This window comes from Charadrius vociferus, unplaced genomic scaffold, assembly GCF_000708025.1.
Source record: "Charadrius vociferus isolate BGI_N301 unplaced genomic scaffold, ASM70802v2 scaffold260, whole genome shotgun sequence".
In the NCBI taxonomy this organism is placed as follows: Eukaryota; Metazoa; Chordata; class Aves; order Charadriiformes; family Charadriidae; genus Charadrius; species Charadrius vociferus.
Window position 1 is genome coordinate 422222 of NW_009646410.1, and position 70823 is coordinate 493044.

The 70823-nt window shown below is 45.2% G+C and overlaps 2 protein-coding genes across 2 annotated transcripts in view; one reads left to right on the top strand and one right to left on the bottom strand.

Annotated features, from left to right (window-relative positions):
* RECQL5 (RecQ protein-like 5) overlaps positions 1 to 14999 on the top strand; it is a 37348-nt gene extending 22349 nt beyond the window's left edge. Inside the window, exons 8-19 of the mRNA XM_009895842.1 lie at positions 7040 to 7267; positions 8767 to 8866; positions 9367 to 9403; positions 10190 to 10248; positions 10394 to 10470; positions 10972 to 11065; positions 11486 to 11626; positions 12084 to 12757; positions 12970 to 13048; positions 13945 to 14196; positions 14703 to 14775; positions 14899 to 14999. Of these exons, the coding sequence (XP_009894144.1) occupies positions 7040 to 7267; positions 8767 to 8866; positions 9367 to 9403; positions 10190 to 10248; positions 10394 to 10470; positions 10972 to 11065; positions 11486 to 11626; positions 12084 to 12757; positions 12970 to 13048; positions 13945 to 14196; positions 14703 to 14775; positions 14899 to 14999 (1915 nt within the window). The remainder of the gene's footprint in view (positions 1 to 7039; positions 7268 to 8766; positions 8867 to 9366; positions 9404 to 10189; positions 10249 to 10393; positions 10471 to 10971; positions 11066 to 11485; positions 11627 to 12083; positions 12758 to 12969; positions 13049 to 13944; positions 14197 to 14702; positions 14776 to 14898) is intronic.
* A 3006-nt stretch (positions 15000 to 18005) lies between these two features.
* LOC104281865 (unconventional myosin-XVB-like) lies at positions 18006 to 59096 on the bottom strand. Its single transcript, XM_009879921.1, has 52 exons — positions 59070 to 59096; positions 58724 to 58833; positions 58049 to 58123; positions 57552 to 57648; positions 56898 to 57001; positions 55102 to 55165; positions 54466 to 54579; positions 52681 to 52842; positions 51735 to 51793; positions 51521 to 51644; positions 49567 to 49662; positions 48526 to 48651; positions 47899 to 47976; positions 47416 to 47564; positions 47249 to 47294; positions 45819 to 45989; positions 41872 to 41929; positions 40515 to 40645; positions 40311 to 40406; positions 38287 to 38522; positions 38024 to 38202; positions 37466 to 37538; positions 36818 to 37024; positions 36631 to 36710; positions 36327 to 36424; positions 36058 to 36145; positions 34468 to 34569; positions 34194 to 34288; positions 32763 to 32859; positions 31783 to 31972; positions 31550 to 31640; positions 30773 to 30998; positions 29128 to 29243; positions 28061 to 28120; positions 27747 to 27822; positions 27125 to 27243; positions 26752 to 26870; positions 26156 to 26297; positions 25908 to 26019; positions 25421 to 25581; positions 25037 to 25149; positions 24857 to 24920; positions 23651 to 23727; positions 22937 to 23067; positions 22305 to 22399; positions 21736 to 21844; positions 21232 to 21380; positions 20691 to 20818; positions 19564 to 19697; positions 18943 to 19076; positions 18335 to 18475; positions 18006 to 18065 (listed from the first exon to the last, which is right to left on the bottom strand). The coding sequence occupies exons 1-52, from the start codon at positions 59094 to 59096 to the stop codon at positions 18006 to 18008; spliced, it is 5889 nt and encodes a 1962-aa protein (XP_009878223.1).
* Positions 59097 to 70823: the final 11727 nt, after the last annotated feature.

A 70823-nucleotide genomic window follows, 5' to 3' on the forward strand; every position in this document is an offset into this window, starting at 1 on the left:
TGAAGGCTTGGCCAGTTTCTAAGCCTACCAGCTTTGTTCTTGGTTCCTGAAACGTGCTTCTGATTTCGTATGGATAAGGTTTGCAATGCTTCCTGTCCTAAAACAGTGCTGGGCTGTTAGGTGTTGTTACAGTTCAGATGCATTTTGGCAGAACATGTAATAATTCCTGTACGATTGTTTATTGTTCTAAGTTTGTAAAGTGTACTTCTGAGATGAAAAGGGCTATAGAAATGTAGATGTATTATCAGTGCATGGTTTTCCCTCATCATTGTTAATGCAATGTTTGCTGCCATGACTGTAGTTAACCAGCCATGTGAATGTTAACTATAGTTCAACAGACAAGCCCTTTTTTTCTAAAACAGGAGTGAACAGAGCCAGACAGACCTATAATTCATTCCCAAGCAGATGAAAATAGTTTCCAGTATCAAGAGAATTCAGCTTTTTAACAGCACACACCCAAACTGGTAAATTGCAGCTCAATGTCATGGGAGAAAAGCTTTGACTTTGTTAGCTGGTCTGGAAAAGAAGGCCACACATTCTTTCATATTATAAAGCTGCCCTGACTGGGTAGCCATTTGGCTGGAACACCCTGTCATCTCCACCACCCACTATTTGGAGATTGGTTTTGAGGCAGCACCGTAAATGTTCCTTCCCTCCCTTACAACCTAATATTAGATTAATATAAAAAGGTACTGAATACCATCCAATAGCAGTTTAAGAAGCCAAGGTACCCATTGGGGTACTGAGCTGAGAGTCTCTACACCTCTACAGAACACGCTAGTTTTCTCCAGTCCATCCCACAAACAAGTCCACAAAACCCCACAAGATAATTCCTCACTACTAGTCCCATTTTTAAGAAGTGGGGAAACCAAAGCACAGAACCATCCAGTGAAAGGAAAAGGTCAGTTTTAAAAATAAACCTGTAGCTCTTCTACAAGAGAACTTTTTTTAGGGTTGCTGATGCTTGAATCTTGCCTGAAAGTCTATTCTAATATTAGCAAAATAACCATTTCCCAGGAAGCTGACAGAGGTAGCTGTGTGCCTGAGAAAGCCTTGTAAATAGTTACTTCACAAACATACCGGGGTCTGTCAGTAGTTTGGTGTTTGAGATAAGGCAGCTGGAGCCCCCTGAGAGTGCTGGAAACAACTTCTCCGTCTTCTTTCAGCCACCTCTGTGTCCTGTCCTTGACTGGTTTCAGACCTACAGGTCTCAGAACTGACATGCATTTTTGAGTTTTTTAAATATGTTGGTCTAATCTTAGTAAAGATGCCACTTGGCTGTAGGAACTCAAAACTGAAGGCTACAACAGCTGCTTCCTCAGAAGAAGCTGTTTTGAACCTTATCAGCTGTGGTCGCTGTAGTGGCAAGAGTCGGCATGGAGGCGAAGGGTGCGTGCTGCTCTCCGCCCTCAGCTCTCTTGCGGTCCCTTACAGTCCCTGCCACCCAGCGTGCAGCGTCCTGCTGTCTGCTCACTGGCGCGCTGCAGGCTGGATGGGTCGGGGGCTGTATTACAGAAGGGATCTGCTCTATCAAACTTGGCTTATTTTCTACCTCCACTCCCATAACCGCTTTTGCATTGCAGTCAGGCTAAGAGGCCCGTGCACTGTGACAGCTGTAACACAAGCTATGTCCTGCTTCTTTTATCCAGACATGTGTTTCATATTGCTTATTCCCCCCCCCGGTATATGTACAACACGGCTGCGGCTGGACAAGCCCCCAGCCAAACCCGTTAAGATTTTCTTTTGGCGAGGAAAACTTGGCATGTTTCTCTCCTTCCCTCCCTTCCCTCCCCTGCCCTTCTATCCTCGCTCCTCCCTTTTTTTTTTTTTTTTTTTTTGGTGTGTGTGTCCTAAACTGTTTTTCCCGTACTTTATTTGAGAAACCATCTTAACAGCAACAAACAACCTACAGAGACCCTTCATTAGCAGGGTGGAAACTTCCCTCCATCCCCTTTGAACCTAATGTTAGACTGGAGGTGTGTGGGTCTTAACTACTAGATCATCTTGCACAGGCACCTCCAATTCTGTATTTGTACAACAGCAGGTCACAAAGACCTGCCCTCTCTTCCACATTAATGGGAATGGAGAGAAGTGGAAATACCTGATCCTTAACATTCCTCCCTACAGGCATGTGTAGGATCAGGAAGACATCTTTCGGTGAGAATTGGCTTTCTGCTTCACTCCCTACCTGTTTGTGAACAGCTGACTGCCCCTGCACCTCTTGGAAGAGGCAAGAGCTTCCAAACAGAGTAATCGGCTTCGGATGGCAAAAAACGGGGGCTTATATGGTCAGTCTCCTTGCCAGCCCCCTTCCCACACCCAGCAGCAAATGGAGATGGGAGTACAGGTTGTGGGACACCTCTGTATGTAAAACCAAGGCTTACAGTGGGTAATTTCATGTATTTGAAGGATCCTTTGCCTTCCCTTCTTGCTGCATTCAGACCTGACGGTCCTGTTACTGTAAACTGTAGACCGTGTATGTATGTGTTCTCTCAAAGCAGTGGTTTCTTGTGCTGTTTTGAAACCAGCATCTGTGCCTGATACACTAGCTGATTTTTTTTTAAAAAAATGTTCTTGTTAGAAGCTGTGTAAAATCTTTCCATTTATTTCTATTGGACACAGATGCTTAACTTGCACAGTACGCTAGTTCCCCAACCAGGGTTTGTTTTCAAGCTCTCTGTTTGTCTCAGGATTTTGGGGATAAAACTTAGCTCCAGCTGGGAGGAGCTCTGGAGAAATGCTGTGGCCGGTACCCACTTGGTTTCGCATGTGCTTGCCTGTGCTGGCAGCTACGTGCTAATGGCACATACAGTACTCGTGCAGAGGAGCAGACCAGCTCTCTTGTCCACACTAAGTATTAATATATCACATCATGACTGTGGAGAATGCCCTGTGCTAGACCTGCTTATCAGCTAAGGTCGCATTCCATAACAGCAACAGAAATAGGAGCAGACAGCCTTTCTAATCAACAAAGAAGTTGCATACTCCCGCTCTGACTGGCGAAGCAACGCAAGGCTGGATCCTTTTGTTAGCGGTAGGGCAGCAGCACAGCTTTCTGCAATCCCATTAAAAGCTTTTCTCTCGCCACCTTTGCTCCTGTCCCTTGCAAACAAATCCAGGCTAGCAAGCTCTCCCTAACGGCTGATTCTGCAGTTCACCACAGAGAGAGCTACAAAAGCTCCAGCTACTTGCTAACTAGCTGAATGTTAAGGTGCTACGGTTGACCGAACACCAGCAATAGCTCAGCCTTACCCCAGCGGCGCCGCGAACTCTTCTCCTCTTGTTTTTCTTTCTGTCTTCTTAAACTTTCACGTCATCTCTCCCCTCATCCTGGCTTGCGTCTCGCTCCTCGCTCGGCTCCTCTCTGCTCCGCCGCTGACAGCCAGCTGTTGTCTCTGCCTTTTTTTTGTTATTGGTTGTCCTGGAGATGCGAAGTTTCGTGTTACATGTGTGCCAGAGAGGGCGGGCGGGCGGCGAGAGGGGCCGCCGCAGGCTGAGCCAGCCGCTGGGGCGAACTCCCCGGAGCGCCCGAGCGCCGGCACTTGTTGCTCGCTTCCCCTGTGCATCTCCTCCTAGCAAGGTCTTTTGGTTTTTTCCTTTTAATTACAGCTTTTTCTGGAGTGGGACTTGAATTGATTCTCTCCTTGTGATAGTTTGTGTGTTAAAGGAATTAACCTCTCTTTATGCTGCCCAGTTTCCTTCTGACTCCCGCAGGAAGGAGCTTTTCTCGTGTGCTCTTTGAAGGGGCAGAGCAAGAAATGGCAGCGATGGTGCAGCACAGTCTGCCACTGGCGGGAGCGGGGCCGGTGCTGGGGTGGTGAAGTTGCTCCGTGCCCTTAGCCGAGTCATTTGCTCTCTTGATGCCGTGGGTTTTGCTTCTTGTGTACTGGGGACAGCTGACACCCACTGTCTTGTCTCAGAGGGCTGTTGAAGTTCAGCTGGTGTTACAAAGCGTGCAGTCCTCCAGACAGGTGCAAAATTATAATTCCTCATCAGCCTCATAATTTGCTCTCCTCTTTGATAAAGCTCATTAAATGGCTTTTGTTCAGCAACTGGCACCTACAGAGATAATTTGTCCTTGTATTATTTTTGTCTTTTTAATGCTTTCATCGCTTGGCTTTATTCCAAGACTTGCTGGGTTTTTCTTCTGATGAGGCTGTGTACCCTTCTTTGGCTTACATGAGGGAATGTTTTTTTTCTGGTGTATTTTGGGAGGGGCAGAGCTGCTTTTGGGATATGTGACTTTCCTTCTTTGACAGTTCATCTTTTTCTATTAGTTGCAGGAATAGGACTCCTGTTTTACCTGCCGTACAAAAGCAAGGAGTACCAAAAGAAGGCATAGTGTGGTCGGTTTAGCACTTTTCTGAAATTTGCCACAGACAAAAACATGTTAATAAACCTGATTGTTATTTGCTCTTCATCCTGTCCCATGATATAAAACCAGGGTGGGATGCCTCAAATTAAATAAGGATTTTGTTTAGACATTTTAAAGACCAGTGGTCAGCTTATACATACTCCTCTTGAAGGGTGGGGGAGGAAAATAATACAGTTGCATATTTAAAAGATTAAATAATTTTAGGACATGTATAATAATACAAACTACTATTAATTTATGTAAATCTTCTCTCCATCTTATGGGCATTAGTCAGGTGCTCGTGTGACTCCGGAAGTTTTCCCTCCACATGTTAATGCATAACCAATTATGTTTCAGGACCTCTTGTGTTCAGTTAAGCATTAATCTAACAGTTCCCCCCAGCATCCCTACTGGTAACTCTGGTTTTGGCCTTTTGACTCTAATTATAGGACTGCAATCTTAGTTCTGCAACTGAATTTCCGTTCTGACCCAACTCATGAGTGCCACTGGCTGAAGTGGGGCTGTGGCCCCGATTTGGTTAATTCTGCAGGAAGATACGGGCAGCTACAGGAGGCTGGATGGAAAGGGCTTGGCTTTACAAGTCTGACGGGTTAGAAACTAGAACCTCTCTAAATTCCAGTGACTTCAGAGCTGATCTCTGCTTCCACCAGAGCCCTCCCTGGGGCCTCTCTCTTGTTTGCATTAAGGGACAGAGGTGTGCGTGGATGTCCCTCCCCAGCATAAGCCTGGTGAGTAGGCTGTAGAAGTGAGGAGAGGGCTCGACCATTACTGTATGCCTCGGTTAACTCTAATACAGTGCAGTGCGTGTGAGAGAAAGAGACATGGACTAATGAGAATGCCTGCCTGTTTTCTTTTGGGGAAACAAAAAGCTGACTTGCAGCTCGCTGACATTTCTATAGTCACGTTGCATTGGCAGGACAGGCAGCACCAGTAGTTCTTTTGGAAAGGCAGGACAAGGGGATCGAATGTGTTTCCCTATCCCGATCCCCCCACCCTTCCCCACCATGTGAAAGGAGCTCTTTGAGTGCAAGAGCAGAGTGAGTCAGTGTGGCTCTGCAGGGGGATATAAAGCCAGCTTTGTAGTAGCCCTCTAGGCTTTCAGTGCCCTGGATCGGGCAGTGCGACGTCACCCTGTTGCAGCCCTCCTTACCTGAGCAGCACCAGGTCCTTCACGCTTCAGCACACACGTTTCATTACTCTGGCCACTGTAGTCTGGAACCTGCTGCTTTGCTGCTTCACTCCCTCTCCTGCTTGGTAAATTAACCTGCCAGGCTGTGGGAATGAGTGAGCCAAACCACCTTGCAGGGTTTGTTTGTGATGCTTTGGTAGACATGCAGTTATGTTCCCCCCAGACACGTACACGTACATACGCACAAGTCAAGAAGCAAACTGCGTTTGTTAGACCTCTGGCAAATTTAGGCATACCTTAAAGGGTTTATGATAAGAATAAATGAAGAGCTCACTCTCTTAACTTTTCCCCTCTGTGATCCACTTTTTGCAGATGAAGTTGGTAAGCCAACTAGGGCACTCCTTGGTAGAGAAGAAATATCTCCACTTTGTTCTTCCTTGCAGTAAAATAATTCTCTTCTAAAATAACTCCTGTTGCTGCTTGGCTGCAGGATTTGATCTCTAAATGCCTGATGAAGTGTTTCTGTGTATCTAGTATCAGCATTTTAATTGAGACAACTGGCCACCTCAGCTGTGAAACCCAAGTTTTGAAAAATTCTTTTAAATTCTGCCCACTTTCTTAGAAAATGAAAAAAAAAAGAAAAAAAAAAAGTAACTGCCTGGTTCTTCTTTATCTAGCAAAATTAGTGTCTTCACTGGTTTAAGTTAGGAAGTATTCTAGAAGAGAAATTACTTCCTGCCTGTATTGCTAATGAACATATTTCTGTCACCAAACTCTTTTTTACATACCCAAAAGCACTGATGTCTGCCAGAAATCTTTTGAAGTTTCCTGGAAGAATCTAATCATCTTCACATGGCTAGTTTGCAAAGGCTGGTAGAACTGGTTGTGCAATATTATACGAGCAAATGGGCTGGTTTTCATGGATGTAGGAGTCTACCCAATCTGAAGCATCTGTTAGCAGATCGAGACCCAGGCTGTATTATCTGAATAGTGCTCCCTTGTGACCTCAGTCTGGACTCTATTTCTGAGACTTAATTTACATTTCTGTTTCTTCAAATGTAGATTTCTTCACCTTCAAACTAGAAACAACAAAATTAGGAGCTCTCCAGTGTGAAATATACAGGCACACTCTGAACCCTGAGGTGTGGGGATCAACAGGACCTCTTTATGTATTTATCCTAGAGCCATTCTGATTGGACATGGAATATATTTGGCCAACGATGCAGAATTAATAACTGCGTATTTCATCCACCGTGCCTTTTGCAGATCTCAGCTATCTGAAAGCATTTAGCAAAAGAGATTTACACCACTGTTTGTTCCACATGTAGGAAGTGGAGGCACAGAGATCCTAAGCAGAGTGCCAGAAACAGAACCCCAGTTCTGCTCCAGTGTTTTATCCCTGTGAACTGGAATAGACATTCACTGAAAAAAAAACCAATAAAATTCAAATCTTTTGATGAAGACACCTTGTATTTGGAGGGTGGAGTTCTTGTCAATAAAAAAATTACCAGATCATTTTTCCTTTTATTTCCTAGATGTCGCCATGCTGCCATAGCGAAGTACTTTGGCGATGTCACCCCACCTTGTAACAAGTGCTGTGATTTCTGCAAGAACCCAGCGGCAGTGAAAAGACAACTGGAGTCACTGGAGCGCTACAGCAACAGCTGGAGCAAAACCTGTATTGGGCCCACAGGTTCCTCCTGGGATAGCTATGATCCAGAGCTGTATGAAGGCGGGAGAAGAGGTTGCAGAGGTTTTAGCAGGTCTGTACTCGGTAGCTCAAACTCAGCTCATAGAAGCTATCAGAGAGAAGAGCATCTCCCAGCTGCAGGCCCGGCCACTCCTGTTTTCAGCGCATGTTTCTGTGTGGTGGTATTTTCCTGTAACTTCCTGGCAGCAGGAGCTGGAATTTCATTTTCCACACACTTTGGCAGCCTTGATCACATTCACATCCCAGAGAGTCAAAAGCTGTTTTGACTGACCTAAGAATTGCCCTGCACAATGTGATTGGTTCAAGAAACTAGCCTGAAATTTTTTGAAAGCAGTAAGTGGGCTCAGCCCGTTCACAGTCACAAGGATCAAAAATGTTTAAATTGAGACCAACGTGACAGCAAAGTATGACACGATCCAGAGTTCATTCCTGACTTAGTACAGCTGTCTGTGGGCCAACAGGCTTGGGGGAGGGCACTGACAGGACTTAGTCATCACAGAGGATGTAATGGAGTGCCAGTGTCAGCTGCTTCTGCAGATTGCTAAATTTTAGTGTTTCCCTATCAGGCTGACAGCAAAATGAAGATTTGTAGTGTGAAACATAATTAATTCTGTAAAAGGCATGTGGAGATGACAACTTCTCTTCCTCCTTGTTCTCTGGCTGAGTTGCAGTGATTGTGCAGCGCTGCCAGGATGCAAGTTGCACCGCCTGCACTGCCCTTGAAGCTCTGCCAGCATGTGCAGCGGTGTCGGCTGGCGTAGCCCTCTGCTTTGCCTTAAACAGCTTGAGACTGGTAGCTTTGTTCTTCAGGCAAGTCCAGCTGAGTTGGAGGAAACTGGTGTACTTGTGACCTAAGCCCATGTTTGATCTCAGGACCCGAGAAGCCATGGCCAATGCTGTTGTACAGCACACTGTTCACCAGCTGATGTATTGAACCTCTCCTCAATTTGGTTGTAGCTTTGTCTTGGAAGTTGTAATAGTCAACATCCTCAAAGCTCTGATTTGTGATACCTGTAAGTTTTGGCTGTGACAGTGTGGAAGGCAGGAAACTCTTGGGCTACATCTGGCAAGAATCAGCTGCTGCATTTCAGTTTATTAGTGATGGGGATTTCATTTAATACAATAGTCTGTGAACAACTGAGGCTGAGGAATGGATGCTTTGCCCTTTCTGCCATCTCTGCTCCAACAACAGTTAACAACTGACAGATGGAATACATGACACAAGGCAGTGACTCCTCAACTCCAGGGGAAAAGCTGGCAGAGCTGCTGAAATGGACCCCTCTGTTCTCAGAGCACTAGTTATGTGCTACTAGCTCGTGCTACGGCTCACTAGTTCATGGGATTTGTTAATCCAGATTTTTGGAGGACACTCGCTGCTGTCCAGGTTGAGGGATGGTAGTGAAACTAGAAGCTAAGACTTGTTCAGAAAGGCTGTGAAATATTATAATCTTTTGTAAATATTGGGATGCCATAGGCTCTCCAAAGCCTGTCCCCCAGTTAATGCTGCAGCTACAGAAACGTTTGTTCCTGTTGTTTTCCTGCCTTATCCAGGTATGATGAAGAAAGCAGTGGGAATGGGGATGAAGCCAATGAAGAGAGTCGGAAACGGGAGTGGAACAACTTCTACAAAAAGCAGATGAGTCTGCGCAAAGTGAGTTGGTATCCCTTTGTAAGAGATTCACAGGTTGTTTGCTGTTTGTCTTACAGACATAAAGGTTTCCTGGCACTAATGAAAGTAAATTACTGCATCTTGCTGTTGCTTGTTTTGTTTTGTTTTTTTTTACTTTTTGTAGCTCTGCTTTTGCTGTGTCCTCCATATTCTGGGTCAGTCCCATAATATGAAATAACTCAGCTTGTTCAATTACTGATTTCTCTGCACTGGATCCTGTTGTCTTTAATACGTCTGATATTAGTAAAAACAGATTTCCCTATTCAGCATCTCTCACATATTCCTATAGCAAAGGTGAACTTTTGGCTTTGATTCTCATCGTTTGTCTTGTTTCCCCCATTTTGGTGCTTTTTCAGTACCTTTATAACTTCAGCATTAATTTTCCCTGGAGCAAGGGTATAAAATTGTGTCTTTTGTGCTTCTAGACCTGCATGTGTGTTGCAGGAATGGAAATGTTTGACTGATCTTTTTTTTTCTTTCAGGGCAAAGAACCAGAAAAGGAAGATTTTGTTCCTCCAGGTAAATATCTTCTTTGATTTATAGTGGGATTTCTTTGGGAGAAGGAAGTCTTGTCTTTTGCAGCTGCGTGTAATTTATATAGCATCATCACTGGAGGTATCAATCCCTAGGCACAGAGGTTAGGCTTTTGGCCGTGAAAGCTTGGCTGGAGGAGATGGATCAGAGCTTAGCTTTGGTTGGGGTGAAGATATGGAATGCATCTTTCTGAACAACTTTTCCAAATAGGCAAGAGAGAAGGAAAACTGTCAAACCTGACTTTGTAGGCTATTTCTGCAGTGGTTATGCAGCATTATTCAGTTGGGCTATAAGGAAACTGCTGAAAAACTTTGCCATTTGTAACTGTGCTACTTGGGGCCCTGTCTAGTACCATAGTTCTTATGCTATTCTAAAAGAACACCTGGTAGTTCATGTTAATCTATTCAGCTTCTTTATTTTTGGTTGGTATTGCAAGGCAGGGAAAAGGGTTGCATTTCATTTCTTAAGAGCTGGGATTCCTTGAAAAAGAGTTTCCTGAGATGGGGAGGTTTTGGAAGGCTGTTAGTCATAAACTAGCAAAGTAGACGTTCTCATCCAGAGAGAAAAATCTCACTTTGGCTTCTGCCTATTCTTTTGGCTTTTGTAGCTTCTCCAAGTGAAAAGGGTGACTGCAGTGGTCCTTGGGGTGACTATGTATGGAGGAGCATGCCAAGCAGTACTGGACTGGTACCCTCCCAGTGCCAGTTGAGGTGTTCTCCATCAGCCCCAGCCCTGCTCTGACACCTTTTCCAAATGTCTCTTCTGTGGTAGGTGCAGACTGCCCCTTGAAGGATGCCTGCAGCAGGAGAATCTCTAAGCTCACAGTGAAGGTAAGGAAGGCTGGTTAGCATTCAGTCTTCTTGACTGGCAAAGAACAAAGATTCTGCCTGCCCTGTTCTTACTTCATCAAGGATGGAAGTCCGAGGGGCACTATGACCTCTGTAGAGCATGTCTCGAGTATCCCATGTTTCCTAGGGACGGGAACACTGCTTGAAGATGCTGGAAGAAGCTTTGAGCACCAATCAAAAGGATCCGGCAGCAGGAGGAAAAGGGTATGAGATGAGAGAAAAGGGGTAGCATATTGAGTACCTTAAAACAAAGACTATTGTTCCCTGAGCAACATCACCGCTCTCAGGGAATGCTTTTTTAAGTCATTTGGTCCAAGGATGTTGTTTCACTTAACAGCGTCCTTCTTGTAGCGATGTTCAGGATCAGGTACGAGGAGGATTCCTGTGTCCGAGTCTGCTATATCAGCTTGATCCTGGGAGTCTCAATTCTTCTCTGTCCCACAAGATGGGGATAGTGTACCTCTCAAACTGAGCAATGGGATAAGACTTTGATTTAAAACTTACTTTCACCACCCTTTCCATTCTCCAGCAATTCACCGCTGCATCCATTAGGACTTAACCAGAAGTTATCACTTATTCTTGCACCGGACGGAGTGAATTTTGTACTTTCTGGGAGATACACATTAGTGTTCCCTTTGCAGATATAGAAGTGTGTCTTGCAAGAAATCACCCAGCCTGTATAAATCATCCCAGCCTGTGTTACAGGTCAGACCCCCATGCCTGTGCTGTGGAGCTGGAGTATGAAGCTTTCCGAACTAGTAAAATGGCTAATTCATACAAGGCAACTGTGCTAAAGAAGGTAGGGCCATACATCTGCTGTTGTTCCCTTGAATGCGCCATGGCCTCAGCTCGAGGGGAAATAGGGTAGAGTTTGTGTGGGAAAGATGAATGAGAAGCTCTGCTTTGCCTTGGATGTCTTCCAAATCTTTCTTCTTGGTTTTGTTTCCAGCAGGGCCCAGAGTCACGTTAGTTTCACATCTTTGTTGGCTTTACAGGCTTTGGAAATCTACATACTAGTGCAAGCTTATCCAAATATCCTCTAGGTCTAGCAATAAAGGGAATGGGGAGTTCCTCAGACTCTTGCTGACAATAGAGAAGCCTTGGTTTACGTTAGCTGGTTGCAATAAATCTCTTTTGCCACTATGGCTTTTAGTATGTACAGATGCAGGAAGGCATAAAGATTTCTGGCCATTAGAGAACATTTCTGTTCTCTTTTCAGATAGCAGAAATCAACAAAGCCTCAAAACAAGGAGAGCTGTTCTCTGTCTTTGGGTCCGGAACTGGTGGCAAAAGCAGCTTAGAAGCAAAATCTGGTTCTCCAGCAGAAGAGGACTTCCTCCCTGCATCCCAGGTTTATTCGGTGAGTGAGTACAGATAGGATAGTACAAGGAGGGAATGGTGTGATTTGTCTGTCTGCATTTTATAATTTTATTTTAGGTTCTTTGTGTGGCCACAGCTGTATATTTCTATTGGAATTGCTTTCCCTGTCTGTCCTTCAGTTTTGGAGTGAGATCAATTAGTATTGCTTGTTCCTATCAGTGAATATAATCTGTGTGCCGGCCGTACATCAAATGTTTTTCTCAACTTGCTCTAAACAAGGATGCTTTCTGTTACTGTGGGCCTGTGACTTTAACCTAATCCATTTCCCTGATGTCTCAGGTGATGCTTATGATGATGAGTCAATTTTAGAGCCTCCTGCAGCTTATGGCTGTACACACTGGTGTGTTGTATACAGAAACTTAGCTCCTTTCAGGGTTCTGCACCCAGGGCTTCCTTAATGCTCTTACATCCAAAATTTCTTCTTCCTTTCTCCCTAGTTCAAACCCAAGCGTGTGGGAGCAGGATTTCCAAAGAAATCCAGCTTGTTTCAGACAGCTTCAGAACTGCTGAAGATTCAGGAGGAGAGCAATGCAAAGCCTGTCAAAAAAGAAGTAGATTTTCCAAATGGGCCAGACAACAGCAACCACAATCTGGAACTGGACACCAGAAACCCTGTTCTCCAGAAGAAAGAAATAGCAACCAAAGCAATGTGTGAGAGTACTGGGGTAGAAGTAGTCCTTCCTGAAAAGAAGAGACAGCCACCCAGTCCAGATACAAAAGCTGCCCTTCGGGATAGCCCTACTAAGAAGTCCAAACCTAGCAAGAAGCAGCAAATGCTCGCAGAAGCAGCTAAAAAAGAATCGCAGGATATTTCCAAATTCTTCTCCCTCCCCAAAGGTGGGTCTAAAACCAAAAGTTGCAGTTCAGCAAAAGAAGATGGCTGTTCTGCAAGCACGCTACCTCAGGTTTGTTCTCAAAGCATGTGTCAAGAGAAACCAATACCTCAGGAAAACAAAGATGTCTCTGGCGAAGATGCAACTGGACAATCCCAGACAGAGAATGAAGAGCTGGGAGAGACAGAATTAATTCTGACAGACAGAGAGGAGGATTTTAAGATCCAGCAGGCTGCTGAATCTGAACTCCTTCAGGAAGAAATTGATATAAAATCCAGGTAAAAGCTCTACCTCTCTGCTTCCTGTGTTGCCCTGTTAATGAGCTGCAGAACCCCTTGTTGTGGAAGCTGGGAACCTGTATTAGATTTCTCAGCTGGTGAGGGAGACTCTTACTTTACCATGGAGAGTCTTGTGGCCGCTGACAATGGTTGTAGTAATATCTTCACTGTGGAATGATTAAAATTGGCCTTCTCTCCTCTTTTTCTGCTAGTGTTGCTGAAAATGTCTCAGAAACCGAGTTAACTGTTGTTGGGGAAGGCGAGTGTGGGAAGCGACCAGGATCAGATGAGGTAAGACTTTAATGGATGCTAATTTTCTCTATTTGTTCTGCTTATCTTGTGCCAAGTTTCTTTCTGGAAGTGATGCTCCTGGTTGGAACTTCACCTGATACTGTTATTTATCTAGGGAGGGCCCAGCTGCAATTGCAGCAGAGAGGAGAACCGTATCATTGCACTCCTGGTGTCCTCCTACCACCCACTGGGCCAGTGCCAGCAACTCAGACCACAGTGGAAAGCTTCCCCTCCACTCCGCTTTGTTTCCTCTTCTCTGCAACACCATGTGACTGTACCCTTTGCTGATGACTTGTCTGGAATGAGTCCCTCCACCCCCTCTAGATATGTAACTAACTATAATTAGCAAGCTGCTTTCTCAAGTCAAGGGAACAACCACAGGCCAATGACACACAGGACCACACCGAAGTGAGCTATGCTTACAGCCTTCCTTGCCATTTGGTTCTGCATTTGTCATCTGGCACTGCCTGGTAACTGTCTCTACTGAACAGTGCAGTTTTCTCCTTGCTCTTTCAAATGGAGCAGGAGTGTGGCACTACTGAAGTAGCTGATTCTTCCTGAGGGGTGTATTCTCAGCAGACATCCTGGGAAATCTTTTTTTCTGACATTTTTTCCTGTATCGGCTGGAGTCTAGCAATTAGCTGCCCTAATAAGAGCATAGGGTAGTTCTAAATGTGGTAGTCTTAAAGGGTTTTTCTCAAAGTCCCTTTGTGTGGGGAACAGTGTATTGTGTCTGCACAGCAAAATGGGTTACATAAATTCCTGCATGGTATTCACTATAGGGAGACCCTGCAGGATGCCGAAAAGCTTCATGTTCTCAGAAGGCAGTGGCTGTTTGGAAGTGTAATTCTGCCACAGGACTTGATGGTTTTGGTTTTCTTCTGTCCCATCTCCAGGATATGGAAAGTCGTGCAAAAAAGCGGCTACGGACAGTGGCAAAATCTTCTATTCTGTCCCAGCCAGAAAGCAAAAGTGTTTGTCCAACAAAGAAGAAGGTGACTTTTGATCCAAACCTATCGCAGTGTGATGAAGAAGGAACCATCAAGACTGTAGAGCCAGTGACCAAAGGCATATCCCTCAAAGAAACAGCAGACATCGTTGTCAAATATTTGACCCCGTTCTACAAGGGTGGCAAATTTGCTTCCAAGGTAGGGCACAGCTCAAGACTCTCTAGCAGAAGGAGACTGCATCTCCCTAGGGATCTGGGGCTCTAAGAAGGGGAAGATGATCTGGATACCACATTTCATTTCCAAGTCACATCTTGGTATGTGCTGTTTTAGTGACTAGGTGCAGCAACTTACCTCTCCCGAGAAAGGTGTGATTTAGAGTGTTGTCATGTTGATTCCACACTTGTTCGTGATTGTTCATGTTTTCACACTAAACTGTGGCACACTTCTAAGAACTCCCACCTGTGGAGCGGCAACAGATCAGGTTCAGTTTTGGTGTAGTTTACTTGATGCTGCAAGTCAGCATATGTGTGCGTGTGCTTCTCCAGCACTGCAGGGCGTTTGCAGGTTTGCAACACTCCTGTAGTCTAAGTCTATGAATGGTCTGTGCTAGAGCCAGCCTGTGCTAAGGGCAAGAAAAACATGGAAACAGTCTGGCAAGGTAACCGATGTCTGCTTTCTGCTCTTTATCTTCCCCAATTCTGCAGGATCTGTTTAAGGGCTTTGCTCGGCACCTGTCTCACTTACTGGCTGAAGAGCAGAACCCTGCCTCCAAGGCTGGTGAGTTGGCAGCTGGGGAGAGCACCAAGAATCTTGGGTTCTTTGATGCTAAATGGGTTGATGTCTTTAGCGGGGGCAGATGTCTTAAGTATCATCTCAAAGGTCGTGTTTCCTCTCTTGCAGTGAAGGAGGAAGCACAGAGACTCATCAAGGAGTTTTTCAAAACAAGAGTCAGGTGTGAGAGCGAAACAGACTGGCAGGAGCTGCAGAGCTCAGAGAGCTGATCCTTGCATCATGTTGGCTGTCTTCCTTCCTCCAGCAGTGGGACCAGGGGATCTTGAAGAACTCAGCCGTGGAGGGTTTCATGAAACTGCAGAAGTGAGCCTAATCCTTTCCCACTGCATTTTGCTCACTTCTGTTCTTAGTGACATGCCCTTCCAGGAACCACGTTATGTGAGCTTACGGAGAGTTTCTCCAATAACCGGGGTGCTGAAGCCCTCTAGTACCTCTTGCCAAGAGGTGTGGAGTCTATGTCTGCTGTGTAGGTTGGGGTCTGCTGCCTCAACTGTTCTGCAGTGTCCAACCTCTGCTCCCTGCAGCAGTCTGGGAAGGGCTCAGACTTTCAGGGCTCAGACTTTCCAGCTGGGACTCTGCTTTGGGATGGCATCTTGCTTCCTAGATGGCTCCTCTCCTTGCTTCCCCCATCTCTTAGTTCTTATTTCAGTGTTACCAGTAGAAGCCTTATGCTACAAGTTCACATGCTTTGCTCAGGGCTGCCAATGATGAACTTGATGGCTGAGTTCCTGGATGGAAAGTTTTCCCTTGAAGGGCAGGAGGGGAGCCTTTTGTTTTTACCATGCAGGCAATGCCTACTTTCTGAAGGTGGAGAAACTTGGATTCTTTTTCTTTTAATCTTAACTTTTTTTTAACTTTGTCTAGTTCTGCCTGCCCTTTAACTTAAACAGTGATGCTTTTTCAGTATTAACCTCTCCAATAGTAGCATTGAGGTTGCCAACACTTTTCCAGCATTTGCTTGTAACCCCTAAAGCCATATTTGCTCCCTGTGCCTCGCCCACAGTCTGCAATACATAGGACAATGCTGCCGTTACAACTGGTTAAAGTACTGCTGTGGCCCTCAAATTGACACTGTGGTGCCTCTGCTGCTATATTTATATAAGGACCTGAACCTTAGGGTATCAGTGGGCTTGAAATAACCTGATTCCCTGGCACAAGTCCTTTCTGTTGGGTTTTTGTTGGATTCTGCATTTGCTCCATGCCTATGGAGGCTGGTGGCCTCAGGCACTACTGCTGCTAGAGACTCTGCAGCCTGAGAGGCCATCAAACAGGCTTTTGGATCATTGTACTCAACAGATGCATTATTTTTTTTTTAATGTATTGAAGGGTACATGCAGAACTGACAATAAAACAATGTTATAGCTGCTGTGGACTCTTCCTGAAAGTTTTTCCTTACTAATTAACCTGGTCTAAGATACGTTAAGACTCCATTGCTGTGAACATAGACATGAAAGCTCATTTCTTATCTGAACAGACAGCTAATAAATACAAGCCTGGGATGGGATGGATGGGAAGCATGTGCCAGCAGACACCTTCCAGGTGTCTCCAGCGAGAACCAGAAGAACCTGGATATGTTTAACTCAAAAGTCATTTTCATCTTCAGCTTGCTCTGCTCACTGGAGGACAAAAGGCTTTACAAGAAGCCTTTTACACAATAGAAGTATTTTTCAGCTGTTGCCTGCTGGCTTCTATTTTACCTTCCCCTTAGAAATCCTATTTCATCAGCTGCTTAAGTGGGGTTACTATCTCTCCAGAGTTCAGTGCCTATAGAGTTCAGCTGCTGCCTGGGTGATCTTCTCAGAAATGTATTGTTTATCTTGTAAATCGGGGGGCTCCGGAAAGGGCTGGTTAAGGCATGGGGTTGTGTGACAAAGTGCTTTATCACAATGTGGGGCACTTCTAACCAGATGAGTTGTGCTTCTATGTAAAGGCAGCAAAAGCTCAGAGAAAAAGAAGGGGAATAAGGATAAGTTAATCTTCAGATATCTTCTCTATTCCTTTCTTTCACGTTGCTGTGGTGCTTTACCAAGCCTTGCAGTAGCACTGTGGAAGGGGGAGAGTGAAACATGCTTCAGCGAAGACCTGAGAGGCCCCATTGAGCAGTACTTGAAGGGAAGTTCCTGATGGGGAAGATGCTGTAGTTGCTCACCAGCAAGAAGGTAGCTGTGCAGCACGGCTTGCATTGAGCACCCTCAGATCTATCCCATTCCCAGCCAACAGTGACAACCTTTTCCTCAAGCTTTGCCAGTTACCTGCAGGCCAGTCTTCCCGTGTTAGATGTAAAGCAGTGTCTGTCATGTCACAGCTTCAAAATATCTCTGTGTGATTATTTTATTGCAATCTCCTAAAGTGCAGATACTTTTCAGTTCAGTAGGATAGCTGTAGCAATAAAAATAAATTAAGCATTTTTGTACAACCCAGGACACTCTCCTCTAATATAATACAAGTTCCATTTGAATATGCTTTCCCCGTGGGCACGGAGCCATCATTTAAGTAGAACAGCTGCATGGACATGACTGACTTCTTTATAGTAGAGGGAAACATATGCATGTAATTATGTGAGTACGAAATTAATTAACAACAAACTTCCTTACCATTGCAGCTCAATCTGTGCCCCGGCATATGTGTCAATTGTATCTTAACACTGATCTGCTTTGCAATTAAGATGGTTTCTACACCTCCTGCTTCACAAATCCCACTATCGGGCCTCTTGCATATCAGTACCGAGAAAAAGCTGGCCTATGGAAAACTCCAGCAGCCAGTGCAGTCATTTCATAGCCTCAGCTGTGCATTGCGATACACGAATCTCTAGCAAGCATCAGTCTTTGCTCATGTTAATTAATTCAAAAAAAAAAAAAAGAAAACAATGGTCCCAGGCTACATAGCTTGAAGGCAATTGCTTGCATCTGTTCCGCTGCTCTGTGTTGGAACAGGCTATGAAAAAGCAACCGTGTGGAAAGGCTGTCTTGTGGTTTGTTTAGCCACTGCATGCATCGCTTCAAGGAAGAGTACTTGGGGACTGAATGGCAGGTCACGAGGGGTGAGATTATGGTCCAGTCCATCAACAAACACTGTGGTGGCAGTCTTAGAAAGCAGCTGTCTGAGGTCATGGCTGTCTTTTCGAAGAGTCCTTTTCAGAAGACAGGGCAGGGAGCACTGAACAAGCTCAAAGAAAGGAAAACTGCTGTTTTGCTTGGTCGTTCTCCTCTTAGGCTCTAGTGGTGCCGCTCTGTTTTTTCTAGGATGACAACAATCGTGTGATACATTTCTTTAGCCTGTGAAAAGACAAATCAGTATCAAGTCATTCTCTGCCCCAGAAATGGCCGCTTCTCATAATTAAATAGTCCCATAAATCACTTTCCATAATTAAATATCAGGTACGCGTTGGGACAAAGCTGCACTTTGGGGACTGGGAAACGCAGTGCCCCCATCCACCTCAGACAGAAGAGAGCAGTAGTGCTGTCTCTTAGCAGAAGCTCAGCTGTGCAGTGGAGAGCAATTTCTGAATTGCCAGGAGGAAGCTATACGTCCAGGCTGATCTCACCTGTGACAGTTCAAGCCACATCGTCTTGGGGCTGACAGCTGAGCCATAGTTCAGTTCTATGCCAGGAAGCCCACCATCAGAGATAGGCCGCAGGGTCCGCATGTTCTGCAGCTCCTTCAATGGAATGACACAGGAGACTGCCTGTGTAAGGAGAAAAGCCACAAAACACTCTCTGGTTCAGTCCTTACAAATAAAACCATCGGATTCTCCCCCAGGTGAATCCCTCTTAAGGTGGATTCACCTTAAGAGCCTATTGAAAGCTGAGACAAGGACTGTGGCACAGGGCAGTGTGTACAGAATATAGGGCAGGCTCCTGCTGACAGCATGTCTCTAGAACTCCTGCAAGATTGGGAGGAACAGGAATGTGACCTAGACTTAGTTTTACTGTGAAACATGCTTGTTAGCATGATCACTGGACTTACTTACAAAAAAGCACATGGCAGTGCTAACTGTTCTACCACTCCGGTCATCTGCTTTGGGCTAGGGCTGTTAGAGTGGCTGTGATGCAGGTATATACAGTCTCTTCCTGCACAAGTTCTTCTAAGAGTCAAAGTTACCATCTGACAGACATCAGGGCTTTGACTCTACGGAGGAATTGTCTGGCATACCTGGGTGATGCCATCCACCACAATGATCTCCTCTTTATTCACGCCAAAGAAACAGGGCACAGAAATTGTGCCATCGCTGACTCTCTCTACAACGTAGGTGTTGTAGCCAAAGAATGGCAATTTCATCACATGCTCTGTAAGAAAGCAAAAGGTGGCTTTCAGGCAGCAGCTTCCAGCCAGCAATCTAGTGCACCAACCTAAGGTAGTCAAAAGCTGCAAGTGTTCCCAAGCTTTTCTACATTAAAAAGTAAGATTGACAACAACTCCTTTCCTCCCAGGCTGCTGATACTCAATTCTCAGCAGCCTGAATGGATGTCCTCTTCTTTTCCGACCAGAAAACAGACATGCAGCCAGAATATCAATTAAAACATAACTTGTACAGAGCTCTGAAAATATACTGCAGGCTTCTGTGAAAGAGGTGGAACTTCGATCAATGATCATGGTAGATGACCATGCTTCGGAACAAGTGCCAATTTGCAGGGGGAGGCTGTCAGGGAGTCATGGCCCATTCCAGGCTCCAAGGATCCTTGCCAGTCTCATGAACTGTCCCAAAAGCACATTCAGAGCAGCTTCCATCATGCTTAGGCCAGATGACTCAAGCAGATCTGGATGTCTCCTCACCTATGAACTGGATTTTTGCATCCATTGGCTGGAGGGCCTGCCTGGTTCTCAGTAGCATGCCAACGTGGCTCTGCAGAGCTTGGGGACTGATGGAGGACTGCAAGCTCTTTGGTGTGTACTCCTTCAGCTCTTCCCTGTGCCAACAAGCAGATAATAATTCACCCCCTGCCCAGCTAAAATCGAAAGATCAACCAGAGGGATTAAGAGGAAGGTGGGGATGTACCAACAATTTTCAGTTGCATGGCTGGGGACAAGGGTGGAGGGAGAGGGGAAGAGCACAACGGGTTGTGTCTGAGTTGGATAATGGGGAGGGAAACATCAGAGACAACGAGACCACCATTTTCCACACAGAAGGTGGCTGTGCACCACTGACTAGTGCACTGAAAGAAATCTCTCCTTTCTGGAGACAACAGGAACTCTTCAGGCAAGGAATATAGCCTGGACGTAGAGCCACAGGGTGTTTTTTTCCCAGGCAGTCTCAGCTGAAAAACACCTTACTCTAAGCCTGCCTTGCTCCTATGCCTCCAAAGCACTACACAGAGCAGAGTTCCCTATGCCCAGCAGGGTTATGCCATTACCCCCTGCAGCTGGTGGTGTGAGAAGATCTGACGGAGATGTTACCTCCACTCTAAGTGTGTAAGGACACAGGGAGGAAGGAGTGTGAAAATACAGTTCAGGGCTGCAGGACAAAAGCTTTCCAGTATCCAGAGATGTTTTCATTCCCATTAGTCAACTCACTACAGATTTCAAGTGCCCAGGGCTGAAAACTTTGGCACTTGTGAGAAAGAACAAAGGAGCATTCATCCCAACTATAAGCTCATGCACTTCCTTCTTGGTATTACAAACACGGCAGTCAAAAGAACTGTCCACGGCACGCTCATGAGCCTCAGCTCAAGAGGAGTCACAAAAGGAAATGTGGCTCAGAGACAGTCAGCATTAAGAGCGTGAACAGGAGGTAAACTTTCTTGATTACGGACAGGAGTCGGTCACTAAGTAGTGACATTAATTAGTAGCTATTGTTCTCCAGAACTGTCCATTCCTAAATTATCCAGAGAGAACTTTCAGGCACTCACCCCTGTGGTACCAACAGCCATTAGAGATAGAGACCCACCCTGAGAAAAACATACCTGGAAGGAGCAGAGTTCTGCTGCTCTATTTTGGCACAGTGCTGGAGCATTGCCAAAACGCCCACCTGCATCTTCATTTCTTCACTATAGCTCAACAGTATCCTCCCATTCAAGTAATCCCACAGCACCTGAGAGACAGCACAGCAAAGAGGCCTTTGTTAAACTTTCCAGAAGGTACAGGCAGGTGTGGGCAGCACCAGCCTGCAGAGACCCACATCTTGCCTTGCTGATAACACATCCAGCTCAGGCTGATAACACAAAAGCAAAGGCTTTCTGGGCTCAGGAAGAGTGTGCAGGACTGCACAAACCATGTCTGGAACAGTACAGCTCATAGGCTAGGGCTACAGGCACACTGCCTTCCTTGCATTCATAGTTTCAGTTATTAGTCGTTCCCAGAAACAGCATGCAAAGCTGATCAGCCAAAGCCCTCACGCTTCTTCAGCCCCCGTGGGATATTCCCATTGCCGTGCCCACTGAGTCTGGCCCTGCTAGGGAGCCCTTGCTAGGGAGGTTCCTGGTGCGCATTGCCCTTGTTACTTACCTGTCCATAATGAACATCAGTATAAATTTTGTTCTCAAAGTGCAGAGGTGTCCTCCAGATAAGCCTGCGTACAGTCACAGTGACCAACTTGTCCTCCAGCAGGTAATCATGAAGATACTCCTCCGATCTTATCGGCCTCACCATTGTATCTGTATGTTTATGCAGAGAGAGGGTCATCACTCTTTGGACTGAGACAGTGGGCTGAGCTCCATGGCCTGGGACAGGAGCCTTCCTTCTCACCTCTACTTCACCCTGCCCTTACGACTGCCAGCATCAACCATTCCAAAGGAACACCGACCCACGCAGACACACACACCTCTTTCAGGAACAAGCAACACAGCCCCTGAGAATGCACAATCCTTAACCTTAGTAATAGGGAAACTGCTGAAGAGGAACCTCCCCTGAGCCAGCCAAGGGTGGGGGAACGATTCGAAACAGTAGCCACAGTAGTCCCTGCTGGAGAAACTGCTTTAAGAAAGAACCTAGGTGCTAGTCTTTACTTGCCGAGATTATTGCTGTCATTCCTTATGGCAAAAAGAACAAATTCCTCTATCTCTTCCGGTTCGCCTGCCCCCATCTGCTCACAGATCTCCTGCAAGAGCTCCTTGCCCACCTGAAGCGAGGAAAGAAGCAAATAAGGATCAGGTGTCGCTCAGAGTCCAGATCAATGAAGAAATTCAAAGCAGAAAACTCACAGTGAATGTTTTAATTCTGGTGAGGTATTCCACACCTCCAGGCATCAGTATCGTTAGCCGGCGGGCACCACGCCCCTTCTGCAAAGGACAGTCTTTAGGCAGCAAGACATGCAGGGTCCCATCAGCCCCACAATTCTTCCTCCCTCTTCCTTCCTCCTCATCTCCACCTCCCACTACTTGCCCATAGTACCTGCCTCTTTCCTGCCCACATCCCTGGCTACTCCATGGCATTGCACATCCCAGTTCTCTTAGAGACACATGCCTCATTTCCTCTCTCTTGGAACACTGATTACCCCCGTAACACTGCACATGGCACCTCCTGACAAGCCTCTGCCCTTCCTCTCTTCCCAGCATCCCCACTTCTCTGCCCCTCAATACCAGCAATGCCTCTAGCTCCACAGGGAAAGGAAGGTGGCGACGGCCCCCATACATGAAATTTTTCCGCAGGTTGCTCTGACAGATCTTGGCTATATCTGCAAGAAAAGGAAAAAGCTTCATGTGTTGAGCCAAACAGAGGACTTAGCATTGTCTCCTATAGTGTTGGGTCATCCTGGTTGTGTTGAACTTAATCCAGGGCCACTGCTAGGAGAGGAAAGAGACTTGACCTCAACTCCCACTCTGCCAGGACACATCCAAATCATGAGGGGCCAGCTCCAGACAGTGTCCAGGGCAGTAGAAGTACACAGGAATGACAAGGATGGGAGAACTAGAACCCTCTTCTCCGGCAGGATTCCAACCCAAATACCTCACAGCTGATGACTGGAAGATGACAGTCCGCCTTTCCCCCAAGGTCTAGCTGTCAAACTAGGCCTAAGCTAAGCCTCAGAGAGACATACAATTCCAACTTGCCTGGGTGAAGATGCAATGGGAAGTTACCTCTGCAAACAGAAAGGCGGGAGATTTCCCCATTAGGATTTTCCCCACCTGGATCCTGTCTTCTTTCTTGGACCACTGAGCTTTAGTAACAAGGGGGCAGCTGTTTATTTTACAGGACACAGAAACAGTCATACCATGGTGGGTGCTGGATGGATCACCGCTGGCTAGCTGCAGAAACTTGGTGACATAGGGCATCAGGATATTAGAAGGGAGGAAGTACCCAGTTAGCAGGTTTAGGAGCAACCAACCACGCAGCACGCTCTCCCTGCAGGACAGAAAGAACTCTGAGCACCTTGTAACAAGACAATTCCTGCTCCAAGCAGCTCAAAATGAACCTCTGTCCTTCTGAATACCTATAGCAGGTGGCAGAAAATGAGGTGGCGACCCTTGGTTAGAGGTTTCTTGTGCTGAGGAAGGGATTGATTCAGTTATTCTAACAGCAAACAAAGAAAGAGAACAGTCAAAGCCACTCTGATGCCACTGCTGCCATATCGCAGGGCAACGTGGAGTCAAGCCAGTCCTAACTGCTGTACCAATTCCCCAGGGCTGCAAAGAGGAAACCAGGGCTCTGAGCAGCACCACTACCGGGAGCTACCAGGAATGTTTACCAGTGCCCAGATATATCAGCAGCCAGAGATACAAGGATAAACATCCATTGAAGTGAAAAAGCCAAACCCAGTGACTGGCTAAATTCCATGAGTGCTCAGCAAAAACCCCTGCAATTGAGCAGCTAGGGACAGTACATCATTAGGGGGCAGCCTCGCTCCTGGCCCTGCTGTCTATGCAGCAAGGCAAACGGGTCCCCCTCCAGCTGTGCATGCGCAGGAGCTGACAGTGCCGGTACTCACTGGTTAAGGTTGTGGGTGACCTGTTTGATGACCTGGCAGTAGACCTCATCGTGCAAAGTCTCCTTCTCCTTGCACAGCTGCATTCAGAGAAGAGAAGACAGCATCACAGAAGGGACAAGAGCATCAGAGAGGCCCCAGGTCACCTCTGTGCCCTTCTTCTCCCAGCTCCAGTGCTCTGCCAATATGGCTTAAAGTTTGGGCTTTGCAACCTCTAGTCTCTATCACTATCTAGGCACAAAGGAGGAGGGGCAAGTGGTGGTCCCATCCAGATAGTGATATCCAGGAAAATTATTTACATGCAACCCCTCCCCTCCATGTTTTTCAATCAGCCTCTCTGTTTCTGCTCCCTTTCTCATGTAGGAGGTTGCATTATGGCTCTCCCTGCTCTCTCCTTTCCCAGCAAGGTCTTGGCCCTTCATTCCCATTGATGCTTCAGCGCTTTGCCCAAGGGAAGGTCACAAACCTGAAGGATTTCATAGATGCATTCAACCTCATTCTGGTTCTTGAGTTTTGCTTGATCTCCCATGAACCGCATCACAGCTGCAAAGCAAAGGCTACCATTTAGATATAAGCAGAGGTGATCTAGAAAATCTACTCTAAGCAGAGTAGACTAGAAAATGGTCTGAAAGCTTTTCTGCTACACAGGGTATTATGAGGCTTGCATCAGACGTGTAGTCAGTGGGGCATCAGTCCAGGCAGTGTGTGTTCTTGGGCACTTTGCACTTGAGGCAAAGTGTATTTTGCTGGACACTTTCAGCATGGACACAGGTGGTTATGAACTGCAGAAATGCCTTAGGAGGGGCCTTCCTCTCACAGTTTTCATTCCCCACTCTGGGCCCCATGATGCCACCAAGGCTCCAGCCTCTGCAGTGTTGTGTCCCAGGGAGGTACTTACTCTTAAAGTTTTTTGTAGCAAGCTCATTTAGTTCATTATCAGAGTAACGGAGCAAAGACTCCTGGATTGGGACCTGCAGGGCCAGAATACAACCGTAAGCTGGGGAGGTAGATTTGTGAAGCGTGCAACACAGCTCTGTGCAAAGACATAAGCTCCCAGTACATTGCAGGCAGCACTGAGAAGTAGGAGGCACCTCCACTTCTTCAGAGATTGCAGCCAAGGATCTGCCCTCTGCGCTTTTGCCATGTAAGAACAATGCTAGAGGCAATGCTGGAGCATGGAATTCTGCCATGGAAAAAGACTGGGCTCACCTTGGTGTGCTGGACAAGGCTAGCTGCACTCTTCTTTTCAGAAGATGTCCCCTTCAGTCCCTGCCTAGGCAGAGGAGAAAGAACATACAATCTGAGGGATATCCCCAGAAATGGCTTGGTGTGGGTCAGACTACACAGGTCCTGTGCATGCCTGTTCAGGAAGGACCACAGCCTACTCACATGGACTGAGCCTCTCGGAAGTAGGCTGTGGCGAAGTCCATCATGGTGTAGTGGTCACCAGCCGGGACTAACATGGTGCTGTTGGGTTCTGATGTCAGGCTGGGAACAGAACTCTGCAGGGACAGGCACCAAACCCACCCTGAAAAGTCAGCTGAGGAACTGCGGTGTCTGTTCTCAGCTGCCAGACCTGGGAAGGCCTCATCTGTGTGTGGTCCCTCCCCCTCCCACTATGATAGTATTTGAGTGTCTCCATCTGTAAGGATTAAGCAGTTATCTTCTTCCCTCTAGCCTTGGAGGTCGGACACTACCAGGGCCATGGATGCACCCTGGCAGCTCCCACAGAACCCAGCCATGTCACCTAGCAGTTCCCCAAGGACAACTCACGTCCTTGCTGGTGTTCCTGCTCTCCAGGGAAGCTTTCATGCTCTTCCGCAGCCCTTCACGTCTGTCCATGCTGGTGCTGAGGTAATCAGGGGCTGCAGCCAATTGCACCAAGCTGGTGGGGAAAATACCACAGCGGCCACCAGTGGAGCCGAACTGCCAGCCTGCAGAAACAGGGGAGAAAGAGTCAGGAACCATGGCAGCTACGAAGACAAATGAGCAGTGAGGCATCCTACTGGCAAAGGAGAGCATCAGACTGACCGTTCTTTCCTGCATCCTAAGATAACAACCCCGATAACTATTGCAGCTGGAACAAGGTGGGTTGCGCTCAGAGTGTGGCAGAGCTGAAGGCTGACTATGCCAGCCCTTAACAGTCTGCTTTCCTCTGGTTTACCCGACAGCAGCATGTACAGCTTTGGTGCACCATGGGTCCAGCAGGCGCTTGAACCCATTCCCCACCTTTCCTGCCAATATCAACAAACTCCCTCACCTGGCTCCACGCCTTGCATGGGCAGTAACTTGATGAGGTCACCCTTCTCAAAGCTAAGGAGGCTCTTGTCATCCGCAATGTAGCTGCGCAGAGCAACGACGTAGTTGGTATCCTGGGGAAAAAGTGATGGGGAGGTCAAATCTGGTCCCCAGAATGTCAGGGACTCAGATCATATCATCCCATGGAGCCTCTCAGGTCCATGTGGGAAACCACCTTCATTCCCTGTTGCACTACAGCCATTCCCTCACCTGCCTCAGCTCCTGGAGGAAGAGTTCCACCATGGCCTTGATGCACAGAGCCTTTGGAGAGCGCAGGAAGAGCTGCTCTGTCTTCAGAGAGAACTCCAGGGCATTGCTGCCTTTCACTTCCACTGACAGCACATCTGCAAAGCTGAGAACACAGCCAGCACGCTCAGGCTCCTTCTGCCAGAGCTAGGGATGCAGATCATGGGGATAGGAGCTCGTTCCAAGGGCTGAGAATGGAGACAGGCCTCAGCACACTCCTGAGGGTGGCCTTTCACCAGCACTGTATTACAACAGCAATAGCACCATAGGCTGCTCATGGCTTTCACCATACCACTCTGAGGACCTCCTTTCTGATGACATACATGGAACTAACTCATACTACTACACTCACGGTGAGCGAAGCACAAGGTAGGAAGGAAAGGTAAAGGCCAGACTTATTACAAGGAGGGTCAGTGAGTCACAACTAGCCTAGGACAATCCTAGAGAGCACAGGACAACCAGACAATTTTCAGCTCACCTGTTCAGTCTGCCTCCTACACTGAAAGCATCCCGCAAGTGAAAAATTATCATCCTGCAGCAACCTGGGACCTTTTGCTCACCTGTAGCTGCGAAGAATCTTCAGGTGCTCAGGATTATAGCCAGCTGCTTTCACCACCTTCAGCAGCCGCATGCCCCGGTGAGAAACACCCAGGATCTGGACATCGCTTCCATTTTCACCCTGTAAGGGAAGTGCAGCAGAGAGCATCAAAGACCCCATCCCACCTGGACAGGATGAAGCAGGAGAAGAAGATGCTACCACATGTACCATGAAGGAGGCCCTGGGCTGACAGAGGTGTCAAAAGGAGCCAGGTACAGAAGGCGCAGAAGAATGAGTGATGTGTGGCCAGGCAGGGAGACAGAAAGGGATCCCAGGTGAACTAGAGCCACACAGCTAATGCAAGCCCAGGGTCTGGTGAGAAGATTAAGACTCACGTGAACTGGGAAAAGGCGGGAGAAATAGTTAGCCCAGTTATCTCGAGCAGCCAGTACAATCCTCTTCTTTATCCCGTCCTCCTGAATGGACTGGACATCATTGCCAACCTGGAATTCCACTAGCAGGGGTAGAAAGCAGATACTTTCTCAGTAAGACAAAGATGGCCAAGTCTTTCACTGCCCAAGGTCTTATTCCCATCAGTCCTCCCCAGTGATTACAGCGCAGCAAATGACATGCAGAGGTGAAAGGATACCATGTTACTTGTCCACACCAGTCTACTACTAGTTTCTCTCCCCCTCTCCATGAAGCTTTGACAAGAAGACAGACGGATTTTGAGACAACTCAAAACCTCATCTTTGGGCCTCAGTTTCCTCTCCCCACAATAAACATATCAGAACTAAGATTTTCTGGCTCAGAGAAATTTCAGGGGCATTTTCTGGCCATTTGGAATAAACAAACATTCCTATACCGCAGTATGCAGCACACACACAAATGCGCTTTCTTTCTGCAGAGACAAACATTTCTCCTCTGCCCTAAGTTCTGCCTGACAGGGCTTGGAGGCTGGTTTCTAATTTCAAACTACTAGCTGGGATGGGCACAGGGAGAAAGGGCTGTAATTACTCAGCAGGTCTTTCATCTTGCGCTTCTCCTCCCTGGAGATCCGAAGGCAGGAATCAGAGAAGGTGTCACGCATGATCTGCGGAGGAAGGAAACAGAGAGGCTTCCATTGAAAAGGCCACATTTGAGTGTTTTGGAGCATCTGAGTCTGCTAAACAGATTGAGTTTCAGAGAGGACTGAGCAGGGGCTTGACTGGATGGACCTGGAGAAGAGACTAACACTGCTAGGGATACAGAAGTGAAGGCAACTTATGCAATGTAATTATGGAGTGTTTTGTCCCCAAACAGAGAGACTTGAGTCATACACCAGTACATACCTGTTCACACAGCAAGTTCAGACAATAAGGGTGACTGAAATTTTCTTTGGGGTAAAACACCTGCAAGAGGAGGATAAAAACAATAGTAACATTACAGATATTTACAGATGTTGCTGAAATAGCTCCCATGGGATGTTTTGTAATCCATATGCCCTAATGCCAGACAAGAGTGAGTCCATCTCCAAGCACAGGCAGGAAAGTGACACTGTGAATGTAAACAGAAGGACAAGGAGTGAAGGACCAAAAGTAAAGTAGCGAGACCATTGGATGAACCCTGATCTGTTCAGTGTATTCTCCGATATTTGATTTTAAACACATTTGTACTATTTGTCCAGCTCTGGGGCCCTCAACATAAGAAGGACATAGACCTGCTGGAGTGGGTCCAGAGGAGGCCATGAAGATGATCAGAGGGCTGGAGCATCTCTGCTATGAGGACAGGCTGAGAGACTTGGAGTTGTTCAGCCTGGAGAAGAGAAGGCCTTATAGTCCCTTCCAGTATTTAAAGGGGGCCTACAGGAAAGTTGGGGAGGGACTCTTGGTCAGGGACCGTAGTGATGGGATGAGGGGAATGGCTTCAAACTGAAAGAGGGGAGATTTAGATTCGATATTAAGAAGAAATTGTTTACTGGGAGGGTGGTGAGGCACCGGCCCAGGTTGCCCAGAGAAGCTGTGGATGCCCCGGTCTTGTTGGAAGGTGCCCCTGCCCATGGCAGGGGATTGGAACTAGCTAATCTTTAAGGTCCCTTCCAATCCAAACCGTTCTATGATTTTAATAGGAAGGCACCAGGTAACAACAAAGTTACTCTATTTGTAGATTTCTCACTGCTTTACAGAGGAGGGAAAGGACAGGTAGGGAAACTGAGACACCAGAGTCAGTAAGGCAGAGTAGGACTCAGATCCCCTCTGAGATGATCCTCTGCCTCCGACTCCTGTGTCATGTGACCTCTTCCCAGAACTGTCTTTGTGCTCTTATATCACACTATGTGCCTATGACAAAAAAAGATTTTAACCAAATATGGGATCAGTCCCCTTCCCTCCATAGCCAGCCCTCAGTTAATGAACTGTACCTCTTTGCGCAGAAAGATTTTCCAGGCAGGATTGACATAGGAAAAGCTGACACTCTCAGCAAGCCTGTACAGCTGGGTCTTGATACCATCATCATCTGCTACTGTTACAGTAGAGTCTGTGTGAGGAGAAAGAGCAGTCAAGATGGGCTTTGCTGACTACAGGGTCACTTTCTCACCTACCAAACACCTACCAAGAGAAAGGGGACAGTGTCATATGTCTGACTGAAGATTACTGTCAAGAACCTTCTTGAAGGTAAGTGATCAGCTAATATGAATGTATGCACAAAACAGTCATCATGTGAGTACCAGAATTTCTGATAGCATTTAGACTTGCTGTATTAGCCACAAAGTTCAGTGCTCATCATAGAAACACTCCAGAGACAGGGAGAACACAGCATTCCAGGCAAAATACTGCCCCTGTGCTTAAGCTTGAAGACACAGTTTCACTTTATGTCATTATAAAAAGGCTGCTAAAGGTTTCAAAAGGACATAAAAGTTCTCCCCTGAGCTTGGAGGCTGCAAGGTTTTGGTACAAGGCACCCAGTACTTGCACTGTTTTTTCTCTCTGCAGGAGATCTGTTAAAGACAGGCTCGGTCTGAAGACAAGCATTCAAAGGCATTGCTTTACAAGGTAGGAATATATTTCAGCACTCTCAGCTTTCAAAACTTCAGAATTCATAGACAATCAATACATGTAGAAGACCCCACAGTTCAGCTGTTTCTATATTCCTATTCAAAAACTTGTAGGTATTTTTCAGGTTAATCCAGTTACTTCAATTTACTTTCACAGGAGTTCCTAAAGATCCATTTTTTTAAAAGGGAGGAGGAGTGAAACAGGGACATTCTTTTATATCAGGGAAACCGATGCGGAATGGAGTCCTGCAGCAATGTGCTTGACTGACTGTTCCTTGCATGTTATAAAATGTGATGCTGATGAGGGTTTTAAACAGCTTGAAATACGTTGGTACACGTATCCAAAATAGCAGCAAAGTATAAAATGAATTATGGCTACAGACTCTCACTGCAATTTAGAGGCAAAACCTGGGACTGAATAACACTTCCAAACTCCTGCTGAGAAGCATTAGCTATGCCATTTTCCAGACACTGCTTACGTGGCTAGTGTCCAAGGTCTCCCAGGCTCTCATTCTCTCTCTTAGAAACATTCCCTCACTCCTCAGCCTGTCTCTAAGGACCCTCCAGAGGCTCTAGAAGGTAAAATATCTGGCTTCCCATTCCTCCCTGGTCTAAAGTCCATCCATTGAACTGCAGCTTTGATAAAGTAATTATGCTTCAGGTAAGTAATAAAACGTATTGTGTACTGGACCTTGATAAAGCTGTAGCCCAAAGGTCCTTTTTGTTTTAGCTGCATTTTTCAGAGAAACCCAGCCCCTCCTTCATCATTTGTGCCTGACATCCTGCACTACGCTGGGAAGAAATGGAGTAGTTAGAGCTGGGTAGTGCCAAGCTGAGTGCTGGGCCAGACTGCACTATAGTGACTGTCTGGTTTCACATAGCCCACTCAGTGTTTGGCCAGCTGGCTGATGACAGAACATGTGCTATGACTCTCACGGGTCACTGGGCTGATTCTGACCCCATCCCCTCCCCGCCCACTTCCAAATCCCACTTGGGTGAAGTCAATACTTACCCTTCCCTGTGGATTCCTGCCCGCCTTCATTCCCAGGCAGGAGAGGCGAAGGCAATGGTGGGGGAGGAGGGGGAGCAGGAGGGGCATTGGAATCTGGTGGAGTACTCTGCTCACTGAAGATGGACAGAAGAGGCAACTGCTTCTCCTTGATAGAGCTGGAAGCTGAGCCGGGCTTGGGCTTGGGCTTGGTAGGTGGAGGTGTTTTCTCTTGTGGCAGGGCGTTGGGCTGCAAGAAAGCAAAACCATTTGACCCAGTCATTCTCTATATTACTGTGCTCTGTCCTGACACTGCTGTTATAAATCATTCCTAGGGCAGCAGTCCAACCCTAGAAGCAAGATCTGTGTGAACAGGGATACCAGGACCTTTAAACCAGCACATGATCTACAAACAGATGAAGATCAAGCAAACCCAAGTGCAGAGAACCAAGTATTTGAGATTGAAGCCTCCAGTTGGGAAGGGGAAAAAAGACATTAATGGGCCAAGACCTCGGTGCCAAATGTGGGGAACATGAGTTGCTTGCTTCCAGATCAGCCTTAAACATACCACAATAGAGCTTGGTGCTCCAGAGCCTTTTCTCCAGGACCTCAAGTGACTTTACAGACTGGAACCCAGTCTAGTATGGGCAGCACCACGGTATGAGCTCACAGCTATCTAGTAACCCAACAAGAAATCACCTGGCTGCTACAGCACTACCAGGTAGCTCCCAGACTGTTGGAGATTGGATCTGCAGGTCTTCTCTGATAAGCTTTTAGGTGACCAGAGAGCAAAGAACTCACTGATTTGGGAGTTGTGAGGTTCATCATTCCCAGCTTGGCCAGAGCCTCATTTTTGGGGTCGTTCTTCTTCATAAATGGCTTGGACACTCTCCTGCAAGGAAATTGGGAACACAGTTACAGGGGCTGCAGAGGGGTTCTGGCCACAGTGGCCAGAACTGCCACCATGTGGCTGTGATGGGATATAGTCCCGCTCATCTTCTTCCTGCCCACCTGAGTGGATCCCAGTCTCTCACCTGACAGGCTCGATAGGCTGAGGCTCAGGGGCTGGCCTGCTCTGGTACATTTTGATGATGTTGCGGATCTCCCGGCTGGGTGCAGGTCGTGACTCAGGGCCTGAATGCTTCACTACAGGCGGCTCCTTCCTTGCTTTTGGTGTCTGCTTTTTTGGCTCTGGCTCAGGAGGTGGCAAAGGGGGAGCAGGAGCTATTGAGGACAATAGCTTTAACCAAGATACCAGCAACAGTATAGGAGAAATCCCTTTATCTCATTTGAAGCTCCCTCTCTTTCACCACTAGGCTTACTGGCCATGGTCTTCCACTGCCTCACTTTGGGATCCCACTTCCCAAAGCTCAGGCCTTTCTCTCTCCCCTCTGCTGTCAAGATGCAAACTCCCAGAAGAGTCAGATCCTTTCCTCCTCTGGCTATATCCTGGCCCAATGCTCCTGTAAAGTTCCTGCTTGTCAGCCTGCCTGGGTCTCCACTGCATATCAGCTTACCTTCCTCTAGTTTAGGGCTGGGCTTCTCTTCTTCCCTCTTCTCTGTCTCCTCTTCTTTCTCCTCCTCCTGCTTTGGCTGGGTATTTGCTGGAGGGGTCCAGGGTTTGGAAGGAGGCCTGACTTTCTTCACTCGGATGTGTTGCTGTCCTGCATAGAAAAGGGAACCTGAGCTAGTTAAACCCACAGCCAAAATCTAGCATTAATGGCATGGTTCCCACCTTTCCAACAGTCAGCAGAAGCCTACACTTTCTAGAGGCAAAGGAGGGTGTGGCAGTCGCAAGCCCAAAGATTTCTAGAAAAATGGCAACACAACACCTCACAGTCTGAATTGTAGCCAGCTGAGCAGGCACCCAAAACTCCTGCTACACACAGCACCAGCAAGTCCTGCAGTGATTAGCGGGGTTCCAGACAGGGAGACAAGAACACCTTGTTATGCCAGGGAGGCTGCAAAACAAGGTGTTATGATGAGTGGAATTCCCAAAGTGGTAGATGCTTACCCATCTTCTGAAAATATTCTCTTTTCTGCTGGAAAGTTTCACGAGGATAGTCATCATCTTCACTGTCAGAGAACTGGTCTTCTGTGTAGTCATAAACCTGCAAGCAGTTCAGAACATGGTTAGTTAGCACTAGCCAGCAGATACCATAGTGCCCTTAAGTTCAGAGGTGATCGTCCCTCGCCAAGTTCTGATATAGAACTTCTCCCCATCTGAGAGTGTCTCAAGAGATGAGTCTCTGACTCAAGAAGTCATCAAGCAAGTCCAGAGAAGAAGGACTACGTTAGAGGCGCGAGACAGCTTGCTAGAAGATAAAGAATTCAGAGATGAATTTTCCTATGGTAAAATTCAGATCAGCTGGGAATTAATTGGCCAACACTGTAGCCAAACGCCCATAGAGCTAATGCCACCAAGGTTTGATCCTGTGTCTTAAAGATTCAGCAAGCAGAGTTTGAAAGGCCTCTGTATCATAGGTAAGCATAGGTCTCTGCTCTCCTCTCTGCCAAACCTCTGCCACACTGGAAGGGAAGTAGAGAAAATGCAAATCATGAAATTCAAAACAAATTCACCACCAGTATTTGTTTCTCATACCGGTTCTTCTGCCTTAGCTGGTGGTTCTGGAGCCTTTGGTAGTGGTGCAGCATTCTGGCTGCTCGGAGGCTTCTTGGGTTTTGGGGAAGTGGCTGGGACTGGAGCTGGGGCTGGGGCTGGAGCCGGGGCTTGAGCCGGGGCTTGGGCTCGTGGTGAACTTGAGACTCTTGGCCTTGAGTTCTCACGAGACTGTTGCCACTGCTGCTGCTGTTGCTGGGAAATGTTCATGGCTTGAAGGGTCACCTGCTGGGCCTGGAGGAAGGAATTGCAAGGTCCATGAGCTCTAAGCTACACAAAAACACCAGCTGTCAGGCCTGCTGTCCCATTCTTTCACTAGTAATCACAGAAATTCTACATAGTCCACTGCAAATTTCCCAATGTTATGGACAAGGCATGGCCAGGGAGTCTGCTTTCACCTGGCCAAGTATGCAGAGCTCCTAACAACACCCCAGAGACTCAGCTACCAGTGAGTTAGCCTAGGACCTCCATGTGCTCACAAGGCTTTGTACAGAAAGCAGAATACTCAGATATGCATCTGTAGCAAATCCCAGCTTAAAAACACGTGGGAATTACAGCTGAGGCTTCTTGGGGCCTGCTCTTGTCCCTGCTACTCACTTATCTATGGTGCCTCAGTGTCCCCACATACACAAAGGGAAAAAAAGGGGATTCCCTGTTTTGCAGTTTTATATAATCCCAACTCCACACAGCTAACCCACAGCACAGAGCATTACAGAGCAGGCCGAAGGCAGAAGGGGAGCATGGCTAACCTCTTCACAGCACAGACACTTGTGTGTTTTTCTTCCCCAGCTCCTACGCCCCTCCCAGCCAGTCGCTTCCACTCACCATGAGCATGGCTTGCTGGTTGATAAAGGCTTGCTGTTGTGCTGCTAACTGGTTGGGATCTACAGCTGGAACAACAGGCTGGGGCATAACCATGGCTGTGGAAAACACACGTCTGTAAACACTTACAGGCAATAGTTCCCCACAGTGCTTGAGGATCAGCCCAGAGCTGAGCGTTCACTGTGCACCTTGCCCAACATTCAAATACACAGGCTCCATTAGGACAGCCACCCTTCCATCCTCTTCCCCTGTATAGTTGCTGAGACACTCTTACTACCTGGCATAGGTGCAATCCCACCAGCTGCTGGCATCATAGGCATGGCTGCTGGCATCCCCATCATGGGCTGGTAAACTGGTGCTTGAGTCATTCCAGTGAAGCCTAGGGGCAAAAGGCCACAGGCATAGTGCTTTTGGAGAATCGCAGATCAGAAAGTCCTGATCAATCCCACAGAACACATCACACAGGCTGGGTACTCTCCACATGTGCCAACCACAGGGACATGTGAATGGTTTACCTCGTCACACACAGCAGGACACAGCAAAACTCAGGTGGAAAAAGGAAACTTATGGGAAATGTGTGGCCTGCCAGAATTTACAATAGCAGGATCCAGACCCTGCTTCTGCAGTGTAGCTTAGGACACCACCATCCTTCATGACTAAGCATATAAATAACTCCTGCCTATGTATGATTACAGAGAAGGGTTTCTCTTTGACAGTTGGGCAAAGATCTCCGGGACTGCCAGATCCATATTGATCTCTTTGCAGCAGGTAGCAAGGGTGAATGAACAACGAGTCCTGCCTGGGTAGCATTGTGTATCATGTGAAAGAACTGTGGGGAGAAAGAAATTCCTCTGCTCCCAGCAGTCAAGTCCCACATGAGGCCACAAAATAGAAATCCCACTGAGGGGAAAGCCAGCAGAGCAAGGGGCATGGAGATCAGTTGCAGTTAGGAATGAGTCAGCACACAGCACTACTGAATCTAGCACACAGGTCTACTGAATCATAAAGTCCTGGCCAGTGAGAATGGCCCAGGGATGTTGTGGAGGGATCTTCACATCCCTCACTGATGCAAGTAGCCACATGAGTCACAAAGTGGCCTCAGGCCAGTGATCTGTAATAGGTCTTGTCATGCCCCAGAGCCTCTGCTATTGTAAAGGCTATTGCCAAAAACAGTCCCAGACTCAGTAATGACCTGAACAGAACATTCCCCACCTTTCTGAAATAGCTGGGTGTGTTCCTACACATGCAGATTTCTCAGTGCCGTTAATATATTGGTGTTTGACACCACTCTACTGAAAATACCTGAGCCTTAGCTCCACAGAAATGAGGAAAAGTAAAGAAACCAAACACACAAACCATAACCTCTACCAGGTTCAGACTTACTAACCCAAGGAATAGCTAGAGATGATGGGAAGGTCTGTAAGGAAGCAATAAGAAAGATTAAAACCCTCCTCTGAGAAAGGCAGCAACTATTTTGTGAAAGCACAAGGTGAATAGAAGGGGGATACTGGACTTACAAGTATTGTGTGAAAAGGGGGATACTGGACTTACAAGTATTGGCCTAGGGAAGAGGTGGCCTGGGTCAGAAGCAAGCTACCTGTTGCCTTGACCCCAAGACCAAGTCAAGAGAGAAATTAAAAGGAGAACATAGGTGGTACCCTTACCTAACATCTTCCCAAAAGCATCTGTCTCCCAGCACCTGGGAGTGAGGGGTACAACTTCTGATGACCTACACTAAAGACCAATGCTCTTCATGAATCAGTTGAGCCTATGCAATCATTTGCTTTTAAGGGACTCCCTGACTTGAGTTCACTGAAGCTTATGTAGCTCCACAGGTGTTCCCAGCTGTCCCCAGACCCTTACAAACCTGTAGAAGGAAAGATTCCTCTCTGTGTGGGTCCAATCTTCCCACCTCCTTTCATGCGTCCAGTCAGGCTCTCCCTGTTCTCCATATCCTGCATGAAGAAAAAACAGAGTTATCTGAGCTCAGAGAGATAGACTTCACAGGGGAAGAGCCATCGAAAGGCATATCTGAGCTGAGCAGAGGAAGAGTGAATAAGCAGAGGCACGCTTGAGGTAGTCACAGGGATAGTACAGCTGCAGAGAGAAAGTAAGAGGGAACATCAAGGGACTTACTGGTACTCTGGAGCCTTGATGCAGCACAGTGCTGAAGAGATCATCCACATAGTGATCCAAGCCTACAGGCATCCTCAGGTCATCTCTGAATCTTGGATCTAAGAGCAGAAAGAAGTCTGGTGACAAGGCAGGTAAGGAACATTCCCCTGTCTCCAGTCCCTATTGGACAGTCATGTTTTGGAGTGGAGCCCCTTCCTTGCTCTACATCAAGAAGAATCACCCATCATCCACTCCGCTCTGATTTCCTGCCTGGGGCCCATGTGGCCCTTCCCAGTGCCATCCACAGTCCTGGGCAAGAGCTTACCTGGATGGAGATTGTTGAATTCTGGAGGCAGGCTAGGTGGTGGGAAGCTAGGGGCCCGGATGCCTGGAGCAGGAGGGATCCTGTTGAAGAGGAAAACGAGATGAGGACAGCACAGAGTGCTGAGAGAAAGACAAGCCACTGGGTGACACGGCCACAAGTGGTGGGGCAGGAGGATTGGGTGACTTACGAATCCAGGTCAGAGTTCTGGAGGAAGCTTCTGTCCCTTTCAGGAGCGATGGGGTACACAGGTGAGGACTGCGAGGGGCTGCTGAGGTTACTAGCATCCTCTATCTCTCCAATGAGGTCTAGCACAAAGTCACAGCCCAGCAGGTCCTGCCATGTGTCACCAGTAAACATAGAAACAGACCACCCTCGAGACTTCTTATCACAGCCCCTGGTAACGGGGAAAGGAAGGAAAGAAAAGGTGTCCACGTAGGCAGGGAAAAGGGAGAGAAAGGAAAACATTGCATTCAGTTTCTTCTTGCCTTGCCTATCCTTAAGTCCTTAAGGTTTAGCCTGTGAATCAACTATTAAGTGCCCAGGCTCAGGAAAAAACTAGAATCACTCAAGATTTATCCTTTTTTTTTCTTTCTTTCTTTTCTCTGAAGCTGCTCTGACAGATCACAAGTGATTCCTCTGTTCCTAAAGAGGCCAACAGTTTATGCACACAGATGGAAATGCACAAGTACAGGAGTAAGAAGAGCACACAAGCCGGAGTGGGTGAGGAGTGGCTATTCCACATCTGATCCTCTAGCCTGCAGCCCTGGCCAGTCTGAACCTTAGAACTAGTGACAGCCTCTTTCATACCCCCAGACCTTCTCCCATCTGGCAGTACCTTGCACTCAGAAGCCAGCTTGCATACTGCTCCCCAGTCATCCAGGACTCCACCTCAGCTGAGAACTTCTCCTCTAGCACAGAAAAGAAAGTCAGTACACACAGCGCCCCCGGCAGGATCCAAAGCAACACCTAAGCTCCACAGGACACAGGCAGAACCCAGCTGGAAAGCCTTACACAGTCCTGAGCAGGGGCCACAGGAGGACTGAAAGCACATGGAGGGCTCCACATGAACACATTCACATCCCAAATAACTGTTTGATGGCACAGGTTGGCATTTCCAACCTGATGGCTGAAAACCCTCACAGTTTCCTGGTTTGCTCAGGCCACCATTCCACTCACTAAGCAGCCTGAGTAGCATGTCTCATCAGGCCCAGACTTAGGGATTTTTGGATCTAAATTCAGATGCTTGTATCCCCCATGGTTGTACCAGCCAAAAGCAACTGGTGTTCTGATCCCTCTTTACTAAGCTGAGCGAAGTATTTTCTGAATGCTGATTTCTGCACTGGAAAAGTTCTTAGGGACTAAAAGATAGCAGAAGGGCAGAAATACAAGTTACCGTTAAAGGTATGAACATCCAGCACCATCTTCCCTCTCCTCTGGTTTGCAGTCCACTCCAGCTGAGTGGGAGGGTAGGCCCGAGAAGATGTAGAGTCTATCTCTGTGTACCGTGCTGCTGTCAAGATCTTGCGCTGGCAAACAGCATTGTAGCCCTCCATGCCATGATCTGACACAAATCTAGGAAAAGGCAACTGCATTTAGCACACTGATCATCTCTCTTAACCTTAATGAAAGTGTAGCTATGTCTTTTCTCCTCCTTACTTCAGCAACGGCTTCTCCAGTGCTGGTGAAGGGGCAAAGCAGCTCAGCAAAGTTGCCATCAGGACCCAAGCTCGCTGGCTGTGCTCCATGTCTGGGTTTTTCCATGTCTGGGCAACGACCTGACTGAAGATTTCATTGCGCAGAGCCACATTATTCAAACCTCTTCCAGCAATGTAGTTGCCCAGAAGTACCTCCTGCCAGCCACGGAGACTTTTGTCACCAATGAACCGCAAAATCTAGAAGCATCCAGGGGAAAAAAAGAGAGAGCTCTAGCTGTAATTCTCTGTCCCAAACTGTGTTGTAAGGTGACAACCTGGGTTGGAGACACCAGGATGTTTGTCAGCCCAAGAGTAGCCAACACTCAGATCAGAATCTATTCTCAGATTTTGTGCGCCACCTAAGTTCTGGGGAATTTGGGAGGCAGTGTTCATAGAGATTGGACCCTGACTAAAAGTCAGGATGACTTCAGTCTCTTAGTTATGCCTCTGACTCAGAATTTGTTCTTGGGCAAAATGCTTCCCCCTCTTTGGGCAGAGCTCAGATAGACAAGCATGTTACCTTACGCTATTTGTTACTGTGTCTGAGCCCACAGGTTGCCCAGCAGTAAAAATATGTAAAAGAAATGGATGCTTAGCTGATCTTCGTGAAAAGCTGAGAGCGCCAGACATGAGGAAACACTGTATAACGACTGAATGTTGAAAAGACTTTGGTGTAGTTAATATTATACCAAGTAGTATGAGATGTGGTATCTCAACCAACTCACTTAAGCAATGATTCAGCTTCTTGGATATGCATATCAACATTTCCAATGCTTTTGCAATTTGTATTTCTCACCCTTAGGTATAGAATAATTTCTTTCAGCCTCTACACTTCAATATGTCATTAGATCAAAATTTTTCTAGAATGTGCCATGGACAGCTTTGGAAAGAACATTTATGAGTGATGGCCTATTTTTTCTTAGAGAACAACACTTCTTAAAATGGTTAATGGCAGTTAGCATGTCAGAGATAAACTGAGAAAAACAGGAGATGATGGTGGTTTAGTTTAGTTCTCATGGAATTCTTTGTAGTAAATCCCTATGTATTACAGCCTTTGCCAAAGAAACAGCCTTTTTTATTATTAGCAATGGAGAAAAATTATCTTTGATCTTCAGGGAAAATAATAGCAGTCTGCTTAAAAGCAATCCTATTGACAGAATTTTATAGATGCTTATGCTCTTCTATAATTGAGATCATTAGGACAAAACAAGGGCCTGGGTTTAGGTATTACCTTTCCTAATTGGCTTATTTTAATTACATGTAATTCTCAAAAGGATTACTAGATTTACTTAGAAATTGTCTGGAGTTTCATTCTATTTTCAGAGAGCCAACATTACCATTTTTAAGAAGAAATATATGTTTCACATCTACAGAGATGAAATAACACCACCCCCCTCATGCAAACACTGCAGAATCAGGGTGTGGTTCCAAGTGTTGTTTTCTTGATGACAAAGTCCCTGCCTTTTTCTAGCCTTTATACAAGAGTTCACTGTCCCCTGTTGTGTACTGATGCAACTGTGTGCCTGAGATAAAATCAATGTATTTACTATAAAGCATGTAATGGAAGAAGTTTGGGTTAAACATTTTTTATGACTGACAGATAAGAATAAGTGCTTGAGAAGACAGATCTCCCTATATTGTTGTTGCTACTGAATCTGGAATATTGGGAAACTAAGGCTTAGCAGTCTAATTCCTATATGTCCTGCCAAATTCTGAGGCTACATAACCAGGCAATTCACTTTGATCCCATTGGTCTATGGCTGGTATGTGCCTCACCAAGAACACAGCAACACTAACGGGCTGTGTGTGATCTCTGCCAGACTGCTCCAGTGCCTAGAAGGAGCAATTTATTCTGCTTTCCTAACACACCATGTATTGTAAGAACAGTAGCCACTGACCAGCATCCTGTTGTATAACAGCATTAAAACATTGTCTTATGTCCACTTGTTCTTCAACAAGACCCTGGTCAAGAAAGACATCTCTTACCAGTTTGTTGATCTCAAGCGCACTCTCATGGTATTCAGCATCCAGATGGGTTAAGGGGTGCTGCAGAGGCTGACCAGGGGCAGGGAAATCTGTCCTCTACAAAGAAATGAAAGGACAGAAAAAGAGAGTTTGTTCCTGGTGTTACTAGAACTAGTGTGTTTCCCCAGTAGGGAAGCAATGACAAGATACAAAAAGAGTTCCCACCTGGAAGTGTGATTTAATGAAGGAGGAGAAAGGATAGCTGTTGATGGTGGGTGGGAGGGAAAGTTCATCTTTGACTTTGACTTCTGGAGGCAATGCCTCTGTTATCTGGTTGGCCTGTGCTCGGTATTGACCTGCAAGAAAAAGAGGTCTTGTGTTGCAGCAGTTGGAAAGGCAGCCAGAACACATCTGACCCACAGTGCAACACATGGCTAACATGCATCTAACCTTGCCTGAGCACCTGTACCAGCCCCCTGGCTCCAGGGACACCCAGTCCACCCCTGCTGCCTCAGATCCCCAAGCAGATACATCCTAACTTCCTTGAGACCACAAGGCCTAATGTCAGGAAAGAGCTTTTACAGCTCTGATCTTTCAGACTCATACCCTTGCATAGACTATCAGCGTACCAGCTGATAGTCCCTATAGGGGTATGCCATGAAGTATGAAGTATTTGGGAATCTAGCACGGTCTGCTCCAATTCGCAAGACTTCTGCCTAATTGTATCTTTTACTGTACTATACAGAGGGCCAAAGATACAGCTGTCCTTTTCTTAGATGCTACACCAACATAAAGAGGCAAATCCTGCCTCAATCTATTTGCAACTTAAATGTATATATTGTACAAAGAGTTACAGTGGAAACCAAACTGCAGATAACTTAATGCTCAAGATCAGGTCAACAAAGTTCTTTCAGTTAGTGGTATTTCGGTGATTTGAAAACAAAACAAAAACTTTCCATCCCAAGCAAAATGTTTCCTTTAATGGTTACCTTGTTATATCCTTAAGTTGTTACATTGTATCTACCTACTTCTATTTTAAAATTAGTAAGTACTTTTGAAGAAGTAATTGAAGTAATTTTTAATGAAAACGCCAAAATATTTCTTTGAAAGTGCCAAAATTGTAGTTTTGACTTCTTCACCTTCAATTTCCTTAAAGATTTTCTGAGCAAAAAAAATGGGTTTAAGTTCTCACACCCCAGATACCCAGCTCTGCAAGACACCTGGGTTCATTACACAGTTTGCTGTCACATAGATTTGACCAAAAAGTTCTGCACCATCACTGTCATCAGTTCTATCACCACAGTTCAAAAGAAGAGCTGAAAAGGTAACAAAGATACTGGATTTTAATCAGGTGTTCTGCTCAGTGGCCCGAGTTGCTTTTCCACCCTTTCGTGTTGGGAAGTAGTATACATGACACCATTTGCCTTTATCATATTTACACTGCAATGACAATAAATCAAATACAACCCAGGTGACAGACAACGGGTAGAATAAGCATGTACTTAAACTGTTAGAAAATGAGGAAATAAACAGTAAAGTAAAATAGCGCAGGAAAGGGGGGGAAGGAGGGAGGATTTCTCACTTTCAGCTAACTGCAGGAGGGCAGCAAGCTCTGCAGGGATCTCCAGTAGTCCCACATCCTGTGGAGAGAGCGAGCAAATCAGTCACTGGGGTACCAGAAGTGAAACAACACATTAACCCTGAGTTGTTTTGTTGAGACTGGGTAAAATTGCCTTTGAAAAGGTGGCCAGAACAAGGATTGAGCATCTGAGCAAAACCAGTAATTTCTGCCTATGCAACATTCAGAAACTTTACAAACAGGGAAGTATCATATTAACACAGGTATATGGCATGGGTCAGCAAATGAGGAAAGGGTGAGTAATTCCTAAAAAAAATCAGCTGCCACAGGGGGAAGTGACAGGAAGGTTGACTTTCTTTGACTCATCTCTCATTACTAACAAGTTTGGCATATTGTACAGAAGACATTGCAGTTGAAGCGTAAAGGCCATTTCTTCCTCCTCTTTTTTCTGCCGTTTTTATTTTTCAGTATACAAGAGTGCTGCAGCATAAATAGAGACCCAATTCTAATCTTTGATGCAGGTCACTATTTTCTAGATTCCTAAGGAAGCTCAGATGTGTACCTGGGTAATTCAGATAGCAATCTGTCCAATAAGCTTTGATTTTTCACTTGTTTGTACCTTGCATGATGCAAGGTACGAAGTAAATAGGCCAATGCAACACAGTGTATCAGCATCAGTGTCTGTGTATAACGTAGTTCAGGGTATTTCAGACAGGACTACTTAGATTAAGACACTATGAAACCAAACCAAAGGCACAAAGCCTGAACTTTTGCATTTTGGTTTTTTGTTTGGTTTTTTTGGTTTTTTTTTTTGGTTTTTTTTTTTTTTAAGATCTTCATAGTAAATCCTCTACTCACCAACACACAGTTCTGACATCTCTCTCCACATAAACTCTCAGCAATGCTTAAAGATAGATTCGCAGCTTTTTTGATGAGTTTGATTTGGCTCATAATAAGATACTTGACTTTAAATCTAGCTTTTCAACAGCATGTTCAGGAACTGGACTCCAAAATTCCATAGTCCTGAATCCACACCTGAGGAAGCAGGTGACAGTGCAAGAGCACCCAGTGCTAAGTATTCCTGTTGTTGTTACTGACAAATCTGTGTGAAATTGTGGACTACGTCAATTCAGATTTCCTTGCTACACACATCATAACAAACGTATGCCCATTCTATACAAATAATGACATTATTTAGCAGTGTTACTTATAGCAGTTGATACAGGTTAAACACCCCATAGACTATGCAGTTAACTTGTCATGAGGACTTTAATACCTCCCTTCCTCTACATTATCTTCCGTTAATATATTTGTACAGAACTGCTTCATTCCTGATTTTCACTACAGCACTCAAAAATAGTCTTTCTCCCAGCTCCAAAGAACAGGCCCAGCGCTGTGAACTCATACAGTACTTTGCCTCAGAACCACTTTATAATGCCTGACTATACCCAGAGACGGGGAAACACTGAACTAATGAGATAGTTATATATTAGAAGGCTCTTCATACCAGGCTAAACTGCATCCTTGCTGCTAGGTTTCCAGCATACACATGGGCTCTGTACACTCTCCAGACGTTTTGCTGTTCCCCAGCAAACCTGGGCTGAGGAGGCATAGGGGAGCGGGAATACCCTGAGAACCTGGCTTGTTTTATCCCAGACTCTCCCAGACTGTTCAACAACTTACCATTCCTTGGTTGGGACTGTTCTCTGTGTCACCGCTGGCCAGGGACCAACTCCTTTGTTTCCTTTCCTCTAACTCTTTCTGTTAGGAGATGAAAAGAGGATAGGGAGTAGGAAAAGATGTATATGAGGTCCCTTCTGTCTACTTCTGGGGGCAGACTCTGCAGATAGGCAGGAGCTCGTGTCCTGCTCCAGCAGATGAAATGAAAGAACAGCTGCAGAGCCTTCTTGGGACTAAACAATGTATTGAGAAGGTGTTGCCCAGGCAAAGCCCTTAGCTTTGCTGAAACCACCAACTGCCCTGCACAACATAATTCAACACCAAGAGCCTTCACCATCTGCCCAGCATCCCTGCCACATCTTTCCTCCCTCGCCTGCCATTTGATGTGTCTCAGGACAAAAGCACACAGAAGCTGTCAGCAATACTCACCTGCCTCCTCCAGCATCAAAGAACATGGTAACGCAGCCTGAACATAGACTGACAAACTTGTCCATGGAGAGGGACCCCTTTAGAGGGGGTGGCAGGGATAAGAAAAGCCAAACTCCCCTGCAGCTCTGCCCTTTCTCATCCATTCTATCATCCCCCAGCCTCACCACTCACCTGACTCCTATGCCAAGATGGAAAAGGAGGGTCTCTGTCTCTCCCTCTCTCTCTCTCTCCTGCTTGTCTATGTTGCAGAATGGTGTGACTAGATGGGAGGTTATGAGGGTTGGGCTGAGAAAGACAGTAGGCACGCTGAAGTCCAAAGGGCAGGGCTGTAGGGCGGAGGGAAAGGAGGAACTTTGCAGCAGGTGAACTTTGGGACATTTATTGTTGCCACTGCATGTACAGAGACCTCAGCAAGCAAACAGTGGAGAAACAGAAACAGATTCAAAAGGGCTGTGCTGTTGTGGTTACCTGGGAGAAAGAAAAGCTGGATCCTGTCCAAGTAGGAAGGGGCAGGAAAAGGAACAGAAACACACACTGTTCTGGATGTGGCATGGCAGAAGGAACCTCTGCAGTCTCTCAACAACACTGACCTTAATACTCCACCCCATCCATTGCTAGTCATGCCAGCAGCTGTACTGAGTCCCTCCCTCCCTTGTGAAGCTGACAGCTATAGGGATGTTAGTTGCTGCCCTAAGGGCAAGTGGTCTGGTTTTCTGTTTTCAATTTTCTTTTTAATAGCTTTTGCAAAATATATTCAACCCTTTTGACAGAACCATGGCTCTCTCCTGCACACAATTTTCCATCTTCTCAAACCACTGCCATCCCATTCTCACCCCAACTATGGGCCCAGCTGATTTCCAAAAAGCCAAGGACTTCAGCAGCCTGAGGTAGCTGTAAGTGGTCAGGGAAGGATCACTGTGGACTGAAAAAATCCTGCATTTCAGTCACCATCTGGGAAAACACCAGAAATTGAACTGGACAACAAGAGCAAGCTGAATGACTCCTTATAGTTTGAGAAGAACAGCAGCTTTGGAGGCCACAGGTGGAATGAGCTCACATTTTGTGTGGGGCAACCTAAAGAAGCTCACATACACGAATTGGCAGCATTTGTACTACCTTTGCCAATTCTGAACTTTGTCTAGGGAGAGAAGGCTCTGGTCTCTGTGTTTCCTTCTTTTGACATTTATGTCAGCCAGAGAGTGAAGAACACCTCATTAGATCATTTGCAAGAAACCTTCTAAAGCCATCTCTGTGCTGGCCTCACCCAGCCACCAGCTCTTTCAACCTAGGGCAGAAATAGCTCCTGCACAACACCTGGTCCTGAGAAGAGTGTTGTTACCTGGAAGTACTTTCTCCTTTGAATCAAAGGTCTGGAGATTAAAATCATGGTATTAAACTGCACCAAAGTCTTCTTCAGCCTCCTGTAACGCTTCCTAGTGGGATGTGAAAACAGAATAATTGCTAATGAGGGAAACAAAAAACCAAAATTTAGGCAGACAGCGGACTCAATTTGAGGGTATGGGCCACACAGAACAGTGATACAATCAGCCAGTAAGAATTTGGTCTTACTGTGTTAAGTGTGGTCCTCTCTTTCAGCCTTAGCACAGGCAAATCACTGTAACAGTTTTGACAGCAGCTGTAATTCCCATGGAAGCTCTGATCAATGCTGGGAACCAGGCTGGGAAGTCCCTCCCTCCACCATTCCAATAACAGGATTTCCCCCCGGCAGAGCAGGCCAGAAGCCAACATGAGGAGAGTCCTGGTCAGGCACATCCCCACCTTGCTGTCCCAGGCAAGGACAAAGGGCTGCACCTTGCCTGGCCTTTGGCTCCTGACCTTGCCTGATAACCTCGGAAGTGAGCTTGAATGATTGTGGCTTTCTCCTGGAGGACACGGAGGCGTCGGCGGCGAAGAAGGTATCGGAAGTTCCTTTGCAGGGTAACAATAGCCCAACTCTGCCTCTGGTTCCATCGTCTCTCCAGAAGCCGCCTGGCCTTCTCCTTCAGAAATACCTGGGCAAAGGGAACAGCTGCTAAGCCACAAGGAAAGCAGCCAGCTTCTCTAAGAGTTGATCAATAGTAAAAGCTGCTGGTTTATACCTTTGTAGCATTTAAGGCTCCCTGCTAAGGAAACCGCACTCCCTTAATTGGGATGGGCAGGAGGCACAGGAGCAGATGACAAAGATGGATGCATTTGTGGAGGACAGGGAATCAGGGAGTGAGGAAGGTTAGTAGGCAGGAAAGGCAGAAGCCCAGATCTCCATCAAGGAATGATGGGTAGACAAAGGAGCTGGCCGTGCTACTGCAACAGCCTGGAGCCATGTCTACTGTTTTTTTATCTGAAATACTAAAAATCCCTCCTTCATACTTGAAATAAGACACAAAGCAAAAGGAAGGTGAAGGGACGCAATGTTCTCCCTCCTTGGGCAGAGAGCCGAGCTGCTCTCTGTCCATTGACAGCCAGCGGATAGATGTCTGGGTCTCTGCGATTAAGATGGGTTCTCTATAGGTATCACCTTTGTTACTCCAATCTGATAGAGATCTGAGGGGTTTCCCACCACATGAGATAGCACGGCCGCGCAGCCTTCTCTCCCCTCCAAGCAGTTGTGCCTTTGCCCAGCCAGGAGGCCATACCTGGAAGATGAGATGTTGATATAACAGAAGCCAGGGCTGTAACTGGAATCCTCAGAGGAGAACAAATCACAATGTACTAACAAGTTCATCCAGGCTTTGAGTGGCTGGGGAATCCCAAGCCAGTACACCACTGTACCTGGCTAGGAAGTTCCGGAATGGAAGACGGACTGGGTATCCCTCCTTTCTAATGTGGATAGCCTCCAGTATCCCAGAATGTCGCAGCTGACAAGTGACATACTCCACATCAAATATGTTTGACAGCTGTGAAGGTAAGGCAGAAGCAAAATGTAAAACAAGAATAAATAAAAAAGGAAAGACGCAGAAGGTAGAGAGTTTAGGAAGGGTGTCCTTCTATTGTCCTCTCTTTGGGTTAGATCTTGCCATGGTCTATGGGCAATGGAACACAAACTCCAACACATCCTTTGGTGTCCAACTGACACTGGCTTCTTATCCTTCAGCATGTGCTCAGCTCACATGGCCACAGGGATGGGTGAGAGACAGAGAAAGGGAAAGAAAAGCTTCAAGCTATCAAATGAAGCAAAGAAGTCCAAACCCCAACTGTGAAAGGAGAGCTGCTGGAGAGGACTGAACTTCAAGGAACTGAAGGACTCCATAAGGAGCTCAGAGTGCTGCCCTACCTTTTTGGGATTAGGGGTGATACACCGAATGAAGAAGGCATGGCTCCTGTAAAACAGAAGGAAGAACCTTTGATCATCCTCCTTTCTGTGCTGACCTGGAACACTTCACACACTTCTGGGTGCAGTAATCAGCCCAGTGCAGGGATGGCACCATAAGAGTCTTTCACCTTCTCAGCTTGTCTGTGAGGTCCTGCAAAGACTGCTGGAATTTGGACACCAGTGTGAAGGCCTGAGGCTTGAGGCCTTTGCCCCGGGCCCCCAACTCCCTTTGCTGAGTATAGGCAGCTTTAGCCTTCTGGAAAATGTGAGACACCACCTGGAAAAACAAAGAAATGACCAAAGCTCTCTGAACTACATGGAAAGAACAATCTTCTACCTGAAACTGGGGGATCATTTTCCCTTGCCCCTAGCAGTGCCAGGAACCCAGCTGCATCCTCATGCTCTCTGTGCGGTTTATATATAAAATGCATTGACTGCAGGCAAAGATGACTTGCTCAATTCCCAAGTGTTCCTCAGTAGAACAAAACTCCTGACAGTTTCTCCAGGTTCTCCTGACACCTGACCAGGATCTTTCTGCTTCTCACATGAAAACAATGAGTGGCTCATTAGCTTTCTACAATAGAGACCTTCATCCTAAACCCCTACAGTACCTTGAGGTGGCTCTCAGAAAAGATATCAAGCACCTCTGGACGCAGCTGGTCACGGTTTTTATTCAGAAACTTGTGGACCTGCAGAGGCAAAGTCTGATTTAATCCACCATTCAGACTACCAGACAGGCAAACACCCCTCTTACACACACCTTGATTTGGGGCAGACAGCTGGAGAGGTGGAACAAGGGGAAGGCCCTAGAGAATGAAGCTTGCTGTTCCTGCTGCCACCAGGAGTGGAGCAGAAAATTACTTCTGATTTTAGGAGTCATTGCTGCTTTTCCCGTTCACATCACCCATCAGGTTTTGACCCCTCAAGTTCTTTCTTTGACCCCTCAAGTTCTTTCTTTGACCCCTCAGTTTCTTTCAGCAGCAACAGCTTTTCTGGGTTTCCAGGGCTTCGAGACAAGCAACATAGGCTGTTGTGTAGCTGAGGCCATTACCTATTTTGTTTCTGCCCAGAGGCAGCTTAGTTGCCTCTCCTAATACATATCTTCTCATTTCTGATAAACAGATGGTCTAGAGGCATGTGCAGTTACAAAGGACTCAGAGTTGGTCCATCAGGACATCCACAGCATGCTTCCAAGCTGGCCTATTGCTCCAACTGCTAAGAGCCCTGTGCAAGCTCACCTGATAGGTGACAGGGCCTGCATAGTGCTTCACAGTGAAGACTGGCAAAGGCAACTTGGGCTTGACATACCAAGGGCTGTTTCCATGATGATAATGACACTTCTGGAGGAAAGTGTGGTCAGTGGCCTGTAAAGGAAATGAAAAACATGTTTTCTTCTGCTTCAACATATCCAGCAGGCCAAAAAGCCACTGTTGAACCAAATGTAAAAACATCTAGTACTTGTGCGAACACAGTCCCTGTTCAATCTGTGTAACTGCCTCACCATAACCATCCTGCAAAGGGGATCACATAAGAGGATAAGAGGTGCCTACCTGAGTCAGTGAAGTCTGGTCATCCAGGATACGCAAGATGCCATGGGGTTTTGCAGCAATGAAATCAAGGCATGACTCACTGTATGTCTTGGGAATAGGAATCCAATCTAGCTGCTCTTTCCTATATTCCTCCTGCATGTTAAAGACCAACCAGTCAAATCCAGCCACGCAAACAAGAACAAGTAGAGGGATTTAACAGAAGGATTTGGGTTATTCATCAGGAAGTTAGTGTTTTACTACTCTTAGGAACTTGCCAAGAATTATGTGGTTTTGTCTTATGAAACTTCTTCTAAACCCACTAATGGTTTTCCTAATTTAAGAGTGCAAGGCTGCTAAGCAGAGTGACAAAGTAAACTGTAAAAGGTAACAAGTCTGATAAATACACTTTCATCTCCAGGACATGAGTGGTACATAAAATGCTACAATGAATCTACCAAACAGGTTTTAAAAGCACCAGCTGAGTTCTGAAGTCCTTGATCCTGACCAACTCACTTAAAATCCATAAAAGGAAGCAAGGCACTAACACACTCCCATTCCCTTAATTTACTACAGAATTAGTAAAAGTTATTAAATAGCCAGCTCTTTGGACTATGATTCCATGTGTATTGCTTAAGAGGCCCAGGTCTATTCAGCTTCCTGCTTCCCTGCTAAAGGATACTCTCCAGCTGAGGCTGCCTCAGCTCATTCCATATGTGGTGCCTTTCACCTGCTGGCATGAGTTTCATTTACCTCTTCCTGGGCAATGACAGTCTGGCTGAAAAAATGCTGGAGATGCTCATTGGCAAAGTTGATGCAGAGTTGCTCTAAGCTGTTCACACCCAGATCCTGAAAAGACAAGAAGGTATGATCACTTCCAACCCACAGCTCTCCCAGGAGGCTGCATCTTCTTGTGAATAATGCACAGCAACAGATGGTGCTGATCTGAGCTGCTGGTTCAGGCAGCTTGTTCTGATCAGTAAGTGTGAATGAACCTGAGAAATTCAAATCATCTTATGATTGGTTTGCAAGCTCCCAGCCTGGTTTATTGATGAGGCTGAACAGCAAGAGGCAAGACAAGTGGTGAAGGAGAACAAAGTAGAAGAGATCTACTCCTGGATGCACTCCCCTACCCTGTATAGGCTCCAGTGTTTTCAGCATTCATCAGAACACACAGATTTTAACAGGAATCCTAAATATAAAACTCACTGGCCTTGATGAGCACACATCACTCTAAGAGCCTGCTCTGCCTGTTTTTTACTTACTGCAAGTCTTGGAAGCACCCAGGAGCTCACTGGGGCAGAGGCATGGGTATATACTTGCCACAAGGGTAATGATTCCTGACGCAGAACTCTAGATGCTAATCTAACCTCAGTTTTAAAAAGCAATGCCTTGCAGGGCCTATGCTTACAAAGTTATCTGCAGTTCTCCTGTCCCTGATCTGATCCAAAGCCTAGCTGATCAGGAAGAATCTCTTCAGATTCTGGACTTACCCCTGTTCAGGCTGGGAATAACAGAAAAACAGGATATGCTGAAGCACATGAAAAGAAATTAATTGTAAAAGATAGTGTTAACATATTTCCAGCTTTATCCAAGTCTTCAGGAAGAAATGGGAACAGTTAGATTAAAACTACATTAAAAATGTTTTTCTTACTTCTGTTAGTAATAGCACCAGGTATAATTAAAATGTGATTCATTAAGAATTAGCTCATGCAGCTCACCTCATCAGTACAGCAAATTTAAACTAGGTATTTTTCTGGGTTTGGTCCATCAAAACAGGCTGATGAGTGATCTGGCTCCCCAGGCCACTGCTGAGCAGCAGAACACAGCCTGCAGGGAAAGGAATCTGAGCTGCTTTCTACAGGAACTAGTGTATAAGTGACGTTCTAAGAAACTTCTGGGGGGGTTGCAAAACCTTATTTAGGTGACAATCAAAAGAAGTTAAAATCCCCACGTGTCCTTCCAACATCACACATAACTTGGTTTCTAAACTCCAGTGCACTTGCTGAAAAGATAGTTTTGATTTGTATTTAATACAGCGTATGAAGTAATTCAATGGGCCAAGTTAGCTGAAAGTGCTGGCTTTGTTCTGATTTATAACCCAACAATTCCCCTTCTCCTTAGAATGACAGAACCAAAGCTGGCTATGTCCACTAGCTATGCAGCACCATACCGGTCAGTTTATGCAAAGGTATAAAACGTGCAAGGCTGACACAGTGCGAGCACCAGATAGGTTGTTAACTGCCTATGATTGTTAGGACTCCACTTACACACCAATACTACTTGCTATCCACCCAGTCCTATGTACCTTGGGATTCTACCTATGCCACACAGTCATGGAAGACTGTGGGCTCCTCCAGACAGCAACTCATAACGAGCGTCTACAGTAAAAGTGTTAAATCACACCCTGAAGGAGTACTCCTTTACTGCCTCTGAAAAAGAAAGTACCCCCCTGAACACAGACATCTACATTACATGGTAAAATTACTGTCTCCTTTCTGGAAAAAAGGAAAAAAAACAAACACCAAAACCAAAAACACACACACAAAAAAAACCCCAACCCCAAAACAAAACAAAAAAACCCAGACAAACCAAAACCAGAAGGAAAAACCACCCATCAGATACCTTCCTATTTTTGGCAGTGACTAAGGAGAATCAGCACATGCACTTGCAGCCCACACAATATCAAAAGAATAGGAAAAGCAACCTCAAAGCCATGTATGTCCACAATGCCCACAGCACAATCCGATTCCCAGGGAGCCAACCACTCATTGATTCTCAGCAGCAGCCACTCAAAGAGCAGATAATACAGAGTCTTGGCAATGGAGTCCCTGAGTAAGAGAGTGGAGTAAAACCAGTTACTGCAAAGACAGCACCCTTGGGTGCATCTCACCAACCCATTCAACAACAGCAGAAGTCACCTGGCATCGATGGCTCCTTCTACAGACAGAGGGGTGAAGATCCGATCATAAGACGTCACCTGGATACATAAAGAGATGGAATTTACTGTTATTATCTCACAAATACACATTTCTTTTTAAATCTGCAAGGAAGTCAGCCTGGTTAATAAATGATTTTTTTTCCTACATGGCCTGAGAATTTACCCAAGCATCAAAGGAAAAAGTAAAAATAGAATTTTGCTGCCACATTTCAGGGTGGGAGTCAGCTGGCCAAAGTGTTAAGCCTGAAGCCACCTCATGTCAGAAAAGAGCCCTCCTAGATGTGAGTTCTGCCATCTTTACAGACCTGCCTTGAGGGATTCAGCCCATCCCCATAACTGATCCAGTAGAGCAACCATTTTACTCCTCCTGTTACCTCCCAGATTTTGGACCTTCTAAGGTGGTGGCCCTTCTGCTGACAGAGCACTGGGCTAGGGCATTCCATGCTTCAGGATGAATGAGATATCACCAAAAATGTACTCACAGTGACACGGTGAGTGACAGCACTTTGCAGGAAATCTGCTGAGACACGCAACAAATTTGCCACAATCTGAATCTCAGTGTCACTGGCAATGGCTGCATGTTCATAGGATTCTTTCTAAATAATGGAGAACAGCAGATTCAATTACAGATGGGATATTAGGTTCCCCTAGTATTAATATTCTCGACAGTACCTCAGCCTGGGCAAAGCACCAGCATCTAGGTTCATTTTAGCTCCTCAAAGAGCCACCCAAGCTCTAATGACCTTCGTTTGCCTCCCATCTTCTGTCCCCGCATAATTCAGTCTAGACCCTAAACTCAAACCAACAGAATAGTCTTCAAAGGATATCATCTTCAGTCAAGAACAATGTCCCCTGTCCCATCACATGGGATAACCACAATGTTCAGCACAAATAGCCCATTCCCAGGCTGCCAAGGGTTAGTGTACCTCGTAGGAGGTAAAGCAGATATTCCCCAGTTGCAGAATGGCGGCCAGGACAGCCCAGGTGGAGGTCAGCTGATCTTCAGAGAGGTTGATTCCCTCAAGAGCTTGCACCAAGACCAGAAAGTCCTGACTGTCCTCCTTCCCCAGGATGTCACATGCTCTGCCCTGGGAGAATAGGGACAGATAATCGTGGTCAGCCCCTTTTGCCCCAGGCTGAAGCTGAGCTACCAGCAGCAATCTTCAGAGCAGCAGTTCAATGTTTTAAGGACTGGAAGAATCTGAAATACAAAGACACCGCTAGTGGGAGCTCAGCATTCATTACAGACCAGTCTTTTCTCTCTGGAGTTTTTGAGAGTAAGCTCTCTCTTGCTCACACGTGCTAAGTTTTTATTGTGGTTCCAATACAGGCAGCCCAGCTACCCCATGCCCACTGCTGGAGTGCAGCTTGAGAGAAGAAGGGATGCCAGAATCTACTCCCAAGTAAGTCATATCAGAGTTGCTACCCCAAATAGTACCAGAACCCAATGTATCAAAGGAAATGGGTTTCTGTGCCCCTGGAGAGCCATCCTGGGTTATAGTCTCACTCACCTCTGCCACAGCTTCACTACAGCATAGGCGTATCACTCCTATTCTTGTCATATTTTTCTCTACAAGAGGACAACTGCCTGTGACCCTAAAGTTCACAAAATCCTGGGTTAAGATGGTCTGTAGAACCTGTTTGTGTACAAGGGCATTCTTTAAAACAAGTTTCCAGCTGATTGCCAAATTCAGATGAGGACAAGAATGAGGTCCAGGCAGACCTTGGGCTTCCTTTTACCAAGACCCAAGACAGATTTTGCCTGTCTCTGCTAACTTCTTTATTCATGATCTGATCCTTTTCCCTTTTCTTCTCTGCAGCAGGCTGAGGCACTCCTATTAACTATCACCTTGAAGAGTTTAGTTTACAATACAGATTCTTTGCCAACTAGGAGTATCACCCCATTAAGGGATGTGCCCTTAATTGCCCTCCATCCTGGAAGAGAGTTGGGGGGAAGCATCTGTTGGTCCCATCTGGGGTGCGCCACGTCCTCAGTGGCCAGTTCAGCCTAAACCAGGACAGTCATTAATGGTACTTGTCTGTTCCTTGCCTGAAGGAAAGATGATAGCAATCATTCATCAAGAATTCCTCACATGACCACAGCTGCTGTAAAGGGTTTGCCCACCCGGGAAAGCTGACTCACACAGCCGAAACAGGAAAGATATCTTGCTATTGCTATGAATTCCTTGAGTATGGAAAACATTCTTAAACAAAAGAAACCATGCCCCAAGGTGATGGCTTGCCATAAGTCTGGCAAACAATTTTTGAGTTTAAACAGATTGTAATCAGTAGTACATTTCAGGGGTTTAAAATTTCCACCCAGTGACTCAGTCAATGAAGTGTTTTGCTGAAGGTAGAAAGAAATATCCTCCACTTTTTTCAGTCCCACAATAAATTGCAAATGCAAGAAAAGGCAATGAGAAAAGGATTTCTTCACCACGTGGTGGAGCCATAGGCCTACACAATGGCTCCTTTTTTAAAAGACTTTGGGAGCACAAGGGGCCTGAAAGATGAGAAAGAGATCACATAAGATACAAAGGTAGTCCTTCTTAGGTCAGGTGTGAGAAGGAGCAGAGCAGACTTTAGCACAATCCTGTGAGGGACACATCAGGAGGGAAGCAAAGTTATCAGCTGCCTCACTAACCAAACAGAAGTGATGGCTTGGCCATTTCACTCTATCAGCTGCTGCAAAGCATCCTCACCTTACTTACCTGATTCAGGTAAAAATAAGACTCTGCCTCTTGCAAGTACAGCTCCTCTTTCTGCTCCACAGGCAGCCCAGCCAGTAGCTCATAAAACACATGGTAGTTCCTCTCACCATGGGCCTGACAGGGACACAGTTCATAGAGTTGATTCATATCCAGTTCTAAAAACCTACAGAATACATGCTGCTATGAATAAACACTCAAAGAGCAAGACATTGAGGTCAGAAAGACGAGGCCAGAAGCCACCCAAGAACTACTGCTTTTGAAAAGTTTCCAGTGTTTCTCACTGACACCTTAAGAGCATTCCATTTGAGACCAATCCCTTTCACACAGCTCCGATATCTGACCTTTTCCACACTTCAGACATTAAGAAAAATTAGTTGAGGAAAGATTTAATTTCCAGTAATCCCCAATAAGTCACTTAATTCAACCTGTTTGAGGCAGAGCAACCTCCTATTTTATTGAAATAAAATAAGTGGTCACCTTGTGGTACACAGAGGGGACATATTTCTTGCTAACAGAAGAAATGTGAGGCAATTCTCCTACTTATTCTCATTCTTGTATTTAACAGTTAATTTAAGATTAAACATGAATAAAGGACAGAGGGACCCCTCTAGGTGGGAGGGCATCATTGGTCCTCACCTGATATACCACACGAGACTTCTCCAGCAGGTACTGGGAGATGGATGTTCCCACCACGACGCCACTAAGCATAAGACAACAACAGATCCTGTCAGAAGCTAGTGACAGGTTTTCTGTAGATCCATTTCTCTGAGGATTTAGAAGATGGAGTTGTTGCTGAGAAACAAGGGTATGACTTGACCAACTTGGTCTGAATTTTAAAGCTTTCCAGCACTGGTGGTTTGTATCAGACTATTTCAGGGAAAGCAGCTATGAAACATACAGACTCAAGTTTGGGTTCTGAACAGCTTCCAGAGTGCAAAGGAGCTTGAACTTGAATGATCCTCACAGGATACATCCTGAAAATAATCCAGGGAACATGCCATGCCTCTTCCCTTCAGCTGTAGCTGTTGCATTACCACTCCCCCATCGGACCTTACCCACCCATTTCATAGAATCATAGAATTGTCTAGGTTGGAAGAGACCCTTGGGATCATCGAGTCCAACCATCTACCCTACTCTATGAGATTTCATACGTCAGGCTGGTGACCCGTGGGGACAGGGACCACCTTTTTGTTTTGAAATTTAATTGCGTCTTGCACAAAGTGATCCTGGACTAAAACCACGATGTTCAAGTACTACAGCAATAGTGGGCCATGCAGCCAGCAGCCTCGAGTTAAGCTGCATGCAAGGATCTATAGCCCTTCAAGCCTGTCATGTGTCCCATGTAGATTAGGCAGATGTGTAATGAAGGCCGGAATTAGTGGGCACATGAATATATACAATTGATTTGAGAAGAGTCAATATGGCTTCAGTAAAAGGAGATCCTGCCTCACAAACCTCCTGGAGTCATTTAAGATTACAAATTTGCAGATAAGAATGATCTAAGGGATCTAGTCTACATGAATTTCCAAAAGGTTTTGACCAAGTAACCATGTCATAAGAGGGAAGGTTCTGACATGGGTGGAAGTAAATGCCTAATCCTCTTAACAGCAGGAGGCAACAACTAGAATTCCACAAAGTGTCTGTGCTCTGAGCTGTGAGTGTAACTCAATGTTTGATAAATGACCTAAAAGAGGAGCTGAACAACGTTGTGACAAAGCTTCCTGATAGTAGGAAATTATTCAAGGCAGTGAGGATGAAGGCTAACTGTGAATAAATGCAGACAAACATTACAATACTGAGTGAGCAAGAAAATGGCACATGAAATTCACTGTAGATAAATGTAAACTGGCAGGTTCAATGTAAATGTAACAGGTTAAAAGTAAACTGACAGAAGTTAGAAAGGAGGCAGGTTGAAAACAAAAATGGTGTTTTTCACAGAACTGGTTAGACCTGTAGAACACTTGCCAAAGACTTACAGAGGCATGAAGTTTCTATGAGTCCAAGAGGAAACTGGAAAACCACAAGAGTCTCAGAAAAAACCCTGAGCTGCTGCAAATGGTTAAGAGCTAACAGAGCATTACAGAAAAGCATTATATATGTTTTGCCTGTTCTTACTGTTTCCTCAGTGAATGCTTGTGGCCAGTGTTGGAGACACAACATTGTATTAGATGGCTCCTTGGTATAAACCAGTTCAGCCATTTATATGTTCTTAATTTATCATCCGTCTTGAAAGGTGAAGATCTATTCTTTTGTGGAGGAAATCTACAAGCAAAATAGTGGTGTAAACTCATTCTTTTCCTATCCTGATGATAACAGAAGCGTAGGGGAGGGAGGACTATAGCATGAACTTGAAGCACTGCTAGACCTTTTCTCACCCGAGCACCCCTTGACAACTGGGAAAGATAGCATCCCAAGATGTTCCTTTAACTCACTGTCGCAGGTAGACATTTAGAAGTTTTCCAAAACGGCTTGAGTTGTCATTGAGGATGGTTCTGGCATTCCCAAAACTCTCCAGGATGGGTAGGACGTTGCAGGGCTTGAAGAAAAGACAGAGAGAACACTTCAGTAGCAATCACAGTTTTTTAAACCCAAAAGGAACTCAAGTAACCATTAGCTTGAAAATCCAAGAAAAATTGTACTTCACTGAAATAATTCTTGCCTGGCTAAAGAGTCTCTTTTTAAATTTATCTTGGTATCATTACCTCTAGCCATTGGTGAGTTGCTCTATGAGCTCTTTACTTTCACTGCTATGATCTTTCACTTTACTTCTGCTCTGTGTTTGCTAAGATTCACCTCCCAGACACCGCTATAAGGTCTCTAATGCAGGTATCGTCTCTCTGTTCAAACAGATACAGCACTCTACTCAGCACCAGTGCTCCTAGATACTAAAATACAGAACAACAAATACTTCAGCTGTCCTCGTGTCTTTACCGGAGCTTCACCTTGAACCACAAGCCATCCAAAGTCCAGCTCAGTTAAACAGAAACAAAGAAATAACATAAACAGTATGGCCTCTTTACCCTGTCTTTGGCTTCTACTCCTTGCCTAACTATCGCAGCATAAAGCCAATCTCAGTTGCCTCTCACCTGTCTGATCCTGTGGCTGTCTGATCTCTGGTACAGCATGGTTAGGTACTGCACAATTGCTTTGGCTGCTTCTGTTTTACCCGATCCACTGTGTCCACTGGAGGAACAAGAGGTAAGGAAGCTGGCATCAAAACAGAATTACTTAATTTAGACATATCAGAGGACCTGTTACAGTAAATCAGTGGAGTCGTACTGATTTACAACTAATGAAGACCTATCACATTGTTTGAAACGGTGAGACAGCTTGACAAAATAGGCCCAAGTAAGATTCCACTGTGGAATGCCAAACACTTTCTCTTCCACTCCTCTAAACTGATGTGAAGATAAATTCAGGTGTATTTGCACAGAGTGAAATAAGAACCCATCTTATTCATGTTCTCTACTGACAGCCTTCACACAAGAGGCAGAATGATAAACTTATGGACAGTGAAATACAAAGGTGAAAGTCTTACATAAAGCAATTAACAAGCCTTCCAAAAAGTACCCTTATTTCCTACCTGATGATGACACACTGCTCTTGCTCTGATGACTGAGATAGCGTGTAGGCCATTTCTGCTATGGCAAAGATGTGTCTAGATGTACAGAAGAAAAACCCAGTTAACTGACCTCACATTTCTACCCCACAAATACAGCAACAAAAGGTTACTCATCAGTGATCTACATTAGAGATAGGCCAGTATCGTGATCTGAGAAATGTGAGGAACCAGGAAAATCAGAGTTTTGTTCTTTGCTGACATCAGGTTAATACAAGCTATTGCAAAGTTCAGATTCCTCCAGGACCTCTTCAACCTAACCTGAGTAATGCTCTGTGCCATGGTGTTTCATATAAGGGACACCAGCAGTATTATCTGCACTGGAGGAACCTGCCTACGTTGCTAGCTCTGGTAGGGCTGTACCAGTGTTAGCAGTGGGGAGCGCATACTGCCAGAACCACTCAGGTACAGTCCTAGCAGGCATTGAATTCAGAACCTTCAAGCAATACTGAAGAAATTGGACCTAAAGAGCTTAGCTCTGTAGCATTACAAGTTCAAGCGATTACAATTTTGTCAAATGGATTGTTCACTTTCTGCAGCATTCATCCTGCTCTGTCAGACAACTGGAGGAAAATAAAATACTTTCTGGAGCACAAATGGAGCAGAATTTAGGGAGTTATCTGAGAAAGAGAAACATACGGGGCATTTTTTGAGAGAGTCCCTTGGTGGTACTGGGTAGCCACATCTTCAGAATAGATACTGAGGTCTTTGAAAGGATTCACAGAAACCAAAATTTGCCCAATATAAGTCTAGAACAAAAACAAGAAAGGGAAAAAAATCGGATGGCTTCTTAGAATTTTCTGAATGAGGAATGCTACTGAACACATATATTAATACAAAGATTAAAATAACCTTTTAAGGAATACTGTCTATTCTGACTCTAGCTGACTGTCTAAACTGTCAGCTTATTCAGAGCATGGCACAATTTTTCAGTGGTCATTTTCAGAGTTCTATCACTAATATTTTGGGATAAGTGGGCACTCACTGGTATGTGGTCATCTTCATTGGTCATTGTCTATTCTCCAAGCTTCACATGAAATTACAGGCACAGGTTTGAACACCTGAGCCAGTAAATGAAAAAGAGAACAATTAGCCATTCAGAAGTAGCTCTGGACTGCAACACTGAAATGTTTGCAGAAACTCTGGAGTTTTTTTCTAGAGGTCCACAATTTTTACTCAGAACTGCTTTGCTAAGACAGGAGAGTTCCAGTAGGAGCAGCTGAGGCTAAAACTGAACCCAAGTATACTCATGGGTTGGCAACAAATACCAACATTAAAGAGAAGCTGTGGGACTTTCAAATTTTACCACAAATATTTCATGCTACCCGTTTTCTGAGCAAAAGCAGTGTGAGTATCCCTGTTATCATTGTTCTCAGTAATGAGTGAGCTCTTGAGCTACTTGGTGCATTATCAAAGCTTGATGGAATGATAGAAATTATGTTCTCTTAAAGCTCATTGCTCAGAATGAATAAGCACTGAAAAAAAAAAAAAAACAAAACCAGAAAACCCCAAACAGCACTACCCATACATAAATAAGATTGCGATGGAACCTCTTCTTCAGACACAGCAGAACTGAGCTTTCACAGACTTCCCTACAAACAGAGGAAAGGACTTGTCAGCCAGAAGCTTCACTTGCATGTGTTAATATTAACCTTTCTGCCCTCCCAAGGATTTTGTAGGAGACTGGGATCCGAAACTATTCACTGCCTTCACGTGGTTCCAACATGTCCAGGATTAAACACATCAGAGAATAGAGCAGCCAAAGCTCAGAACATCCAACCTGTCCATCTCCGTGTGATCACACCTCCTTGCACACAGCCTTTACAGCTGTTTATCTCAACAGGATGGCAAGGGTAGAAGGTGCAGGACATGTGTGAGAAGCACTGTTAGGTGCTTTTCTTTCAACAAGAGCAGCGAACACATGATTTAAAAGCCATTAAAGAGGTAGGACCTGAATTTGCCATAGCTGAAAGCAACAAGAGTCACAAGCCTGCCATAGCTGAAAGCAACAAGAGTCACTAACGCCACAGATGCAAGTGTCAGTAGGCAAATAACATAGAAATGTGCCTCTCATCCTGCAAGTCTTCCTGACTTACCACCCACTTCATGCAACAAGAATGGTATGTCAAATTTCCAGTTCTGTCCCTCTAACACCACAAAAGTCACATCACCTACAAAGTATACTTGTTTTTTGTTAGAACCCATTTTAGAACTGGGAAGCGTTTAACAGGAGAGAGGCAAAGTTCCCTGGATGCATCTGTAAGAAAGTCTGCTAAGATGAGCTGCTCTCTCTGGTGTGCAACTGCAGAGATTCAGTGTGCACTCTCTGTGCAGCAGAGCTTTGGGACATACTATAGACAACCATCAGGAGTTCCCTCTGCAGCTGTGCTCCTCCCCACGTGGTTCAGAAGCTCCATAACTTAAGCAGTGCAATTCAGTCTTTTACTTAGCTTTACTGCAGAGCATCAGTTACGCAGCTCTGATATGCATCAAATTAATTCTATTTTCTCACTTGGTAGCCAAGGATGTATAACATGCTTTCTGTTGTTGAGCCAACAGTAGCTTTGAAGGTTAACAAGCAAGCCCTTGTGACCTTGAATTAGCTGCAGAATACCACTGACAACACATACTCCAGCCTGGTTAGATCTTCAATCTCCTCAGCTTCTCCACAGTGGTCTTCACACATGTACACCTGAAATGCATAGATACATTACTGAAAATCACAAGTTCAGGTTTATTCCAATACTGGAGACAACACCTGTACCTTGTTCTGCATGAATTCCATCTCTAGCATATTGTCAGTGATGTCTTCTGCCTCCCACTGATCCTTGCAGACTTTCATCACATGGCTGTTGGCCAGATGTGGGTCCTTGTAGATGGCCCATTTGCTTAGATTCTCAATGGTTAATCGTGGCAGTAGCAATTCAGAGTTCAGCCATGCTGCAGGATCACATCCCTCAGCCTGCTGCTGAGACCAGTGAACACAAGGTGTGCCGATGGGCCCTGCAGTCTGGAGGACACCTGAACCCTCTTTGATATCTACCTCACTGGAATAATCTGGTGTATGTATTGGATCCTCTTCTCGATGTGGAAGGAAGCCCTGTTCACTGTTTCTGTGCGGGCCTTCATCCATCAAAGATCTGGGAAGGTCACATTTGAATCTGCAACCCTGTTGCACAGGCATTACAGATTCTCTGTCCAATAGAGATCTCAGTTTCTCTAGGGAATAACCATTCCCAGAGTCCCTGGCTAAGGAGCTATTTGTCTTAATCATACTGTGGACTCTGGGGAATACTATAGCAAACTTGGCATCAGAAGCATTGTTCTTCTCCTCATCCAAGCTAAGTAAGTATGAAAAGGAACTGCTTCCATTAAGTGGGGAATCACCAGAAGGCAAATCAATGTGTCCCACTTCCTCTGCCTTTTTAGGACCACCTTTACCCTCCACTAATGGAGGAGAAGATTCTTTGTCACTCAATTCAGCCCTCCCCGGCTGTCCAGCTGTACCAGAGAAGGCTGTGCCAGACCGACCAACCCACCCAGCAGTGCTTACAATCCTGATTGCCACCCTACTTCTGAATCCAAAAGGTTTGCTGTTCCTCTTCCTCTTCCCAAATTTCTTTAGGAGCCATCTTGAAATACCAATTGCACGTGCCACACTCAGCAGACGAGATTTCAGGCTTGCTTTCTTGGCAGGTTTTTGACCAAGCCAGCCAGTGACTTTTCTAAAAGTAGAATGGGTGTGCAAGTACTTGGAGCCTTTCCCATCATGCACATTTTCTTCCTCAGAAGGTGCCTCTGCAACCACTACTTCTGCTTTCTCTTGTTTTGCCTCTGAAGTCTGGCCTGAACTCAGTTTAACATTTCCAATAACTTTTCCAACTTTCTTCTTCCTGCCAAGGAGCTGTTTATCAGACGATTTTTTTGTAATAGTGGAGCAGCTTGAAATATTTGAAAGATTTAATCTTTTCTCCCCAAAACTCTGAGCTATGTCGGGTTCTTTCTGTGTACTGAGGGTTTCTGGAGTCGTGGGTTTTGAACAGATGCTTTCAACATTTTTCAGGTCAGAGCTGGTTTCCAAAGGCATCTGGACAGGATTTGGTTTACAGCTTGTTAATAGTTTGGTTTCAGCATTTTTGTGTTTGTTTTTCAGATTGAGAAGTATTTGGGATTGAGAAGAGCATTTCTTTGTAAGCATCAACACTGCTAACTCCTGCTTCCTACAGTCTGAAGAACTCTCCCTCTGTATGTGTCCTACCACTTTATCTTGTTCTGCAGTCTCACACCTCCCAGATTCCTCTTTCAATGTCATCTGCTGCTTGGAGAGCAAAGGGCTATCTTCCAGTGTGTTGCCTTCATCATACATGCTCTCTTTCTGGTCAGTTCCTTGAAGTGCTTTGCTAAGGTGAACAGGGAGTTTTGCTTTCACAACACTAGGCGACGGTTGTTTTGTTCCATTTTCTTTTCCTTTGTCAATGCTCTCTTCAGTGCAGTTCTCTCCATTTCTGTCAGAATTATCATGTGCATCTTTTGACATAGTTTGAATTTGGTCTTTTTCTATTATATTTTCCTTGCCTGCTTCATCATTGCCATTTTCTCTGTTCTTAAGACTATTAAGTTGGAATCCTGAAATGCTTACATCATCGTCTTCCTCACTGCTCTCAGCTAGAATAGATTTTGGCCGTCTTGGCATGTCTTCTTGCTTCTTCATTTTCTCCTCTGCCTCCAATCCTGCAAAGTCAGTGCCTTCATCCTCAGATTCATTCCTTCCATCTGTGGTCGCCTGTTCCCTTTCAGTTTCATTAGATGCTTCATTGCTTTCATCAAGCAGTTCTTTGTAGCCTTTTCCTTCAGCCACAGGAGGATCTTCAAGCATGGCTTCTTTCTCTCTGATGCCATCTTCCTCTGAAGAACTACTTTTCCCTTCACTGCTTGCAGTGCTGTCCACTACAGTCTCTTTTGTACCTTTTTTATAGGTCAAATGGCCTTCACTGCTGGAGTCAGAGGAGGAGCTATCTGAGGCTTCCAGGATATTTTCTTCCGCGCTTTCAGTGACAATAATCCTGGTATGTTTTCCAACTTGCTTCTTCTCAGTTCTATCACCTTTTCCCTGTGCCGTACTGCTTTGGGACTGAAAACCTGACTTCTGCTCACAAGCTTCCTTAAAGCCATGATTCTTATTGTGCTTTTCCCTACGCCTGGCATTGTGCGTCTTCTGTGGCGAGTCATGTTTCTGAAGAGAGCCTTCAACACTTTGCACTGCAATTGACTTTACAGACTCTGACTCGGTGACTTTTTCACTAACAGCAGGACGCTTTCCACACTTCTTTTTAAAACTGTGTTTCTTGCTGTTTGTGGTGGCCTTTTCTTCCTTATCGCTACTGTCCTCACTTTCTCGTCCTGATGTAATTTCCTGTTGCTTGCAGGCCTTTCCTTTTTTCCCCTCCAACTTGGACGCTAATTGTTCTCCATGTCTTCTCCCCAAGCCAGATTCTCTTTTATCATTTCTCTTGTAGGCTCTTTTCCCCCGGAATAACTTTTTGTGGCTATTTTCTTTGCTTCCCTGAAGCCTCACCAGCCTCTGGCTTTTTAAGGGGTCCTCTTCAAGGGCGTTATCTTGTTCAGGCAATGACTCTTTGCCTTTCACCTGGCCTTTACTATTACTTTCCCACCGTCTACCACAGTGGATCTTTGAATCTCCCTGGGAGCTTGCCTTCTTCTCACAATTCAATACTTTCTCTTTTCCAACCTTTTTGTGCCGAGTCTTAGATCGGGAAGGAGGCATTTCTCCAGTGTTCAGCAGTATGTGATGGCTTATCTCAATTCATCTGTGAAAGGAAACATTGCACGTTTTGCTGTGAAATAAGCTACAAAGAAAGGTTAGATCCTCCTAAGTGGTAATTTACCTCATTTCTATAGAACCAAACAAACATTTGCAGAACCATACTTGTGCAGGTGAGGAGTGTCAAACTGACTGTCCTGTTCCAGGTTAATCTCTGTTTTATTTTGCCATGATTCACCCTTTTTTTCTTCTTTTATTAGGACTCTTGCAGAGGCCAGTCATATACAGGTAACTGAATGAATGTCTATGATTTTCCAGTTAACAAACGTTTGGCCATACTGTAGTTTAAGAAAGAATGATTATTTTATTTCAGCTTTTGTTTATCCAATAACTTTCTTTGTGCTGAAGAAGAGAGGAACACATCTAATAATCTATGTCAGATGAATGAACAGTAAATAGTTAACTCAATTTCCTTAGTATCCAGTTGGACCTATATGAAAAATACTGACTAGCAGGTTGAAAATACACAATACGGAGTAGATGCTGTATTGCTGAGGAGAACTGAAAAGACCACAACTGATTGTTAACGAAACAAAAAAACAAACAAACAAAAATTAATTCAAACTGTACAAGCTGAATTGATACTGCAGTACCAGCACCTGTACAAGCTGAGCTGATACATAATTGGTAGAAAGGATGCAAAAAAATAAGCCCCGTTTTTTGTGTTTATTTATTATTCTTCCCCTTTTATTTGAGCACTTGTCTCTTAACAAGCAAATAAGTGCTTGATAAATTTAAATATATATCGTAATTAGAGTTAAATAGTATCTGATCTTCCAGTGGATAACCCTTTAATTTTTTCTGCAGTGCAAGAGAAGGACATTAATGAACAGATCGTATTCAAGATTTGACCTGTCATGAAAACAGTTCAGCCCAAATAGCACAATTTATGAGGAAACTAACTCTCTTAGCAAAAAATGTCTTTCCCTGAACATCTCTCCTGAAATCTTACTGGAGAGAAGCCTAAATAAATAAGGTAATTAATGAAGAATGGGAAAGAGAGAGAAGAAATAAAGTTGTAGAAAAAGAAATATAACAGAGTGGACAACAATAACAACAATCCAATCACGTAAAATGATAATCTCTGCAGGAAAAAGCAGCTGAAACTAGCTTAACTTTGTAGCATAAGTCTACATTTCAGAATTTCTTCTGAAGACATAAAATACTGACATTGGTTTGGGTTTTTTGGGGTTTTTTTTTTAGGATAGTGTATGTTAGTTACCCACAGCAAAAGGATTTTCAAAACTTTATAACTGATTCTACATCAGGATTTTTCTTGATACATAACTGTACTGCAAAAACACACTGCATAAATCCTGGCAAGCGTTTGTACACCAAAGAAAACTCCTAACACAGACCCAGTGCCTGTCTGTGGAATTGCCTCACTCCTTTTCTTTTAGCATGATGGGGCTGGTTTTGAATGGGGTGTTCCATGAACAAGTGTTCAATGCCTTCCAGGATCTGACTAAACTGAGCAACAAGGGAAAAGCACATACTACTCCACAGTGTTACAGCATCTCTACACAACTCCTCCTGAGTGCACTGTTATTAGCTGACAGTCTAGAAAATGTTCAGTATTCTAGGTATCAATCATCATTGCTTACCTCTTTATCTTTCCTCTAATCATAGGTAGGAAATAAAGGATGTAAAAGTGCCCAAAGGATTAGACCTGACCTTTCAGCCTGTTAGAAATTATCACTTCTATCCTTTCCAGTTATAAAGAGCCTTTATTTTATGATTCAACCTCTTGCTGCTTCAGACAGACCAAAATACCACTTGGGCTCCAGACTCCACTTCTACACATTTGTCTGAATGAACTGCTAATGGCAGAGCCTGGTTTTGATTCTCCAGTCACTAAACACTTCAAGGCAAAGGCCCAAACCAGAAAACAGTAAGGGCATAACTGATAGGAAATGATGGAGCAGAGAAAGAAAACTTGGAGGTGAATGGAAGAGGAGAATGGCACTAAGAAAAAAATCTTATAGCAAGGAAACCAAAGGAAAGGTGTCTGCAACACCTTTCAAAAGCAAAAAAACCCAAAAGGTAAAAAGCCTCCTGTTAGGGGCATTTGTAACTACCTTAGAGATTACATTCGCCAATGATGGGGGAGGAACAAACCAGCACACAGGACACAGAGAAATTCCATTATGTATTTTGTCCTCTCACCTCTTTCTCTGTTAAACTCTTCTCTTCCTTTGCTCCTTCTTTCTCTTTGTTTTACAGCCAGCTTGATAGATTCTCTACAGGCAGAAGAGAAACTTCTACTCATCATAGCCTTACAGTTTCTCTCAATAGGTAACAGAGGACCTAGCAGTCAAGATTTTGTTACTAATTCCTACTGCCATCATAAATCCACAAAATGTTAACTTATTTGTTTGAAGGCTGAAATGCAGTGTCTGGAAGCCTTCAGTCAGATGCTGAACTATTATGGGATGCTGGCAACATATTTACCCGTCTCACAACACTGAGCCCTGCACCTCAGTCATCATGGTTGTTGTGTACAAGCTCTGACAGCCATACACAACATTAATGAGGACTGTGAGGACACACAAGGGTACATGGGGAATTCTTGAGAGATGGGATTGAGCTAGGAGGATTAGCTATACTATATGGAACAAATGTTTTCTTCCCCATAATGAAAAATAAACCCTCGCTGGTTATTGTACACACACTACAAGCCCAAAAGAGTTCTGGTCAACGTTTGTTGAAACTTGTTTCCATCCACAGACCTCTCCTTGCCCTAGGGTAGGGTAATGGGGGAAGAGTACACAGTCAAGATTGTAGTTCAGCATAAAGATTTAAATTCCTGCAGCTATTATAAAGTCTGACAAGGAATGAGGATTTTTAACATTTAGTATCTCAAGAAGGCAGCCTTCTCTGCTAGATGGAAATCCATCCACTCTCCAGAATACCTTATGACTTGCTTGCAGACTAAAACTTGTCCAAGCATCCTTACCAGTTATTTTAAAATAAGCAAACCATTAAAAAAATACATTCCAGTGCTCTGGGAACAAACTCCTAAGAGAACAACTCAGTGAATCAAAGTTTGCCTAACCTCAATCACCCCAAGGAGGGCAGCAAAACCACATTTGAGATTTACACAGTCCAGGAAGGCTGATGCTCTGAGCTCTAAAGCACACTGGGTGTATGTAAAGCACATGGGTTTATCGCAAAAGGTTTTTTTGTGTACTACCCATTTTGTTCTCTTCTGCATGACAAAGCAATCTTCCACAACTGGAAAAAACAGTATCTCCCTTTTCCCCAGTTGCAACTCTGATGCTGAGCAAAAAGCTGCTGCCCTGACAGCACTGTTAGGTACAGTTAAGGGTTCCTCAACAATCAGTATCTTTAGTGTTCCCTCTAAACTTGCTTTTTGACTCTGGTCTAGAGTTGACACTATTCAAAACAACCTGGACACGTGCATCGCATAGTAGAGTTCATCTCTTAACATCAAATCCTCTTCTTTTATCCCTCTCTTTAAACAGTACTCTATACAAAATGTAGGTATCTGGTCACCTTAATTCAGCCTACCCCCGCTGCTTAACACACCCAATACTGGTGGCCTAGATCTCTAAATCCTGCAACAAGAGTTTTGTTACTGAGATTAATGGTAGCTGAATTAGACCCTAAATCCTCAGTACAGAATATTTGTTATTATTCTATCCTCCTGGGTGCTTACAGTTGATACTGCTTCTCTACAATGGAGTAGGAAAAAGAAAAAAAAAAAAGTAAAAGTCTGCTTTTATGCACTACTGCTAGATAGTCATGTGTCTGGAAAACTAAATTTGTCCGCAAAACAAAATGCTGCAATACTTGAATGATGAGGGAGATCAGAAACACTGCCCAAATGTGTAGGGAGCTTAGACACAGGACTCTGGTTTCACTCACTGTAAAGATAAGACCCCAGACTCTGAATCTGGGTTAGAATGCAAAAACCTAGAGTTCACAATTCTTCAGAGACAGGTTTTTAAAGCAGATTGTTTTGTAACACCACTGTTATTATTGGGAATGGTAAGATGAATCACTGCTTACATAAACAATTCCTTTGACATCAGACCTGCTTTGATTAACTGCCCTGGACCATCTGCCTCCTGGACACACTGGAGCAGGTGAAAGATCCTTCTCATCAGTTTTTCAACTCCCCTCACTATAACAACTTCATCTAAATCACTACAGGAAAAAAAACCAATTCAATTTTGTTCTTCCTTTTTAGAAGAAATTAGAATACTTCACAGCAGAGAAAGGAGAACCTCAATGCTATTAAGAAACATAGCATGAACCTACAGACAAACAGCTCATGCTGTATTTTAAGACCAACAGAAAAGTGAGTCTAATCTTCCCTAAACACCGTGGTTTCTCTCAGCTCATACAGAGGAAAAAGTACAATCGTTAATCTTAAAGGAAAATGCTTGGAACTTAATACTTAACAGTTTCTGTTTTCATTCACCTGTACAAATTGCTCAAGCTCCTCCTTTATCTCTTTGCACAGTAACTTTTTCAACGTACCTACACTGTCAGTCCTGATTCTAGCAAGCTTCTCAGTACTGCATATCATAGCTCATATTCATGTATACAGTAACATATTCCTGTTATTTTCCTAATTTTCTGTTATATTCCTAATGTACTCCTGTACCTTGTTTCCATGCAGCCTAGAGTCCGTTCCAGCGTCCTTGCAAGCCTGTGGAGTCTAACATCAATTCTTGCTAGGCTGTGCCCAAACAGCAGATGATTACAGGCATATGGAAGGAAAGTGGCATCAATAATTCAAGCTTTCTCATGGCACCTTTGAACTTTTCAACCAGCAATATCACCAGCTGGTTGGCAGAGTTTTGGATAAGAGAAGAGGTGGGATTTCACCTCGGCAAGAGCCAGGCTCAGATGTGGTATGACTAGGTACATCTCCAAAGAAAGACTGAAAAGGAGAGGTCAATTCCAATACCAAATCATGTCTGCTATAATCCAAGAGGCTACCAGACAAGGCACAGTGAATAAGAACTTAGGCTAGTGAAAAGAACTAAATCATAGGCCTCTTTCTTCTACATCCCTGGAGTTTTATTTTGGGGAGCCAAGCATGGATAGCTCAGCCTCTGCAACCTTCTCCTTGCCAATACCAAGCTCTCTGCTGACAACAGGAAAGTAGTTTCCAGCTCAGCACTGAAAAGACAGCAAAATTGGCTCCATTTTTGCCCTCATTATGCCTAAATCTCAGTCCAAATCAAGCAGAATGACTAAATCTCCTTTCAACTTGAACTTCCAAATAAAGCCATGCTCCCCTTGAAACACAGCTTTTGCAGACAGGTCAAGGTTACTCGCAGTGGGTGATTATGCTCATACAATGTTGCTGTCTAATTCAGTAATGGTTTTCCCCTTCCTAGCTTTTTCTCAAGAAAGCAGGTAACAGAGCAACCACAAATGCACACAGTATAGTCTGTACATGCAGTTTCCCTCTGCACTCACCAGGCTGTGAGAAATGACAGTGTGGTTAGTGCAGGATTTAACTGCTCTGAGGATGACCCTGTTTCTTTAAGGGAAAGTCCCCTTCTACCCCTTCCCCCCTTCCTAAAAAGGCTTTCCAAGAAGAGCTGGAGATTAGACAAGATAAACTCAGGTGTGGCCAGCAATCAGAACAAGTGACCCTAACATAAAATGTGATGAGGGCTGTTAAGATATGAGATGCTTAGCAGCATTAGTTTCCGTGGGGCCTGTTTTCCTGTCTCCTTCCAAGAATCCCCTGGGCTGTTACATACTGTACTTTGAGGGCTCCTCCACTAAGAAGCAAAGGTAAAAACTGGGCGCTGAGCTGGAGAACTTAAGAAACACACTTCACCTAAGCTTTCTGTCACTGGATGGTCTTCTTTTAGCTCATAAAAATGAGGCTGTAGAGCAACAGGTTAGTTAACTATTTCATCACATTCTTTTATTTACAAATAACTCTCTATCCCTCTCTGCAGAGAAGAGAGGTCCCTTTTGTAAAGCCCAGAATGACTGATGTTATCTGGATCATGAATTCCTTATACAATCTCGAAAAAAAGCCCTGGGGCTCTTAGTTCTAAACTTCTAATGTGTGCATGGCAGGGAAGAAACACACCTCTGAAAAATCCAACTCTTCACAGTTCCTGAGGAGGAAGTGGCTCTAACAAACTCTACGTCGTTATCAGCTGGAGCCTCTTCAAGGCTCCATATACCCCAGGCAGAACTGGAGCTCTCTGTTTCTTTGATTTGTCAGAAGTCCCAGACAGTATGATTGGGTTTTGCCCAAGGAGGATGGCCAAGATGAAGGTACTGATTGTGTTCACTTTCTTATCAGCCTACTGTCTGCTTTGGGCTACACTGAGATGAGAAAGGCTAAATTGATGCTGTGCAAATACTCCCTCTCCACCTCAGTGTTACACCTCTGCCTGCCTCAGCACCTCTAACCTGAATTCTCTGCACAGACTAAATGCTACATTTGTTTGTCTTTCAAAGTGCTCCTAGCAAGATGCTGGCAGTTTGTTCATATCTTTTTAAGGGAGCAGAAGGTAAGTGCCAGGATAGATGAAACATTTCCAGATTTCAGCTCCAGATCCCTGAGCAGACTGGACAGTGGAGGCTGTGGCCCAAGACTTGGGTTCAATGCCCACCTCAACTACTGATTTACCATGTGTTTTTGCCCAAGTCATTGCTTCAATAACAAGAGAGATTTGTTTCAGACAAGAGTATGAATACTTATGCAACTTGCCCTCCAGCACAGCACCCTCAACATTTGGTACATCCAATGACAATTAAGTCATCTTTTCAACAAAAATCTTGTTCACACTTTCCCAGTTTTACTGCCCTTCTCTGCTCATTTCTGTCTGGACACACAGGGTTGAGACGGCAATGCTGGGTGCACTAAGGAGCTGGGAATTACACTGTCTT

Coding starts and splice junctions, on each gene's coding strand:
- LOC104281865 (XM_009879921.1), bottom strand. CDS start 59,096: ATGACCAATGAAGATGACCACATACCA. Junction 36,711..36,817: donor CAGAACTCTGACCTGGATTC/GTAAGTCACCCA, acceptor CCTCTTCAACAG/GATCCCTCCTGCTCCAGGCA. Junction 23,068..23,650: donor GTCACCCACAACCTTAACCA/GTGAGTACCGGC, acceptor TCTGTCCTGCAG/GGAGAGCGTGCTGCGTGGTT.